At 37.5% G+C, this 70,563-nt stretch overlaps 2 protein-coding genes across 2 annotated transcripts; one reads left to right on the plus strand and one right to left on the minus strand.

The window, feature by feature from the left end:
• Positions 1-12,163: 12,163 nt before the first annotated feature.
• Positions 12,164-35,427, plus strand: ANKRD22 (ankyrin repeat domain 22). Its single transcript, XM_019738919.3, has 6 exons — positions 12,164-12,417; positions 25,755-25,946; positions 28,834-28,941; positions 31,567-31,644; positions 34,017-34,115; positions 34,390-35,427. The coding sequence occupies exons 1-6, from the start codon at positions 12,397-12,399 to the stop codon at positions 34,465-34,467; spliced, it is 576 nt and encodes a 191-aa protein (XP_019594478.1). The 5' UTR covers positions 12,164-12,396; the 3' UTR covers positions 34,468-35,427.
• Positions 35,428-35,837: 410 nt separating this feature from the next.
• Positions 35,838-56,923, minus strand: LOC109450818 (lipase member M). Its single transcript, XM_019738515.3, has 9 exons — positions 56,641-56,923; positions 53,652-53,769; positions 47,881-48,079; positions 46,920-47,029; positions 44,506-44,642; positions 44,220-44,366; positions 42,565-42,636; positions 40,711-40,782; positions 35,838-37,498 (listed from the first exon to the last, which is right to left on the minus strand). The coding sequence occupies exons 1-9, from the start codon at positions 56,785-56,787 to the stop codon at positions 37,229-37,231; spliced, it is 1,272 nt and encodes a 423-aa protein (XP_019594074.3). The 5' UTR covers positions 56,788-56,923; the 3' UTR covers positions 35,838-37,228.
• Between the last annotated feature and the right edge of the window lie 13,640 nt (positions 56,924-70,563).

Genomic DNA, 70,563 nt, shown 5'->3' on the forward strand with positions numbered 1-70,563 from the left:
CCCAAAGCCAGAAATAGAATCTCTGTCCCTTAGATTGAAAAGCCTGTGTTCGTTTCAATTATGCCACCGCAGGTCTCATTTCTGCAATGTTTTGTTAGCCATACTTGCAATATTTGGCCATTTAGTGGTAAACTTAAACTTTCGAGTTCAAAGCCTTTAGAAATAATCTTGTCCAGCTCCTTCAAATCACAGATGAAAAAAGGATAGTAGCCTAAGTAAGTTCCAATTTCCACCGGAAGTCCAGTCTCTGTTCTGATGTGCTAACATTTCATACCACAGTCCAAGCCAAGGTCCAATACTAGCCTTAGGCATTCGAAGGCCCATAGAAATCATTGCCACTTGAGCTCATCCGTGTAATCCAGCTGTGCTTGCAGGGCTGTGCCTGCAGCGCTTTCCCATTCTCTCTTCTGAGTATTAGGACCTGCCTACTGCTGGGCCCTTTGGGCATGCTCAGTCATCTAGGAGACAGAGGTAAACCAACAAGTGTTTTTTGTTTTACCTGCCCTGTGTGATCAGGAGCTAGAGGGAGAAGGGGAGTCCTGAGGTGACAGGCTGAGAATCTATACAGGAAAAGTGACACTAGCGCCTGGCTAATTCAGCCTTCTTTTTTGATCACTTGCAAATAATGCTGTTTGCCTCTGGGCTTGTGTCAGGACAACCGTCTCTGAGAGGGGAACAGTCTAAGAATTATGGACATATCTTCCATACCGTTTATTTGGTCAGCATTAATAATTACCGTGTTGTAATGCAACAGAACAATAGCTGGTAAAGTTAGATCTTAAAACTGCAGAAAATCCGAGCTCACAATTATTATAGCAACATGGAGTTTCAGTGTTCTAGTAATGTCTGGGGAGCCAAAGTGACCCATGGTCCGGAAACCAAGGAACCATCATAGCAGCAGGAAGTCTACTTGCCTCTAAGGACTATAAAGCACATTAAGACCCAAATACACTATAGTCTCTTAGAGGTAGCAGGGGCATTACTTGTACAGCAGTTCAAGGGAAAGGAAGGCTTTTGACTATGTTTCCGCCACTTGCTGACTGCTGATTTTGAGCAGATAATTTTACCTCTCAGAGTCTTAGTTTCCTCATTAGTAAAAATGGGGGTAATAATAGTACCAACCTCATAGAACCATTGTAAAAGAGCACTAAATGAGGTCATGTGGATGAGTTTGTATCCAGTGAATAGTAAGCATGCAATAAATGGTAGCCATTATTATTTTTTTAAATTATCACCTCAAGGGACTACTATGAGGATTGAACTAGACCATACGTGTCAAGCATCTGGCTAGGACTTGGCACATGATAAGAGCTAAATAAATAAGGGCTGTTACTATTAATATCAAGGAACGGATAGGGAGTCACTAAAAATGATATAGAGGACTATTTTATAACATGGAAGTATATCACTACGTAATGTTAAAGGGCAAACATGAGATGCAAAAATATGTGCAGAAAAACTCATCTTCTGCAAATAAATAAATAAAGTGTGTCTATAAATCCATAGGAAGAAGACTAGAAAAATATATACCAAAAGAGAGGCCATGTGCTATAATGGTTAAAATTATAGATTCTGGAGTTAAACGTCTTAGGCCTTAATCCTCATATTACCATTTATTAGCTGCGTTACCCTGGGCAAGTTATTTACTGTCTCTGTGCTTCGCCTCTTCATCTGTTAAATCTATTTAATCATATGGTTGTTGACCATACTGTATAAACATTAATACAAGTAAAGGGTGAGTAGAGAGTGAAGATAGGGAATATATAAAATGGAGTCATTTTAACTAAGCTTCTAAAATTATTGACATTATGAGGGTTGAAGCATGAGGAAAGACTCCATTCTTGTTCTAACTAGCCGGGGAACGTAACTTTTTTGAAATTCCCAGACCTGTATCAATGCCTGGATATACATCTGGACCTCTAGGTAACCCTCTAATTATCCCCTGAAGGACTCACATATCCAGAACACCTAATTACCCCTTAATGGACTTATGTATACATCCATTATCCAGACCATGGGACCTGACCTGATCTCCTGGCATCTATCTTCCAGACAACCTGGCAACCATTATCCTGACTACCTGACATTTGATTGATAATTGTTCTGGGCCAATCCTAGGGCTAAGAACGCAGGACTGATATTTCTGAAGAATGTACTTCTTACTATAAGAACTTTTAACTTTTCTTTCTTCTTTGGAACACTTCTTGGGTTTTTGCCTAGCTGTGTTCCCAGTTTGCAAACTCCAAGTACATTGAATAAATCTCTACCATTTATTTCTAGCAAAGCTTCCAGACTCTTTCTGAGTTCCTTTGACAAGGACAGTGCTTAGCTACAATAAGACTATCTATAGTTTTGATACTGCTACGTGTGTATATTAGTGTGTGTTGGCAAGATTATTGGGAATTTGTTTCTTCTCCATTTTCTGAATTTGAAATTTGTTAATTTTAAAAACTAAAAAATCAAGATTGAACTCAGTGGAAGCAGTGTTTCTCAAGCTTTTTTTCATTGTTTCTCCCTAAAGCAACTTTGTAGACATTTGTTTCCATAATTGCCCCTCTTCCATGAAATTTTAACACCACACATATATTGTATATACATTTATGCACTGCATGTATATCTGTGCTATAGTCATAAAAATTGTAAGTTTTTTTTTCTCCTTCCAAGAAACAATTTTGCCTCTGGGAGTGCAGGGGGTGGAGTGGCAGTGTGGGGAGGTTGGGGGGATTGGGAGGGTGGGGAGTGACATCATCCTCATTGAGAATACATGAGTTAAAATAAGAAAAACAACTAAATATTGATGGTCAAGGAAGAAAGAGCTAGTGTCCAGGAAATTTAGGTCAAAACCCTGGCCCCAGCAATTCACATGCACGAACCTATTCTTATTTTACGAGTTATTCACCATCAAGGCTGTTTTAGGTTTTATACTTAGAATAGAAATGAGCAGGCAGCCCTGCCTCCAAAAAGGCCCATTGAGAAGTGAGTGCAGCTGTTGCGAGAGTAGAGGCATTAAGGTAAGGAGTATTAGTCACTATACAGCTTCATTCATTTTATGTGAAGAGTTTTTAGAACCTCAAACTCAAACACATTTAGATGTCAGTGCGAAACTGCATTTGAAGCCAGATAGAACGCTACATTTGTCACTCTGCTCCATCCTCTTCAGGCTTCTGAATCAAAAAGCTCAAACACCATGATTTCTCAAAGTGACCCCTGACCCCAAGCTTCAGAATCATCTGGAATGCTGATTAAAACTCAGGTTCCCAGGTCCTCATCTAGACATTCTGATTCATTACCTATGATGTGCATATGGGGAATTTATGTTTTAACAAGTTCCCAAGATTTTAGTAGACACATTATATAATAAGAATGCTAATGATGATGATAGCTAAAAATGCACGGCGTGATTACTCTGAGCCGTATTTCAAGACTGCTGCTATATCCCAAGGAAAGGGAAAACCCAGGGAAGTGGATCAACATTGGATTTCTTTAAAACCTTTAAAAGTAAGGCTCAAACCACTTATACTTTGATTTTAAAAAATTAAGATGTGTGATGTTTCTTACACTCTAAAAGTCATGCAGAACTCCTATTGGTCACAGTTTCATTAGTCTTTTTAAACACCGCATCACACAGCTGGCTCATAACATAATTGTGGGAGGGGAGAATATAAAATGGGGAAGGGGCACAGAGGCTAAGAACATGGGGAAAAATCTTCCATAAGTTAGTGGGCTGAGTGCTAAAATGATTGGCCATCAATGTAGTACTGGTTTACGGTTTTGAAGTCTTTTTAGATGCTGCCACTCTTAATACTTTTAAAGCAATTTTAAAACATTATCATGATAGGATGTTTTATTTCAGGTCAGTGAATAGTTCTGTTCACTTATTTTAGTGGATTCATGATTGACAGAATAAAAGAAGGAATGTTTTGATTTGATAGAGTGGTATATGATACTGTGGCCTTGGGTTGGGACCCTGCCTTATTCTATGAGAAATGGTTGGTTGAAAAGGTCTGGACATTACCAAGAACTGGGGAGGTAAATCAACTTCTAAAGAGGAAGGATCGGAATCTGGCCAACCAAAGGCTGACTGCCTTGAACTTAACAACAGCTTAATTTAAGAAAAACAAAAATTAAAAAACACTTTTTTATGAAATAGAACAAAATAAGCAAAACCCTATACAACTTGAGACTATATTTCATAGGCTCAGAGTAGAATGTACTACTATGAATATTTAAGCCCCACAAGGAAGTAGACATAAATCATCACTTTTTTTTTAACTCCTAAAAGGCACCAGGAGTAAGAGAAAATTGTGGTTCAAGGTGTAAAGCAGGCAGCATCCTCCATCCTAGGTCAGACAAGTACACTCATACCCTATACCCTATAGCTTGTCTCACACTGTGAAACTGGTTTTATTGCAAAATCAAAAGACTCATAATGTAAGTCATCTGGCAGATTCCTGAGTCACTGGAGAGATAGTGGACAATTTGCAGAAGTAGGTGGTTATATTCTGAAACAGTCATCCAATGTAACCGGACTTGTCAGTAAATATAGTTACTTCCTAGCTACTTTTCTGTTTTTACTAAGAAATATAAATGAACTCCCTTGTGTCAGATACGTTCAAGTGTCTCAAAAACTAGAAAACCTAAATCACAGCATTCCAACAACTAAGACTGTGAGCATGATACTTAATTTACCCTCTGTGTTTCCATTAACACGGCATAGTAATAACTATTTCTGTGAGTACATGACACAGAAACAGAACGTACCATGGAATTAAGCATTGCGTAAGTGCTAAACAATTAAACGGCCTATTTTAAATTTAAAATTACAATGCCTATATATATATTTAATTTATATATGTATATATATATATATAAAATATATATTTATTTTAATTTTAAGGGCTGCCTGACCCCATTTCCTCCTCCTATAGACTGGAAAATTCAAAATTGATTTTAAATTTGACAAGATTTTCTGTTCTTGAGAATAAAGACCCTATATTAGTACAAAACAATAATGATTACAATGCGGCCTCTGAATCCTGGACTTAATTTTAAGTGAACAAACTATATGAGAAAAGTAAACATGCAAGAGAGTTTCAGAAAAGGATGACAAGGCTCCAATGCATAAAATTCAGAAACTCAAATATTCTGATTAGCAAAAATACTTATTTGATTAGATAGCAATTGTCAACATTAGAGGTGTAAAGTGAAAAGAAAAACTCCTCGTGTTATTTAAAGAAGTAATAACCCAATACAATCAAGGACTTTATACAGGTCATAGAAGGAAATGGAAAACTTTAATAAGGTATCTAAACTCTCTCATTTCTTACATTGAAGAGGACTGGTCCATATGCTAATGACTCTCAAAATCTTTATCTCTAGAACTACTCTTACTCGAAAATTCCAGCACCATGTAACACACGTCCTGTTTGATATCTCCACATAGATGTGCTACAGATGTGTCCCTCAAGCACAACTTATGCAAACCAGAAGAGATCATCTCTCCCCAACCCTTCCCTAATCTTACTTCTCTTCCAGTGTTCTGCCTTTTAGTGAAAGGTGTGGGCCCCTAGAAGAAAGATTCATTTGATGTAAACCCCGAGAAACAATTTATCTGCTGAGGTGGACTCCCCATGGTCAACCAAGCTCCCAAATGTTACGAGTAATAAAGAGTCTAGCAGCCATTTGCTGACAATGGCTCTTCAAATACTCTGTATAATGGGAAGAACTTCAGACTGAACTCTCAGCTTCCCCCACTATTCCTTGCTTGTTTACACTATCTGAGTCAATCACTACCGGGAAGCCCTGGTTTTGTCCTTTGACCAATGCACTAAGATCTGCCCCATCCAATCAGAACTGTGCAAATGATGTCCTCATTTGCATCTATACAGACCAATCCGAACTGCACAATTTAGGTCAATCAGAACTGTACAATTTGGAAACCTCATTAACATAATATAGACCAAAATGGGAACTGTGGGTGGGAAAATTCTCTACAAAAGGTGAAATCTCCTTTGCCTCAGTGGAACACACTTTTGGTTGCTACCTGAATCTGTGTCTCCTGGGCTGCAGCTCTTTTTGCTCAAATAAATGTTTTTATTTTTCATTATGATCTAAAATTAATTTTGGTTGACAAAGTTAATCAAAATTGACCAGATTTCCTAAGCCAGAAGAATGTTATTCCTGATCTGCCATTTCCCATGTGTCTTATATCAGATTGAGAATCCCTGCTATTTCTAGTTTCCAAACATCTCTAGAGTACTATACTGGTTGGGGTCCAGTAACAAAAACCATACACGTTATTTTAACAGAAACAATGTAATATAAGGATTAGGTTAAGAGGGTATTGGAGAACTGAACAGGTAAGAGGGAACACTGAGGTAACAGAGAGAGAATTGCAGGAGCAGCTACCACCCCTTGGACTGGGGGAACAAACAGCAAAGATTGGGGTTATCAGAATTCAGGAGCTTGAGGAAGGACCCTGAAATTCTTGGGACCCAGGCCTTGAGGAGGGGCCGTTGTCTGGTTGCTGCTACTTCAGGAGCTCAGAGGAGGGGTTGTATCAAGTTGGATTGTGGGAAGGAGATAGCTGGTGATGGCACCTCTGAAGGATATGATTAGGCTGGTTCAGAGAGTGCAGAAAAAAACAAAAAAGAACAATTACTGTTTCTAGGATGAAGCGCTATGATAGGCTTCTGCTGATAGGATCAGCAAACATGTAGAAGTGAACAGGTCTCCTTTGCCCTCCCTAGCTTTGGGGTCTCCCTTGAATGTTTCCCATTGGGAGAACCTAACTAAAGACCGTGGGGAGGGAGGTGGAGAAGTGTAGCTTTCAGAGTGCTGCTCTGAGCATCACAGAACAAAATACAGAAAAGTGTGCTTGGAGCCCATAGATTGTAGCTGTCAAATGATAAAACTGAAACAACTTAGTCATTGGTTTGATGTCCTTTGTTCAAGGGAAAGCAATCCACGGATCGAAGGGGAGTATAGAGTCTCACAAAGGGGAGTATAGGGGTCTCCCAAGGGGTATTTGGGCAACAGCTAGTAAGCGAGTGTTTTAGAAGAGGCAAGAAGGAAACAGGGCATGTTTGTTTTTGTTTTTTTTTCTCTTTGTAATGTTAAGTGCCTGACTTAAGCTTCCATTGTGAAGATGATATAGGGACAGAGTATGCGGACTATTTTTACAGAAGAAGAAACTAGGGAGTTGGATTCCAAGCCTGCTGCCCATGATGTAAGACACAAAACTTAGGCAGATGTTAATCAACCATATAGCACAAACTACCCAAAGACCAGAGATTCCATTATGGCCATTCCTGTAGTAACGCCCACTGAAAATAAAACACAGGCTGCTCCTTACAAAAGTGAAAAGACAAACCTGCCCCTATTCTTCTTACATCTTACAGATGTTAAAGATAAACTTACCATCTTCATCTTTCCTCCTTTCCTTCCTACCAATACATTTTCCATGGAAACAGAAAACACACATAAACCCTAGCCCCAGGGATGGAGGGTGGTCTCTTCCACTAACAATTAGAGACCGTCACTCTATCTGAGCAATGGCCGTTCTTTTCTTACTCTCTGCTAAATAAACTTACTTTTACTTTAAACTCTATATTGGCTCAACATTTGAATTCTTTCCTATGTGAGGCCAAGCACCTTATTTTCCTGTAACAGAGGAATCCACTTCAAAGAGGCATTTACTTCAAAGATGGCTCTCTGGAAGAAATACATTGCCTGTCACATAACTAGACAGAGAACCAAGCTGCATCCCCCCACTGAGACGCTGTGTTTCAGGGATCTTTGTTGATTTCAATAACTGTCCATTTGGGCCACTTGTTTTTTTCTCTTCCCACACTTTAAATTCTCTCTCTTATGTTTTAAATTCACCAATAAAGAGTGTGCCCAAGAAACCCTAGGCCCCACCCTCAACCCCAATAAAAATAGAAACTCAGGCCTGTTCACTCCAAACTTCCCCCCAACACACACACACACACACACACACACACACACACACACACACACACCCCTCACTTTGTGGCCTCAGGTGTGCTGTGTAATTTTCAGGTCTTGTAAGTAATAAACCTTAATTTTGTCCAGTTTCCTGATGGTTATTGCTGAAGGGCATCTTGCAATCATAGTAAAAACCACAAGGGTTGATTCAGCCAAAACACATAGATAGATAGGCTGAGACTGGCACAAAGCTGCCTGATTGGCCAATAGGTTGGGGATTTCCTTGTAAGGCAAGCAGGTCAGTCAGGGAATTTGGAAAGAATATTTGTTTAAATGGATTGGCTAGGGTTGCATATGTGAATTTATTTAAAATAAGGAAACCATTACAGCTTCTTGGCAGTTGGGGATAGGCTGGCTGAATAGACTTGTTTCTGGTCAATCAGCATTTACTGGGATACAAAAGTTGTAGAAGTTTCAGTTTGCTGACTGGCCCCCCCCCAGGGCAGGAGAAGCTCTATCTTGGGCCTATAAATTTATTTCAACATAGCCTAACAATGTGTATTCAACAAAGTCCTCCTAAACTCCTCTAGAGTTCCTCCTTTCTCTCTATCCTCACTGCTGCTGTCCTGTCTGAGGGACCATCACCTCTCAGATGACCTAATGCAGGAGCCTCCTAACTGGGCTTGCTGTTTTCTCTCTGGCCTGCCTCACATCCACTCTGCATACAATGGCAAGAGTGATGGTAAAGGGGAGCAATTTCCCACCCCAATGTATGTCACTTTGGCTGGAGGATTGTATTGAGCTACAGGCAATCAAAACCCAGCACACTCAGGAAAAGGTCTTTATCTCCTCCTCAACTGCCTAAACTTACACTGGAAAATGGACCTGTTTGAGAAAGTGAGCTATTACCACAGGTACCTTTTTACCTAAGAAATCAATCTACATAAATGCCGACCTTTGTTTTCTGAACATCTTCTCTAGCCTTCCTGTGAATGGCCTTTCAGACTTTTGTACCCCTAACCTCTATCCTTTCCTTAGCTCAGGATATTATATGTTTCCTTTTGAGTCTTCATATCGTTATGGGGCTCCCATAGGTACATCATTAAATTTGTTTTTCTCCTGTTAATCTGTCTTTTATCAATTTAATTATTAGGCCAGCCAAAGAACCCAGAAGGGAAGAAGGAAAAAAGGACATTTCCATTTGTAGATGACTCAGCAACTCTTATCAATAGCACAGGCACTAACTTAAATCTTCCCTTCTTTACCATACTTTTCCCGGTCACCTTTTAATAACTTGCCTTCTCTCCCTCTCCAGAAGCTCCAGACCCTTTTTTCCTTTAGCTCCTAAGATGATACACTCATGTAACCCTAAATTCTAGACACTTTTTTGAGGTAGACATCCCTGAGTTTCTCTCATATGTATATGAAATATATAGGTTAACAAACTTTTGTTTTTCTCTTGTTGATCTGTCTTTTGTTACAGAGCCCCAAGAACCTAGAAAGATAGAAGGAAACATATTTTTTTTCTCCTCTACAACCATATTCCATTCTAACACTATAATTGATCAAGTTCTCTTCCTTCACCTTTAATTGCCCTATTGGCCTAAACCAGGTTTCCTCTACTTTAGCACTATTTTTGGCAGAATTACTCTTAGCTGTCGGAGGCTGTCCTGTACACTGCAGGATGTTTTGCAGCATCTCTGGTGGCTTCTACTTTCTAGACACTAATAGCATGCCTTCACGTCTGGTTGTGACAACCAGAAATTTCTCCAGACATTGCCAAATATTTTAAATTTTCAGTTAAATACTAATTTCAGTTAAATAACACATAATTTTTCAGTATAAGTGTATCCCATGCACTATTTCAGAAATGTATCTAAAATTCAAATTTAACCAAACATCCTATATTTTTATTTGCTAAATCTGACAGTCCTACCTGAAGGCAAAATTATCCCTGGGTTGAGATTCACTGGCCTAGAGTTAAATATAAGTGTTTTACCAGTTGCAATGAGTTTTTTTAATTGGTTTGTTTTTAGAGTCCACTTTACATTGAAAGAGTTCAACTTTCATAATCATGGTGTCTACCCTTCTAGATTCTTGGCTGGTACTTCCCCACCTCCATCATAAAAGACTGATTAACAGAAAAAAACAAAGAAGAGTTTAATAATATATGTAATTCATTTATACCTGAGAGACACCCAAGAAAACTGAATAAAACTCCCTGAAATGGCCTAAGCCCCCACTTTAAATACCATCTTGAGCTAAAAACAAAAGAAAGATGGTGGGGAGTGGCAGTTGTGGGAGGTTACCAGGAAAAGCATATAGCAAACATGGGTAAGGTTTGTTATGCAGGGTCTATGCTTCCTCCACTGATGAGTTTCCAGAGATTTAGAGTCATCTTTCTCTTCCGAGTACAGACTGGAAGACACGTTTACAAATGGTAATTTCATTTATAAATTTAAATACTCCTTACAAAAGGTTAAATGCTACTCTATTTTCAGAGACTCTCCTGTGTGTCTGCAGTGGCTCAAAAATAATCAAGTCAAAATAATCTTTATGCCAAAGATGCATATTTTAGAGTGGCATATATGTTACCCTTCATGATATATACAGTGAAGAGAGAGAGATGCAGAATCCAAATAGATGAGTTGTTGCCCTGATAGGAAATTAAAGAAATCTTCAAATTCAGTCAGGGAGGAAAGAGCTTGGACAAGGAAGCTAGCAGCAACCTTAGCAGAGAGGTAATGAGAATGAAGAGTTCTGTCCACACACCTTAGTTTTAAAAACGTTACAAAAGAAGCTAGAAGAGGTTACAGAAGATTTGCATAAGAGAGTGATGGACCCAATGGAAATAACAATGGTTAAGTCAATGGGAAAACCACTTAAATGTCTTAAGAAACTGAAGAACTGCAAAATCAAAGCAAGCCAGAGAGGAAGTCAGCTGCAATCTTAGAGGCCATTGAAGACTTCTGTCTCCAACAGAATTAGCAAATTTTGAAACTCCTGCAAGGTTGGCCCCCAGTTCAAGTCCACAGTAAAGTGTGTAATTCTTGTTATAACAATTATAAAAATGACTCATGACGTCCATCACTGGAGTAGAAGGATTTCCTGAATAGGCTCAGGACTTGAATCCTGGTCCCTAATCTTGACCACTAAAGAACCTTAATGGAAACAATCACATCAGTTTGTTTGGAATGATTGAACTGGTGAACTTTCATGGGTGTATAGGTATTTAAATTCTGAGAAAATTTAACATTCTGCTATGATGGCGTTAAGTTCAGAGAAAATGTGAGAATATCTAGCATCATATTTAGTGTATAAAATGCTTACAATGTATAAGAGATTTAGCATATTAGCATGTTTGACCAAATGGCCTGGTGATTCCATTTAAAATGTGTAAGAGTAATTGATTTTAGACTTACAATTTTTAAATTGAATATTATAAAATAATTTGGCTAAATTTGTAACAGTATTAGAATGTTTAATACAACTTAATATTTATTATGTTAGTATACTTTATTAGATTATAAGACCATTTAATTAGCTAGGAAATAATTACTTATTAGGATCAGAATTGAAGTGCTTAAAAAGGAAAATTAAATATAGTAATGCTGTAAATAATTTGAACCTTTTAAGATAATTTAACTAGGATGTTAATGGGACTGATTCTTCAAAGCGTTTAGTTTTTCCAGTTTGAGTTGCTCAAACGTCACTCAAAGATGCCCTTGAAAGTGATTATGAACACATTTATATATATGATATTTATATTTTTATAAAAAAAAATAATTTGTGTATATAAATAAATATGTATAACAGCTTATACATTGACCTTAATTTATTAAATTTGCTATTTTAGTTTATATTAATCAAAAACATCAAAGAATAATGAGCTTATCTGTCCTTAAAGACAGCAAATATCCACAGCAACAGTTCTGAAGATTCTTTTTCATGAAAGTCAAGCCCTATGGCAGACATATATGATTCTAAGGGTTTGTTGGTTTTCCGCCTTTCTCAATAACCAGTGAGTAACAGGTTTCAGTTAGGCAATGTCCTAAACACGGTACCTTACTTTGAACCCTTAGTCCTTCCTGTCAAAGTGAGGACATTTCTTTTCTCCTCTACTGGGTTTCCTTCTTTCCACATGCTCCCACTGGCAGAGCAGATGTGACTCAGAAACCGGTTTCTCAGGGTTGTAATATTAGATGACACAGCGTGGGTCATTACACAGTAAACTAATGCCTCTGTTTCACTGGGTTGGGCCTCCTAGAAGGTGGTGTTGCTGCCTGTGCTACTGGAAAAGCACTCACAGGTGTGGAAAGAAAGGGTTTACCTCCAACCTGGGCTTCTAGAGACTTTTCTCTCTGCTGGGAAGCATTTTGATGTTAATCAGAAATATCTCCAGAAGATTCTAGAAGCTGTGGAGGTGAAGCAAGTCTGTGAGGGACCAGTATGGGAATCCTCTACTCTGAGGTATGTAACCTTTCTGAAAGTACGATTCCAAAAGAGTTAAAAGTTGCTCGTGTTTTTCAAATGTAATTTCCTATCCCTGTTAATGTGCCTCCTTTTCCTCTGTTTAACTTCCTGTGAGAGCATCAACTCAAAACAAAGTCCTGTGCGTTAATCTTTTTGATATTTTTAATATTTTAGGGCAAATTATTTTGCAATTCTAAAATGTTAGCTAGATATAAGTAGAGAAGAATATGACACACATTTCATGATGTGCAGATGTTTGCAGGGGTAATTTGGACTTTGCAAAAATGGAACTATCTGCTGTCAAACATCCAGAGGAAAAGTGAAAATAGTACCTAACTGGATTTTATAAACATACGAAAGATAGACTGTTTTTTTTTTTGTTGTTGTTTTTTTTTTATGGAAATGCAGGTACAGAGTAATACCTCTTAGCTTGGCATTTGAAAGGAAACTCACCTTTAGTAATTATTAATAAAGACTTTCTCTGCATAGAAGAGAAATAAAAACAATATATTTGATTTATTTTTTAGTTTTTTTCTTTTCACATCTGATGGATTAAAAAAAAAAAGCTTTTTCCTGTCTTGAAAGTAACCTATTAGAATCAAATAAATTTTTAATAATGTTTCAAAGGAGTCCAAGTGAGTAATGTTTAAACAAGTACAAGAGGTGTAATGACATTATTACGCAGTTTTTTACCCCTCTCCTATGTAACAACCGGTTAGTCTGCATTGCATTTCAGATGCTCAACAGAACCTCATTAGGTGGTTTTTCTAGTACTAAAAGCAATTTCTCCCCATTTGCAGTTATTTCAAATGCCAGTTGTGTGTGTGTGTGTGTGTGTGTGTGTGTGTGTGTGTGTGTGTGTTTCTATAGTCAGTGTGTCCTTTGATTAGTTTATAATTCTAGGTCTGTCGTGTCCAGTGACTTTGGTGTGGTGAAGAGCTCACATATATATGAAAATGACAAAACATGTGTTCTAAAACGCTTCTCTAGTAATCCTCAAACTTTAGACTGCCTAAGTGTCAGTGGGAGAAAATTATTTAAAATGCAGTTTCAAGTGGCCCCATCCCAGAGAGCCTGTTTATGTTCAAAAACCTACTTTTAAAAGAGCGTCCAGGTGATCAGGTTACCACCCGTGGGAGAGACACACTGCTAGAGACTAGTGCTTTTCAAATTTTAATGTGCACTCAGATCATCCCAGGATCTCCTTCAAATGTAGGTTTTTATTCTGTAGGTCTGGATGGGGCCTAAGATCATGCATATCAGCTCCCCGATGTTTATGCCTTTGGTCCACACACCACACTGGGAGTAGCCAGTAGGTAACTATGCAGGCTGTGGTGAGGCTCTAGGTATAATTACATTACCAAAAAAGTCTCTGCCTGAGCAGTGCAGTTGTTTGTTGGTTGGGTGTTGATTTGGCAAGTGGTTGAGTCAAGGTAAGGCAAGGCAAGACTTGTTGAATTCCTTATAAGTATCCATGAGAATATGCCCAGAAGTGGAGTATATGTTTCACTTTTCAGCTATATTGAGGGCAAAGCAACTTGCAATTTACTATGGTATTTACAAACAACACATACACACATACATTCACACACACACACACACATAGAGAAAACCCTAACTTACTTAGAAGTTCGTAGGTGATTATTCAAAGCTCATAATTAATATTGAATCAAAAGCAGTCCAAGGTAATGTTGAAATAAATGTTGTTGCCACATCTCAGTATCACGAGTGGAGGCAAATTCTAGGCTCTTCCATTTAATTCTGCTCACTTGTCTACTTACTCTTGTATCAACTGTAGGAAACACTAAACACTTGAAAACACAGTCATTTCTGCCAAGAAGATTGTTGTCCAACTTTTTGGCCAATAATTTCTTAGTTTTCAGGATTTCCCCCTTGATATCAACTTTTTCGTCTTCCCCTCCACCCCTGCTCTTCCTCTTTCTTGTAAAATAGCCACAAACGAGGGTTTATAAAGGTACTTGCAAAACTAGTTAAAATAGCAGAAATAAATACTTAATCTTCCAGAGTGACAGCTATGGCAGGGATGCTGTTTGTGGAGTGGATGTGTTTATGTGTGCTTATTCTGCTGTTTTACTCTCCATCAGCCCTGAACCCAGGAGATATTCCACTAGCGTGAGGGGAGAGGTGTTTTCACTGAACTCCCTGCAGAGATTTTTCAGTTTGGCTGCTAGGTTTAGACATTTCTCATTTTCAGTTGACAGATTTGATGGTGTCCCAGAGTGATGGATTTTAGAGCTACACTGATTCTGCCGAAGATTTTGAAAATCCTTAATATCCCCAGATATCAACTTCTTGATACCTGGACTAACACCACGCTGTTAAATGTCTAGAATTAGAATAATCTGACTCTGAGCTATGTATGAAAACTGCTGAAGAGAAATGGGTTCTTTTACATTGGAAGAAAGCTTAGGCTGCTCCTTACGGTTGCATTTGGGAGTTACATGTGAATGGGGGAAAAAAGAAAAAAGAAAAAGAAAAAGCTTAGCTTCACCCTCTGGTATTCTGATACAGAAGGCCTGGGGTGGAACTGTCTGTGACACTCTCCCATCTATAATTTTAAAGAGATTGAGAAGCTCTGGAGTAATTTCTCAAATATTTAAACACATCCCACTCATCTTTCATGTGTCAGTCTCTCATTTGTCCTGTACAGGTCCTTCTGCTTTTCTTAGGTGTAAAGAATGTGAACCACTAAATACGAGCAGAGCAAAAGCCAGCCAGCCAGTCCTGTCCCATTCCCTGGTCCTATACTGCCTTGAAGTATCTATTTTTATTTAAACTTTTAATAAAGTTCTACTTCCCATTTAGAGTGTGGGAAGCTCCTCTAGATTGGGGACACAGGCTTATCATTTTTCCTTAGAGCTGTAGGGAAGGAAAACATTCTCTTTGCTCTACTCATCTTAGGTTCATTGGCTGGTAAATTAGACTGACAACAGAAAGATTAACATGAGAAAAACCAACAGACATTTATTACCGCTTGCTTCATGCATTCACCTGGGAGTAAACAGTGATGAGTAACTCAAAGGGGTGGTTAGAACTCAGGTTCATATAGCATCTTAACAAAAGAACAATATATTTTTAGAGAAGTGGCAAAACAAAGGAAATAGACTTTAAGTTTCTAGGGGTGGCAAATTATGAAAAGGCAAATATGTGGAGGATCTGATGGAAAGTAATGGCTAGTTGGTAAATTTTATTATGTAAATTCCTTTGTTGCTTTCTTTGTGCTGACAAGGGTAACTTTTGTCCTTCCTGTTAAAGAGGAAAGGGAGAACACATTCACAAATTTTTGTCCTGCTTTTAGCTAAATGGGAGTAGGTCAGAGAACTTTCCTTGTATCTGCTGCTTCTCAGTTGCCATCATCTAAGAATAATCTTTATGCTGAGAGTCATGTTTTAGGGTGAATATTCTGCTACCCTTCAGAACTTTACATTGCTAATAGTCATGATATATATGATATATATACAGAGGGTGCCAAAAAATGTATACACATTTTAAGAAAGGAAAAAAACTGTATTAAAATTCTAATACTCGATATGTACTGATAACAAAAGATGAATACAAGTCATGTATATACATTTTTTTTTGGCACCACTGGTATTTTAAAAAAATTGAGGTATAACTGACATAGCATTATATTAGTTTCAGGTGTATAATGTAATGATTAAATATTTGTATATATTGCAAAGTGATTACCACAATAAATCCAGTTAACATCTATCACCATACATAGTTACAATTTTTTTTTCTTATGACAAAAACTTTCAAGATCCATTCTCCTAGCTATTTTCAAATAGGCAATACAGTATTAATAACTATAGTCACCATGCTGTATATTACATCCCTATGACTTACTCTTTTTATAACTGGAAATTTTTACCCCTTCACCCATTTCAAACAGCTGCCCCCACCCCCGACTTCTCCTTGCCTCTGTCAATCACCAATCTTTTCTGTATATTCATGTGCTCAAGTAATTTGTTTGTTTCGTTTTTTGTTTTTATATTCCACATATACCGTGTTTCCCCGAAAATAAGACCTAACCAGAAAATAAGCCCTAACATGATTTTTCAGGATGACATCCCCTGAACATAAGCCTTAATGCGTCTTTTGGAGCAAAAATTAATATAAGACCCGGTCTTATTTTTGGGGAAACATGGTAGGGGGGATCATATGGTATTTATCTTTTTCTGACTGATTTATTTCACTTAGCTTAATACCCTCAAGGTCCAGCCATGCTGTCTGGACCAAATGGCAAGATGTGTGTGTGTGTGTGTGTGTGTGTGTGTGTGTGTGTATCACATTTTCTTTATCCAGTCATCTGTCAATGGGAATTTATACTGTTTCCAATATATTTTTAATAAAGTAGGATAGAATGAGGGAGCATCTCAGAGTTGGTTCTAACACCTGCAATAGAAGATATGCTTAGCGCTCGGTGAGAGAACCTAACTTGGAATAATCAACCCTAGCTATGTAAGCCGGTCTTTTAAACAGGGCTGATTCATTTAAAACTTTATCAAACATATTTGTTCATACTGTTTACAATAACAAACATATAATTAAGGCATTATATATCTGGCCATTTTCCAAACACTTTATGTGTATTAATGCACTTCATCCATCAACCATGTAAGTTAGTCACTATTATTATCCTTATTCTACAAACAATATAACTGAGGCAAAGATAGTTTAAGTAATTTGCTCAGAGTTATGCCGCTAAAAAGTACTTACTGGCTAGAGACGAGGGGTTGGGATATGAGATGTACTTATGTACATTCAGGGAAATTCTACTTATATCGCTGATGAACATACTAAGTTCTTTATCTACTTACTATCTCAACAGGGGTGTCACACTCCAAAACGGGGTTGGTCTTAATCATGCTACTATTCTTCCAGCACTCCTCTCCACTAGGATATACTACTGCTCTTTTCCTTTAGGGGAATGAATGGGGTAAACGAAATCCAGGATCCAATGTGGTACATTCTACTCTTGCTTTGTAGAGGAGAAACATGGTACTGCAAAGGAATGCAAAATCTGGAAAGAAGGAAGATGTATAAGAACTTAACTCAAAGAGGTTAAGGCATTTGTGCTTAGCAGACCTATAGAATCTTCTGTAGATGTGTGACACTGTCATCTGGGGAAACAGGCTTTAAAAGGAATATCTTGAAAATTATGTCATAATGATGTATCCCCTTAAAATTTGGGAAGATATAATGATAAGGTTATCTAAGAGCAGGGATACACAACACATACACAGCATATATGTGCATACATAGAGCATACACATAGCACACATACCCTTAATATTAATCCTTTGGGAATGGATCTATTTTTCAGAGAAGTTGATATTACTATAGCAAAAGGGCACATGGCTCAAAGAGGAGAGGGATCATTTTGAAATATACAGTTTCCAGACAGAGCAATTTAGGCTGAGCAGGGCTTACTGGGGGAGCTGGTACAGTTGAGAAGGAGAACTCAGGGAAGACAGGAATAGAGTCATGACTAATGGGAAGGCCATTGGACTGGAAATCAAGAAAACCTAGAATTTAGTCAATTGTTCCAGGAACTCTGCGGGATTTGGGGAGAAATCATTTAATCTCTCTGAGTCACAGTTTCAATATCTATAAAAGAGAGCTGGGTGAGATCCGGTCCAGCACTTAATATTGTATTATTCAATGATAGGAGAAGGGAAAAGGCAAAGATAATTGGAAAAAAGAATTGGCTCCCTTATAGTCTTACCAGCTCGTGCTCTTTCTCTTTACTTTGGATATCAAACCTCCAGCAAATTTTTGGCATTCTATATTCAAAAAAAGCACCAGGGGGCTTCCATCCCAATTGGTTTCTTAAGTCTTTCCTTGTATATTATACGTGATTTTACAAATTATAATGTGTTACTAAGTGACATTTCAAAAAGGAAATGATAGCTATAATGTATGAACAGAAGCCAGACTGATAATTTGTAAACACTTATTCATTCAGTCACCCAGCCATTTATTTAATCAACAATATTTGTTAATCCTATACTATATTCCAGGTACACCCTGGCTCCTGGTATATAGTGATACATATAAAGAAAAGTGGACCCTGACCTCTTGGAACTACTAATGTAAAAGAAAATGAATGTACAAATGAAAAAAATAATTATAAATAGTGAAAAGAAAAACCTAAGAGAGGTAGGGAGGGGTGTATATATATCATTAAATTTGATCTGAAAGACTCCTCTTAGGTAGTGACATTTGAGCTGAGCTCTGAGAAATGAGAATATAGTCTTGGTAGGCTTGGGGAAAGAGTGTCCCAGACACAGGAAATGTATGTATGGAGAATTGAAGCATGGGCCTATTAACCTAGGAGACGTCTGCTGGAGTAGCTCCTGGGAATGGTTTCTCAGATCTTAAATAGGACATAGGGACCATCTTTCATCTTTCAGGTTGGAAAGAATCCAAAAGGTTGAGCACATACTCTGTGGGGGTGGGAAAATAGGCCCTTTGTACATTGCTGATGGGAGAATAAAACGGTACAAGGAATGAGGAAGGGCAACATCTGTGACGGTCACAAATACATATCCCTTTTGCCCCACCAATTCTAATTTTAGGAAAGCTAACAGATTTGCAGAAGTCATTATAATAGCGAATATGGGGCACACTTAAATGCCTATCAAAAGATGATAAAAGGATGTGTTTTGGTTAAACAAGTTAGGTTACATGCATATAATGCAATATGCTATAGCTATAAAACAATATTTAGGATGCATTTTATGTACCAAAATATTTTATTAGCTGAAAAAAACTATCGAAAAATGTTTAGAGTATGTTGTCATTTGAGAAAAATGAGAATGAAGTAGATAAAACTATATAGTCATATTTGTTTATAATATGCCTTCTTACATAAAGAGATTCTGGAAGAATAAACAAGAAAGTCCTATTAGTAAGAAGATAAGAGTAATAGAGAAGCTTTTTATTACATATCTTTCAAGTGGTTTAAACTTCCAAACCTGTGGAGGCAACACGTAGTCAAACAATTTGCTATGGTCTGAATGTTTGTGTTCCCCCCTAAATTAATATGTTGAAATCCTAACCCCTAAGGTGATGGTATTAGAAGGTGTGGCCTTTGAGCAGTGGTTAGGTCATAGGGTAGAGCCCTCATGAATGGGATTAGTGCTCGTCTGAAAGAAGCTCCAAGCAATCCAAGATGGTGGAGTAGATAAACAATGTGTCTGCATCCTTTGATGAACATATTAAAATTACAACTAAACTATAGAACAATCAACATGGAGAACAGTCTGAAGTCTAGCCGAATAGCCGTCCTATGACTAAAATAAAGAAGCAACATTGAGACTGCTAGGAAGGGCAGAGATACAGAAGGGGCCCCAAACTCTGTGTGGCACTTGAGAATTAGAAGGGATAGATATCTTAGCCGCCGAGATTGTCCCCAGAGGAGCAAGAGACCCCAGCGCCCCCACACCAGGCTTCCAGCCTGGAGTACTGGTGCCAGGAAAAGAAGCACCCATAACGTTTGGCTGTGAAAAACAGTGGGGATTCCGACCATCTGGTGGGATGGAAGGCTGCAGGAAACCCAGAAGTCCTCTTTTTTTTTTTTTTTTTTTTTTTTTTTAAGGGTGGCGCAGCTCACAGTGGCCCATGCGGGGATCGCACCAGCAACCTTGGTGTTCTTGGTGTTATTAGCACCATGCTCTAACCAACTGAGCTAATCAGCCACCCCCCAGACATACTCTGAAAAGACTCATGCACAGACTCACTTGCTCGCAGGCACTCACCGTGAGCTCCGATGGAGGAACAGTGACTCAGGGGGGCGTCAAAAACATATGGGGTTGCAGACTGAGGTGTGTGGTTTCGGGGGAAAGACTGGAGGAGAGTTGGCATTTTCCCTGTGTGAGGTCCTGCTCCCGAGCCGCCTACAGGTGGGCACCATCTTTCTAGTGTTGAGCCCGCCCCCACACAACCAAACCTGAATCTGATTGGCTTGGTGATCTCTGCTGCTCCACCTGCTTCTTTCCCTCTTGGCAGATATTGCTAATTGTAGGTCAGTTTGGAGAAAGAATCTGGATATGTAACCAAGAAGCCTTGGCCACCAGCACACCAGAATAGAAGAAGCCTGATCAATCTCCTGAGACTGTAGGCTGTAGCTTAATTAAGGGTGCAAGTATGACCAAAAGTCTCAAACACAAAGTCTAAAGATATTTTGAAGGCTGTTTTTCAGACTGTCTGAAGTAATTAGAGCCAGAATATATGCATTTGCAGTCATTCCCCTTGATATGCTTCCTGGCACTGCCAGTTATGAGCTGTGTGACTTTGGCAAAGAAGACAACTTCCCTCAGTTTCACCTGTAGAAAGCAGGTATAATACCACTTAGCCCACAGGGTTGTTGTGAGGGTAAAACGAAATAAATGAGGTGCTCAATAAAATGTCATATTATAATTTATACATTTACTTATTTACTCATTAAATATATATTGAACGTCCACTTTGTGTCAGGCATGTGGTAGATGTTGGGCGTACAATGTTGTACAAGTACAGACACAATACCTGCTCTCATGTAGCTTACAGTCTAGTTGGGGAGATAGCTGTTAATAACACTTAACATCTTTATTTACTTAGCTCAAGGGTACGGACAAGGGAGTGGGAGGAGACGAGGTTGGAAAGACAGGATTTGTGATATTTGAAGAATCATGTGTACCAGTTTGGGGACAACATCCTAATCCGATTGGTCACCACTGAAGATTTTCAGCAGGAAAGTGATATGAAGCTGCTGTTTTTGGAGGATGAGTTGGAGGTGAATGGGTGAGACAGGAAGAAGTAAGGCCAATTAACGGCAAGTTTTGCAATAGTCCGGGTGGGAATGATGAAGATCTGAACTACTACTTCGGCACTAAGTTTGGATGAAAGAGTTCTGAGAGTACGGTATTAGGGGACAGAATTATCATGGTTGTTTTCCAAGTTCTCCACTGGTTTCCTCCACACCCAGAGTTCCCCCAAGTTTCAGAAACTTCAGAGGCCAAGAGAATTCAGAATAACTCTTGTCTCAACTCAAATGGACAGCCCCCTCCTCTTTCTCATTCCTAGCTAGTCAACCAACACTTTTCTTTTTTTTTTTAATTTATTTTTTCAATTTATTGCGGTGACAATTGTTGGTAAAATTACATAGATTTCAGGTGTATAATTCTGTATTACATCATCTATAAATCCCATTGTGCGTTCACCACCCAGAGTCAGTTCTCCTTCCATCACCATATATTTGATCCCCCTTACCCTCATCTCCCACCCCCCACCCCCCTTACCCTCTGGTAACCACTAAACTATTGTCTGTGTCTATGAGTTTCTGTTTCTCATTTGTTTGTCTTGTTCCTTTGTTGTTTTTGGTTTATATACCACATATCAGTGAAATCACATGGTTCTCTGCTTTTTCTGTCTGACTTATTTCGCTCAGCATTACACTCTCAAGATCCATCCATGTTGTCACAAATGTTCCTATATCATCTTTTCTTACCACCGAATAGTATTCCATTGTGTATATATACCACAACTTCGTTATCCATTCATCTATCGAAGGACATTTTGGTTGTTTCCATATCTTGGTCACCGTAAACAAAGCTGCAGTGAACATTGGAGCACACGTGTCTTTATGTATAAATGTTTTCAGATTTTTGGGGTAGATACCCAGGAGAGGGATTGCTGGGTCATATGGTAATTCTATTCGTAATTTTCCGAGGAACCTCCACACTGCCTTCCATAACGGCTGCACCAGTCTGCATTCCCACCAACAGTGTATGAGGGTTCCTTTTTCTCCACAGCCTCTCCAACATTTGTTACTATTTGTCTTGTTGATGGTAGCCATTCTGACTGGGGTGAGGTGATAACTCATTGTGGTTTTTATTTGCATTTCTCTGATGATTAGGGATGTTGAACATTTTTTCATATGTCTATTTGCCATTTGTATGTCCTCTTTGGAGAAATGTCTCTTCAAGTCCTCTGCCCATTTTTCAATTGGGTTGTTTGTTTGTTTTGTTGTTGAGTTGCATGAGTTCCTTGTATATTCTGGATATTAGCCCCTTATCGGAGGCACTGTTTGCAAAAATCTTCTCCCATTCAGTTGGTGGCCTCTTTATTTTGTCAATGGTTTCTTTTGCTGTGCAGAAGCTTTTAAGTTTGATGTAGTCCCATTCATTTATTTTAGCTTTTACTTCCATTGCCTTTGGAGTCAAATTCATAAAATGCTCTTTGAACCCAAGGTCCATAAGTTTAGAACCTATGTTTTCTTCTATGCAGTTTATTGTGTCAGGTCTTATGCTTAAGTCTTTGATCCATTCTGAATTAATTTTGGTACATGGTGACAAATAGCAGTCCAGTTTCATTCTTTTGCACGTGGTTATCCAATTCTCCCAGCACCATTTATTGAAGAACCAGCAATTTTCTATTGCTCTTTCCTTCTTTCTCTTGCCAGTGCTTTCATGACGTTGAGCTGCCCCCTAGTGGACACAGGATTTATAACAGCATAGAATCTGCGGTTTTTAAAATTCATGCAACAAATCTATGTCTAACTGAGCCAGGCATAGACTTTACTTTTCAAAAATAGAAACTCTGCGTCTAGGATACAGGAATCCTAGAAAATATTGAAAGATAATATCAGGTTAATATTTTAAGTAATATCGTTCAAGTAGGATTGAGAAAGCACTCGAAGACAAGTGACTTTTTGCAGGAAAACTATCCACCTTTCCTTTTCTTATTCTAGTTAAGTCTCAGCAAAGATTTTGAGAAGCCCAAGCAGAAGGGGCTTTATTTGATGTCTTATGAGAATGTAGACCCAGTGTTGTCAAATCTTTCAATTTTTAAAGAGAAGTTGGAAAGCCAATTACTACATGAAATATTTAAGCTTTTTAAATGTAAAGTAATTTAAAATTTTAAAAAAAGAGAAATGAACTCTATAGACACCTGTTTTTTAAGTTCTGCACAGTAGACCATCAATTTCCAAATAGTGGTCCATGATTACTAGTGATAAGCGGCAAATTTTCCCTGGTTTATACTGAAATTAAAAAAAAAAAAAAAAGGACAACGACATAATTTTTTCCACATGGTTAAATCTATCTAATATAAAGGACTGCTTTCCCCCAGGTGATTATATCCTTATATACTTTGTTAAAATATTCTTGTTTTGAACTTTTATTTATGTTAAAATGTCTTTTAATTTATGAAATGATGCTATTGCTTCTAATGTGTTTGACACAATTAAAAGCTGGTGACTTTACATTATCTTGTTGTATTTAGTTTTGTTTTACTTGTTCTTTAAACCTAAGTGTCTGGGCATCACTGCTAAGACAACGACAATTTTGTGTTTAAATAGCAGTAACGCTAGCCCTAGACCCTGGCAATTCATGTGGAAGATGTGTTGGTTGGGGAAAGGCTTGAGATGCAGAAGAGTGGTGGTCATATGAGTGTGACAACCCAAAGGAAATTCTGCTTCACTCATTTCTTTTGTGGCCAAGGACACTGAGACATGCTGAGGGGAAGACAATTGTCCACAGTCACCCAGGAGTTGGTAGCAGAACTACAACTACAACCCAGTTTTTTGACACCACATACTTGTTCTTTCAACTGCCCTGGTCATTTCTATGTCATCCAGGTGGTACCTTGAGACACTGCTGAGCCCGGCTGGTGATAAGGCCTGGTGAAAGGAAGACTGTAGGGTCACAGAAAGGGTGATTTGTGTAATTGTGCATTTTTACTGTAAGTTGGAACCTCTGTGTCATGCTCACTTCATTTTGAGGTACAGAAGTTTGCCTCTTATCTGCTATTGAGTTGACTTTCCTTTAGGATGTTTTTTTTTCATGAGTAGATCTTTGGGTTTTAAAGTATTTTACTTTTAAAAGCTCACTGGTTATGATATTTGGCTATATTAGAACATGAGTTGATTAGCAAATGTACCACTTGACTTTCTCATTGGTCTGTCCCAGCTGCCGCAAGTGCTTACATACCCAAGTCTATACTCCTTTAAAATTGTTGTTTAGGGTGTGTGTGTGTGCGTGTGTGTGTGTGTGTGTGTGTGTGTATGTGCTCCCTATATCCCCAACCAGTAAATAAACTATACATGGTTAAGAATAATACAGTTTATACATTTCCCCCCTAGCAACTATAGCTGACACACAGTAGAGGTTTGACTTTGTTATCAAATTAAAGAATGACTTAATAAGCAATAATATTAAGTTCCATCCATTGAATGCCATTCATGTGCCAGGTATTATTCTAAGTGCCTTTTATTACACTATCGAATTAAAAATCAGTCTAAAAATGTTTAGTGTTTGCCTACCATGTGCCCAGCACTGTGTTATATGCTGGCGATATGGTGGTGAATTGACCGATGCAGCATGTATGAACATGGAGTTTATAGCCTAAACTTCAATGCCTTCCCTCACTCACTACTGCTTCAATCCCTCCTGACTCATGCTAGCCTGAAACGCATGATTATAAATAATGAAAAAAACATTTACAGTTATGTCATTTGCTGTGAAGGAGTGCTGGAGTCAGGAAAGACTTAGAAACAATGAAAATTAAGTTATGACATGAAGGATGAATTTGCAGTGAGCCAGGTGAGGAGAGAGAAGAAAAAGCATTTTATGCAGAGAGAGCATAAGGGCAGAGGCCCAGATGGAAGTAACTAAACATGAGTTATTGAAAAAAGGAGAGAAGTCCAGAAGAAAAGCAGAGGGAGGGGGAAATTGGGCAAGATGAGATCTGCTTAGGTTTTGCTGTTAAACTCCCATCATGCTTTGCAAAGCTCCTTATAATGCTTTCTAAAATAAAAAGCATCCAATTGCAGTTAATGACATAATTTGTTATTTGTATATTTTTAATCTAAAATAGGTCTTTTCCCACTTTGCTCAGTTCCTTGAGTCTGGGGGCCATGCATCTTTTTTCCTATCACCTAGTGCTGCCCTAAACTCCTCTAATATGCCTATTCAATCTTTAGTAAAATCTACTGCTTTTCTGGCAGGCATCATCTATCCTTGAATGCAACACACAATTTCCTTACTGCGTCAAATCTGCAATATTGCATCCACCTCTTCACTCTTTCGTCCATTCGATAAACACTTCTGTGTGCCCAGCAATTTAGGACATCTTAAGAGGTGCCTCATGAACTTAGGCTTGTTCTAGACTTTAGGCATAATTGAGACCAGAGATCTCATCAAAATGGTAATACAATACCATATAGAAACACTTGAATTTTAAGTTATTGGGTAATGATTTTTTCTTCTCCTTATGGTTTAATTATACCTGCATTTCCAAATCTGCAATTGTTTTTCTCTCCTCAGCCCATCTGCCAGGCAGCCTATCAGAACGACTTCGGTCAAGTGTGGCGGTGGGTGAGGGAAGACAGCAACTGTATCAACGTTCAAGATGGCTTTAACGGAGACACTCCCCTGATCTGTGCTTGCAGGCGAGGGCACCTGAGAATCGTGTCATTCCTTTTAAGAAGAAATGCTGATGTGAACCTCAAAAACCAGGTGAGGCCCTGACACATGAGCGGAGAAAGTAATTGATCATGGGTAATACCTTTCTCCTAGCATCAATGAAAGCAGTGAATGTCATTTTTTCATTGCTTATATCTCCTAATACCAACTTTTTTTTTTTTTTTTTGCCTTATTTTAGACTGACACATACTGAGGACATTTAATTAGGCTAGAAAGCAAAATAAAACACAGTTCAGTCAGCAGGCATATTTTGTGGTTAATTATGTTCTTCCACTTCTGAAAAGGAAGAGAATGGTTCACTCCTTTGACTGGATAGCGCTTCTTCCTTTCTTCTCCTCTCCTCCCTATGCTTTTCCTTGCCTTCTCCCTCTTCTCTCCCAGCTCCTCCTCATCACTATTACAGAAGTAATGGGAAAGATTTCCTGGAAAGAAAATATTAACCTGGTGGTGCTATTTCATTAGGTAGATTTTTACCTAGTATGTCACTGTTCTGACCTCCATAAGATCCTATAGTTTGCTTATAGAATAAAAGAATTCCCGTGAGAAATTTACCAAGGACAAATAAGCTCATGAACCAAAGGGTACTTGAAGCCACACAGAAAGGCATAAAGAATGTACTTAAAGATCAAAGATCAGCTGATGTGGAGTCTTCAGGATCAAAGAAGAGCAGAATACGTGTGATTGCTGTGACCATCCTTTCAGAACCCCTTTGGAACTTCCAGGGTCTACATCATAGTTAAGACAACCTATAAAGTCCACTGAGTAAATATAAAAAGTCACTATTTGTAATAATTATGAATGCCTTGTATCTACTCATTCAATGGGGAACAACAGCCTGTAGGGCCCCACTTGTCCCTTCAGTTTAAATACCAGCTCATTTGGAGTAATGATGTATTATCAGAAAATGGATCACTACTGGACTATCTTATTTGTGCTACTGTTTTTGTTACTGTTGTTGTTGTTTGATTGGGTTTAAAAACAAGTCATGCCTGTACTGAATCTGACAGATATGCAGCTTAGCAGAATATAACATGATCTCCCAGCACACGGCTGAGGATCATGTGTGTGGCGTTGCGGTGAAGACAGATGTTGAAGGATCCATACCCTCTCTCGGGAGACTTTACTATGAGGAAGCTGCAGGTGGGAGATGTTTGCCACCACAGGGACGAGGCTGAGAAGGTGCCCTGATCTTTGTTTTGCAGAGAACCTGAGCCAGACTGCGGGGACCCTCTCATATTAAGAAAATAGTGGGAAGGACTTTAGTGAATACTTGAGATTAATAGGGATATTATTAGAATAAGTGTTTGGTCTGCATTTCCTATTAAAAATAGGAAATTACATTAATACATTAAAAATGTTATTTAAATGTTTAATCTTTTTCATTTCTCCTAAAAGCTCATCTTTGTACATTAATCGTTTGAGCCACTGCTTTCTCTTCTCTTAAATCTATATTTATAAGTTATTTTCAGAAGTACAAACAAACAAAAGGCCTTAAAAACAAACAAAAAGCTCTGCTGGTGATTCAGATGTACATGCCTAATAGAGAGCATTGATTCTATGGAAAGCAAATTAAAACATAAATACAAATCAGATAGATAGATATAGATAGAGATATATAGATATATTTTGGTCTGTCAAATTAACCAGGATTACAAACCAAAACCAAATGTTGATCAGAAAGGAAGTTTAAGTCATTATCGCTTTACTGGAGAATAATTCAGTAGCACAATATGGAAAGCATTAATACCTTTTATGCCAGGAATTATATTTTTAGAAACTTATGCTAAAGATAAATTTAGAAATGTTGACAAAGCTTTATGAATGAGGATGTTCAAGCAGTATTTATAAAAATGAAAAGTTAAAAAGTCAGATGACCAACATGTAGGGTTTAGTTAAATAAGTTAGAATAGTTCCATTCATTAGAAAGCCATACAGCCATTACAGTCACGTGTTTAAAAATTTTTAATGGCATGGAAAGATACACCTATTCTAAATGTTAACTGAAAAAAGCAGATATGATTTTGTATATGCAGTATGAACCTACATTTAAATATGCCACATATATGCATTTTTAAAAATTGAAAGAAAATACCACAAAATGTCAACAATTAACTGTGGGCTATTTGATAACGGGTGAGTTTAAATTCATTTTATCATAATCTTGTCTAGTTTACAAAATTGTTACAGAGAACATATCTACCTTGACATTAGAGAAACAAAGTCTTATTTAAGAACAATGCCTCCCACAAGTGGAAATAAATCTCTCTTTGTCCTCTGGCTTTACCTCTTCTCATTTATTTGGTTGGTATTCCAGTCACGACAGCCTTTTGCATTATACTTATTTGTGCATGTTTCTGCCTCCCTTTCTGAAGCCTTGAAGCATTATATCCCCCACAGTCTCTAGAAACCTGATAAATATTCACATAGTTGAAGAATTAAATTGGGTTATTCCCATTCTTCTAGCACTGCCTGTATGCGTGTAGGAACATGGAAAAATTGCCATGTGGTTGAGATTTTCCTATGAAGGAAGCACAAAATGAATAATTATATACCCTTGGTAATTAAGGGAGAACTATAGATTTGCATACTGAATTTAGTTTTATATTTATGTTTCAATGCATTTTTTTTTCCCGAAAACTAAAATGAGTCTGAAAATCCATCTGTTGATGATTTGTAAAATGTACATTTCACCTGATGTCTTTCTGTGGTCCTCCCCTCAGCTTTTTCTTCAGACTGTATTGTGTTTAATATTCTAATCATTGGAAACCTGGGTTTATTAACCAGACATACTCCACAGAAAAAGGTGGCATGAGTACCATAAAAAGAAAAAGCACAAACTAAATTTTTGATAGGGTAATCTGAAAATACAAAATTTGAAATGAGATATTTTCTTAATAGGATTCCTTTCTTAATATTTTAGAAAGAGAGAACCTGCTTGCATTATGCTGTGAAGAAAAGATTTACCTTCTTTGACTATCTACTTATTATCCTCCTAATGCCTGTCCTGCTTATTGGGTATTTCCTCATGGTGAGTACAACACTTGTGAGAGCAAAGGGTCAATGAGCAGGAGATCAGTAGCATGACCCATCAAACTTTACTGGGCCACAGAGATGTAGAGAAATAGTAAGAAAACAAGCTCTTGGTTTGTATTCTATAAATGACATTTCCAACACATGCAATGCTATGATTGAAGAAGAAAGGTAGCCAAATAAATTAACCAATGGTAAAATAATCTGTGCTATCTTTATTTAGAAAAATACATTAATCTTGTTTAAGAATCATCTTTAGGAAGCACAAAAATCCTGAATATTGGAAAAAAAATTCTCCCTTATACTATTTTTGTCTCCCTTTTTCGTAAGAGGAGATTATGTCTTTGTACATATTTTTCTGAGTTTCTGATTGTTAAGAACCCAACCTGGTTGTGATTTAAAAGACAGATCCCAAGAGATTTGCAGCTAGCAGCTGACAAACACAGATCTTTATAGAGAATTTGAAGCCCATCTGTCACCTTGATGAATTTATTCATACTTGAATGAATCCTTGGCATGCTATAATTTTCTTGAATAAAGAAAAAATATAGTTGGTATAGGAATGCAGTCATATTATGAGTAGAAGATGCAGCTTGAGTTTCCTTTTTTTGTTGTTGTTTTTCAAATAGAATGACAGATTTGCCCTGACTCACTGTTTTCCATATGGTTCTGCTTGTGGCCAGTTTCATTGTTGAGAGATGACTCAACAAATGTATAATTTACTCCAGTTAAATGTCAGATCTCCCTTCTCTTTGTAGCTAATAGACCATGAATTTTAGTTATTCCTGTTAATAGAAGCTCCAGAACAAAGTCTGCCAATTGGAAATTTTATTACCTCCTTGGGTATTAAATGTTACAGAATTTGAGGAACTACAGCTACATATGATCATGTTGATTTTGATGCTAGGATTTATGGGAGCGAGAGAAAACTATAACTCACTGATAAACACATAATCTGCTTATATCCTTAAAAAGTTCTTTAAAAATTATGTAGTTAGTATATAGAATTTGAATATTTGTAGTTTTGGGGCTGGGGGAATCTGTTGATCATTTGCAAACCTTTTTAGAGATTATGAAGAAAACATCACAACTATGATTAGCAAGGCTTATTCAGAATTTGTTGACACAAAACCATGCTTTGTAAGACGGTCCAATGTTTAAAAGCTGAAGGCTTAGGCAAAATTACTAATTGTAATGAAGTAGCCCAACTCTGCACAAGTACCCTATTTATTAATGAGGTCTGAAATGCTTAATTTATGATGTATATGGGATAAGTGACAGGAGAAGAAATTACAGGTAAAGGGACAAGAAAGGACTGTGCTACTTCAGAGAAGGGTAGGAAGAGACAGTCAGTTTAGACGCTGACGCAGGAGGGAAGTACAAAGAAAGAAGACAACTGGATGGAGCTTCCTAGATGATAAAGGGGCTGAATTCCAGGACACACCCACCTGAGCAAGGAGAGCTGTGCCCTCGCAAGCAATGGGATGTTGGGGGGACACTCAACCTGTCAGAATCTCAGGGGACTAGGCAGGAAAAGTGGATTTCTGAGGAACCTAGTTAATTTCATTCTTTTGTTTGGTCATTTAGCACAAACTTACTATGGCCCCCCTATAAGCCAGGCATTGTACTGGGTGTTAGGGATACAATGACGAACCCAACAGGTAGTCCTTGTTCTCATGGGAGTTAGAGGGCAGTGAAGACTGAGTCATTAATCAAAGCATGACAGAAACACATGCAAAATTACCAAGAAGTAGGTGGTCCAGAGAAGTCATCAGTGTTATGACAGCCCAGAAGACAGGGATGTCACCTGGCCAGCTAGGTCAGGGAAAGTTTCCTGGAGGAAGAGGGGTTTGGACTGACATAGTGAAGATTAATTTACCAGGTAAAGAAAAGAGGGAGGAGGCTTTTAGACAGAAGGAATATTCAGTGCAACTACCGTGTTTCCCCGAAAATAAGACCTAGCTGGACAATCAGCTCTATTGCATCTTTTGGAGCAAAAATTAAGGTAAGACCCGGTCTTATTTTACTATAATGTAAGACCAAGTCTTATCTAACATAATATAATATAAGACCGGGTCTTATCTAACATAAGAGCTGATTGTCAGGCTAGGTCTTATTTTTGGGGAAACACGGTATTCTATGATACTAGGGAGTCTGGTGGGAATGAAAAACTAAAGGCCATTGCGGCTAGAGACAGGAGGTGTAGAGTGAGCCTGCTAGGACCTTACGTGGGGGCCGAATTGTGGGGCCTTGCCGGCCAGGCTGAATAGTTTGCTTTGACCTCAGAGCAATGGGACATCATTGAAGGGTTTGGAGCTAGGAAGGGAGACAGGTCACTGGACCTCATCCTCAATAGGATTTGATAGATCTGGGGTCGGGCTCTATAATTTGCATTTATAAATGCCCAGGCACTGATGCTGCTATTCCAGGACCATGCTCTCAGAACCTGGCTTTACTCATTGGCATTGGAGTGGGGTGTGAAGGAGAGGGAAATTTTAAGAAAGATGCACGGACACATAAAGGTATTGAGATTAAAATGAAGCCTATTGGTTACAGTAATCCAGACATATGATGGAGAAAATGTTTGTAAATAAACCTCTCTTGTACTCGCTATTCGTAATAGGTATCAAAGACAAAGCAGAATGAGACTCTTGTCCGAATGCTACTTAATGCTGGCGTTGAAGTTAATGCTACAGACCGTGTAAGTTTTAATTTTTAGTCATTTTATAACAATGTTCAAAATGGTACTTGTAGGTAATATACAGGTCCTTGTCATCTATACAGTTGCTTGCTTTATATTCCTAGCCACTTGCATATTTCTTTTTCTTTTCCATTTTTCTTTTCAGTGCCAGTCAAGTAAACTTGAGGCTGTTTATATACTGCCACTATTTTATTCGTGGGAATAAAATATTTATTGACTATTGAACATTTTAAAAATAACTGTTCCACCATTGGTGAGAAATTAAGGAACATGGAGGCTCTGGTAACAAAATTCATCCTCGGTAGTTAAGAAGCTGGAGTCAGAATGCCTAACTATAAACCAAGGCTTGCCACTTTTTACCTATGTGCATTTCAGCAAGTTATAATTATTTGACTCATCAGTTTCTTCATCTGTAAAATGAAGAAATTGGTAACTTACAGGGCTGATTCAGGTAAAGCACTTAGTGGAGAGCCTGGCACATAGTAAGTGCTCAATGAACATTAGCATCTATTACTGCAGCCAAGATCCCAACCCACTGCTAAGAGAGTCCCCATCTGTAAGCTAAAGGACAAAGTTCAAAGAAAAACCCAAATGATGGTCAGAGTAGTAATAACAGCAGGAGGAGCATCAGATAATTTCTTGCTATTTATAAGCATAAGGTTTGGTTTCCATCTTTTACAACTGCACACTTGAACTCATCCTCCTCCTTTATATGATCACAAATGCGTCAAAAGTTTACTTGTAAGGACTTTTATTTGATTATATTGATTGAACGAAATTTTGGATTCCTAGTTCTTTACTGAAAAAGTAGGCCAGCTGAAGTTTGATTCCAAAAAAACCAATATTCTGTTTGTCATTCCTAACATCTGCATGTGTTTTACCATTCCATGTTCTGTGATAGGGAAAGTGCCCCCATACCTGTTTGTATTAATTATTTACATCATTTTAGTTTGGGTTACATTGATATCATATGTTTAAATGGAGGTAGCTCTGTGTGTGTGTGTGTGTGTGTGTGTGTGTGTGTGTGTGTGTGTGTGTGAGAGAGAGAGAGAGAGAGAGAGAGAGAGAGAGAGAGAGAGAGAGAACTCACACAAGAGAATACGTTTATAAAATGTATGTTTTTCCTTTTATTTCAAATAAGATTTTTGGATTAATTTGGATAACTACTATGAATCATTATTTTCTTAAATAACTTTGAAATGTATTAAGTAAAATGTCATTAAAAATTAAGTAAAAGGTAATTCAAAGGTTTAAAACTTTGCTTGTGAATAAAAAATGTCTCTAGGATATTTTTCTAGTTACCTATGTCTATCTCCATCTCTAGATAGAGAATTATATTCCTGTGCATGCTCAGACATGTGCACATACATGTATACACAAACACATATTTTTCCCACCATTTTTCAAATACTATGTATATATAAACATCCATTTTCCAACTGTAAGTAATGCAGTGGACTGTATTTTTAGGTAATTAAGACTGCCATTATTTCACATGGAAAAATGCAGAGCCAGATCTCCCCTTCATCATACCATCACTTAATAAAAATGAGTGATTGCAGCATTATTTCTTATGATCTTAGAAGAGCTTCTGGGGAAAAAGATCCAGAGTTAATTCTGTTAGTCTTAGTCAAGGGTATTATTTCTTCACTTACCAAAACCATGGTTGTTTGGCTGCTTTTTGAAAGGTAAAATTTTGAGCACCAATGCCCCAGATATAAATTTCTTTGACCTATAGGTAATGTTTTAAATTAGTGCTGACAGAGTCGATCCACTGTTTTATAATACATACTGTAAACTGCAACGGATCAATTATGGGAGATTTCCACATCCAACTGCACTGACCGTGTAGGTGTGCTCTAGCAACATGAGCACTGGCCCCTTCTTTAGACTGTGGGGATTCTAATCAAGAATGATAGAGGCTGAGATCTGCAAAAAGGCCCACGTGGAGACTTTTCAAGGAAAAAAATGGTAACATGATCAAGGTGGTGATTGCCCAGACAGAGAGAATTCTACAGAGAAACTTTGGAATAATTCAGCATCAGCTTTTAAACTGCATTTTTCTTAGTTTGGAACTGAACATGAGAAAGGAAGAGATTAATTGTTTATAGGACATTAATAATATACTCAGAGCCAGATCTTCACTTCATCATGCCATCACTTAATAAAAATGAGTGATTGCAGCCTTATTTCTTATGATCTTAGAAGAGCTTCTGGGGAAAAAGATCCAGTTATAAAAAGACTTTTTAAGTACAAGAAATACAGTTGCACATAGATGGTTTGCAGACTGTTTTGCTTAGCTGTACACAACAGAATGTGGAGGGCTAAAGGAGCTGCACCAATAAACTGCAGTGTTGGTCCTTTTGTTTCAGTATGGCTGCACTGCGTTACACTATGCCTGCGAAATGAAAAACCAGAGTCTTATCCCTCTGCTCCTGGAAGCCCATGCAGACCCCACGATAAGAAATAAGGTAAGAATCTGTGGACCATAGTCTGAGGTATCTATGTCTGCATAATCTTTTAACGTTGGCCTTGTGTTGGAGTACAAGTAAATTAATTGTCTCTGATGTTGTTAACAGCAAAATCATCCTTATGAGAAAATAAACTTATTACTGTTAGAACTAAATGACATGTAGATCCCTTGCCAAGCCTAAGAGTCAGTCAGTCTAAACTATTTACTGGACCGTCGGCATGGACATTTGACTCTATTGGAGATAAGTAACTGTAATTTCTTTTTCTCCTCAGCATGGTGAGAGTTCCCTGGATATTGCAGGGAGATTAAAATTTTCCCAGATAGAACTAATGCTAAGGAAAGCATCATAATCCTTGTGGCCTCAGATGGAGAAGTGGAAAAAGCTGAAGGACTGGATTCTATCTCCATCTTCGACTGTTGGTCTGTGGGCCAATCAACCTGGATGCCACCATCTTATGGGGATAATAATGGTTGCCATGGGTAATATTTTCGAAGAGCTTTATATTTGTTTTTGCTCAATGGACTTCACCATGGCCATAATCCTTCTAGGGGAAACACTAAAGCTGTTGGATTCTCCATTTCCATCAAAAAAAGGTGATGTTTCGCATTCAGTCTCTCCTGAAGATCAGTGTTATCTCAGATTGTGTTCTCCCTTCTCAGTTGTATTGCTCTTATAAAGAGGCTGCCCTGTCTTTATCATGTCCCAGGAGATAGACTGTTCCTCTTAAGCCCCTTTAAGTAGTAAGAGGAAGAATGGAAATATTAGATTGGTGCAAAAATAATTGTGGTTTAAAAGGGTAAAAATAATTGCAAAAACTGCAATTACTTTTGCACCAACCTAATATGTATATTTGTACAGAATATTGTGTGTATGTGTGTGGTTTTAGAGATTCATATGTAAATGTTCCTTTGGCAAAACAACTTCAACAAAATTATTTATCAGTTGTCAGTGGTGGCAGTCTTACTCCTCAGAAATGGCAAATGCTAAAATCAAGGTTTTTGTTTTGTTTCTGGAGAGCCAGTTTACCAGCACACTGCTAGACATTTTGGTATCAGTTTACAAATAAAACCATCTTGATTTTGAACAACACTATGTAATTATCAAGATGTCTGTTCAAACACATCTTTAGTGGCAGCTGGTTTAGCTCAGTTAGTTAGAGTGCAATGCTCGTAACACCAGGGTTGCCGATTCAATCCTTGCATGGGTCAGTGTGAGCTGTGCCCTCCACAACTAGATTGAAACAACTACTTGACTTGAAGCTGATGGGTCCTGGAAAAACACACTTAAAATAAATAAAAGTTAAAATAAATAAATAAATAAATAAATAAATAAATATATATATATATATATATATATATATATATATATATATATATATACCTTTGCTTCTCTTGTGAATGCAAGGCAGATACTAAACTTCTTAGTTCTGTTTATTTTCATCAATAATTTGATTTATTTGGATAAAGTATTTCTTGTACAAGAAATAGAGCTATATGATGAGGTAGTATCTGGATTGTACTTCTAGATGAGAAACAGAATATCAAAATATCTGTCTAACTCCTTTGTCAATGAGACAGAGTGAAATAAACTTTTTTTTAAATAACTGAATTTTACAAAGCAAGACTGAATCATGAATATCTTTAGATAGACTAAGCCACACTATGTGTGATAATAAATGTGTCAAACCATCAAAGATTTACCATCCTTGAACAGAGTTCTAATAAAAATCTAATCCAGAAATATTTACTGAGCTATGTACAGGGCCATATATTGTGTGTGAAGTAGTAGTGTGGTGTGTAGATATAGTTTCTGAAGCCCTTAAATGTCTTTTAATAAATTGTTGAAGATTCATTCACACTGAATTGAATGACCAGGTGACTATGAGAGTTCAAAAAAAAAAAGAATTTCACACATCAGTATACTTTCACACACCAGTATACTTTTAATTCAGAGTTTTGCAAAATTGTATTATTACTCATGTAATTTATATCATCTTTAAAACTGTATGAAAATTGAACAATTTTTAAAAGAAATAAATCCAGATTTGTGAATGAGCTGAGGTGACTAATAGTAACTTTGTTAAGATCAAAGGATAAAATACATAACAATTTGTTTTATTATGCTCATGACATTATAAAATTTTTTTTCCTAGCTTTTAATTTTGGGAGGCAGAAAGCTGGGTCAGACATTAAGTCTTCTAGCAACTCTCAAACAAGTTTGGACTAGGACCTAGGTACTGAAATACATATATATGCCATATGCAATGCATAATGCATTCATTGGAAAACTCAAAAATCCTAAAAAATTATCTTCTCTGAGACTCAACTATAAAACTTGGCCCTTTTTGAAAATATTTAAAATATATTTCATTATACTGTACACTGTTTTTTTTGGTGTGGGGATGTTAAAAGCAACTTGGCTTCCTGAGGTAGTGTTATGTCTTTATGGAAATAAGGTGAAAATGTCTAGCTTATTTTGTGAAAGTCAACAATAATCCAGAGATTCAAGACTTCTGTCCCAATTTGTCATTTTACTTTATTCCTTCAAAAATATGGTTTATAGAAAAAAATAAATGTTTTAGAGAGGTTTACCTGAATGACATAGATAATTTCAAGCTCTCAGGTACAACCAACCCTTCAAGGTACCATGTTTCCCTGAAAATAAGACCTAGCCAGACATTCAGCTCTAATGCATCTTTTGCAGCAAGAACTAATATAGGACCGGATCTTATATTATATAAGTCCTGGTCTTATATTATAGTAAAATAAGACCGGGTCTTATATTAATTTTTGCTTCAAAAGACGCATTAGAGCTGATTGTCAGTCTAGGTCTTATTTTCGGGGAAACACAGTAGTAGAATATATACTAGCACATGAAACCTATGTTCACCCAACGAGTAGTTTAATTAACTGAAAAAAACTTAAATGTTAATTTTAGTGCCAAATGTAGGAATTCTGAAGGAATATATATTAAATGTCTGCCCTGCTTTCTCCATCTCCCTTCTACTTATGATAGGCTTCCCATTCTGGAAATCCTTAAAATCATCAGTTCATGGACCGCAGCCCCATCTTCCATGAGGCTTTTCATAAAACTTGTCAGTATCAGATGCTTCACAATCTGACCTCACATTTTTCCTGGGAACGGCTGGTCTCCTCCTGCTTCATCAGATGTATGATTTCATTGTACATACGGTGAGGGGCATCCAAACCCCAGATGAAATCCACGTGGGCCCATTCAGGAATATTCTTATGGTAGATAAGGTTGTTCATTTCGGCGAGCAGTGTTTTCACGTCCTCTGGATTTGAAAGCCAGTCCTGACCTCCAGTCCACATTGCTGTAGGGACTGTCACATCTCTAACATTGTACCTTACAGGAGTTGGCTAGAAAAAAGGATTAGTTTATAACTGTAGATAATATTTGGACTTCCAAGCTCATAGTTTACAATTCAAGTAAACATACTAAATAATGCCATGTGTTGTGATGCAAAGTGCATGGGCATTGGAGCCAAACAGACCTGCATTATGTATTTTGTTCCAGCCTCTACTTGAAGGTAAAAATTACTTATCCTTACTGAACCTCAGTTTCTTCATCTGTGAAATGGGGATAATATCTCTAATCACTTACTAGATTAGATGAGAAAACATGTAAATTGCCTGGCACTTTAAGCATTAATTTTCAATTATTTTTCTTCCTATTAGTAAATATTTTACACATAAATCACCTTTAAAAGATAAGTTCACAAATGTTTCATGAGGCCAGAGTTAGAGACACTCTACAGACAAAGGCAACAGCATGGAACCTACTAGGAAGGCCTCTGGGTCTTCACAGAGACTTTCTATGACAACAGAAAGCCTTTGAACCTGGCCCAGCCTGCCTGTGTCTTCAAAAACATGGGAAGTCAATGGCACTGGAACTCAGGTAGTTTGAAGCAAGGGGAGGTAGAATTTAGATCCCTGCTCTAGCCCTCCATCACCCAAAGAAGGGTGTCTCGGTTCTTGAAACCTAGTCTTATTCAAGCAGTGCTACTACATCAGAGTGCCTGGCTGAGCCCTGGAAGTTAATCAGCACCCAGAACTTTATATAGAAAGGGTGAGGCCCATTTCTTTGTCAGAAAATCACCCTGGAGCTGAGGTTCCAATCCAGGCAATCCTTGTTCTACTTTGTGACTTTCTAAGAATTTAGAGTTATAGCTTGTGATGTTGTAATTGATAATGATAATAAGAAATATATATTTGGTCCTCATTCCCATTTCTGGCACAGAGTTCCTAAAACCCTTGGAATTTACTATCGTGTTTCCCCGAAAATAAGACCTACCCAGACAATCAGCTCTAATGCATCTTTTAGAGCAAAAATTAATATAAGACCCAGTCTTATTGTACTATAATATAAGACTGGATCTTTATAATAATAATATAATATAATAATATAATATAATATAATATAATACTGGGTCTTATATTAATTTTTGTTCCAAAAGACCCATTAGAGCTGATTGTCTGGCTAGGTCTTATTTTTTGGGGAAACACAGTAAGTGATGAGAACCATAAAAATGTCTTTTGTAATGTTAATGAGGTGACTTGGAACCAGATGGAGACTTGTTGCTAGTGGAGTCAAACATGTGATTAGAAGGTTAGAACTTTCACTCCCACACCCCCAAACCTCCAGGGAGGGGAGAGGGGCTGGAGATTGAGTTCAGTCGCTAAAGGCTAATGTTTTAATTCATCGTATGTGTAATGAAGACTCCATAAAAACCCCACAGCAACAGGGTTTAGAGAGCTTCCAAGTTTGGTGAACAAATAGAAATGTAAGAAGAATTGTGCGCTTGGAGAGGGCATGAAAGCTCTGCGCCGCTTCACATATACCTTGCCCTATGCGTTTCTTCCATTTGTCCTTTTGTCATCAATTGGTAATCTACAGTAAGCAAAATGTTTCGCTGAGTTCTGTAAGCCAATCTAGCAAATTAATCAAACCAGAGCAGTGGGTCATGGGAACCTCTGATTTACAGCTAGTCAGTCAGAAGTACAGGTTACAACCTGGACTTGGGATTGGCATCTGAAGTGGGGCGGAGGTGGGGGGCTATGTCTTATAGGATAGAACCCTTAACCTGTAAGCCAAGGAGGAGGTCATTGGAACGTCTGATTTATAGCCAGTCCATCAGAAACACAGGTGGTAACAACCTGGACTTGTGAGTTGTGTCTGAAGGTGGTGAGGGAGGGCAGTCTTCTGGGACTGAGTCCTTAACCTGTGGGATGTGATGCTGTCTCTGGAGAGTATCAGAATTGAGTTAAGTTGTAGGACTCCTAGCTGGTGTTCAGAGAATTGCTTGTTGATGTGGGAAAACTCCCCCCCCCCCCCCCCGGCCACACACACATCAGGATTTGGTGATGAGAACCACCTTTTATAACCTAACTTAGAGATGAAAAGTTGGACTGCTGTATGGAGCCAGTAATATTTTTCCTTGTGTTACAGGTGAGAAGACTGAACTGAATTCAGGTCTAGTGCTAAGGTTCTATGACACCTTTTTATATGCGTGTTTTCTCTTCCTTTCCATGACCATTTTCTGGCACCTACTCTGCATGAGTCACTTTCTCTAGAACTCAAGACATTACATGTTGATAAATTAAAACTATCTTGGAACTGGAATGCTTTCTTTAAAGACATATTTTAGGAAACAGTGAAGATGGATCTTAAAAAAAAAAAAAAAAGAGTAGCTGATACCTGTGGAGAGTTTGCTATTTAGGGGAACTACACAGTCTGTCCAACTTCCTAGCTTTTCCTATTGAGATTGAAGTACAGAAATGGTTGTTAAGTACGCTATGAGACTCTCAAAAATTTGCCTGTCTATCCAGCTCCCTCCAGCTTTAAATTTGTATGGTCAACGTTTGTTTACATTCACACACAACCTAACTGATCATCTCCAGTGCAGATTTTATGCTCAGAAGAGTTTAACATCCACTTCTGATTTGCCACAGCATTTATTTTTAATATTATGCTGTAGTACTGACAACACATTTTTTAGGTAATGTGATAACACTTTTTCCACAATTTTCACTTGCAAATTACAAGTTCATTATAAGTGTGACCAGGTTGAACTCTTAAAAAGTATCTAATCCAATAATTTTTAAAAATAAATGAAGGCCTGAACAATCGAATCAGCCTATCCATAACCACACAAGTTTATAGTGTAGAGGCAAGACTAACACCGTAATCCTCACTTGCCAATTAATACTCTGGTTACTGTACCATGAAAAAACCCTGCCTTTCTCACTGGTGTTTGTTTATTTGCTGATCCTAAAAGGATCCTTATAGTAGTAGCCACGACAGACTATACACTCTTCTTCACCAAACCTACCCCATCTTTTTCCTAAGAAACCCATCATCAAAAAGAGTTCTCCTAGTTCATTATAAAAGCAAGAGGCCTCTTGGCTAAACTGCGAACACTGCCATTTTCAAATGGAGTCAAATTTGAACTGTTATTTTCCACTTGCATTCTTGTATTTTATTCCCATCTCTACAATAAACTGCCGTTACAACTTCCCTCTTATGCACTTCTGAAGGATGCATGTGCAGTAGATGGCATTGATTTTCTTACCTGATTGCTTTTCTCCAGATTTTTGGTCTCGCTCCCCCAGTCAAACCCCCGGAGTTCCCCAGAATTCACTGCCTAAAAGGAAACAAAAATTCACATGGCATTCAAATATATCACTGGGTAAGGGTGGGAGAAGGAGTGGAAATGTGCTACCAAGTCTGCAACTGTGAGGGAAGCAGAGAGCAAAGGATGCGTCTGCTCTTCTAGTCAAAGTGTCAAAGCAAGAATAAGGCCCTTTTGGGGAGAGAATTGGATGTACTACAGAAATGCTTCACCACCATGTTATACAATCCCAGGAAGTGCATCCCCATACCAGTCTATGCAGAAGGGTATTCTAAACAACTGTGTAGGCTGCAACGGGAAAGCTCCCCCTGGAGTTGTGCAATGTGGTAATTCTGGGAGAAGGGGACCAACGTTCGTGCCAAATAAAATTGTTTGATTTTGATTATAAAATCTCTCTCTCTCTTTTTTTTCCCCTCTTACACACACACACACACACACACACACACACACACACACACAATTATAACACTGACCTTAAAAGAACTATTTCACTAGGCTCTATATTGTTATAAAAACAGATACGACCAACATTTATTCTTTATAGATGTCATTACTATTCTTAAAACTTTCTGCTTGAGTTAAGAGCTTCTATTTATTTTTTTGTCAACATGTTTTTGTTTTGTTTTTTAACATTTTTTAAATTAGTTTCAGGTGCACAAAACAATATAATAGTTAGACATTTATCATTTATATCCCTCACACAGTGAGAAACCCCCTCCCCCATCCACTACCTCTCCGACATCGCATACAGCTGTTACATTTCCACTGTCTCTATTCCTAATGCTGTACTCCCCTTCTTGTAACAATATATATATATACATATATGTATATATACATATATGTATATATGTATATATGTATGTATATATATATATATATATATATATATATATATATATATATATATATATATAAAACTGTAGTTGACATTCATATTGTTCAGCTTCAGCTTCAGGTGTACAGTGCAGTGATCAGGCATCTACATCATCCCTGAGGTGGTCTCCCTAATGAGACAAGTGTCCATTAGATACCCTACAAAATCTTTACAACATTGATAACATTCCCCAAATTGACTTTCGTATCCCAGAAACAGTCTCAGAGACATAGAGGAAAAAATGGGCGTTGCTAGATGGGAGGGAGGTTGGGGATAAGGGACAAAATGGTATTTTTAATAGATGAGAATCTAAGGTTAGTTACGCTCTAGCTCTGTCCTGATCTCCACCCCTACTTCCACAGCCAATCGGGGTCACTATGGTGTCATCTACAATGAGCACTGTTATTAGGTTCAGTGCTTCTTCATATGTGAGAAATAATAATTAGTATTCACATTGTCCTTGCATCAACCTGAATGTCTTACCTCGGATCTGCCCCTATTTCATGTGACTGGTAATCACTTTCCCTCCTGTGTTGCAGGTATAGTCTGTAGCACAAAGGACTCCTGTGAAACCCCTTTGGGCAATTAAGTCCTGACTTAGCATGTTTGTTACTACTAGACCATGCTTTTGGAGGAGCCAAAAATGATTTCCTCCAGCCTCAGTTTGGGGTGGCTAGAGACAGAGAAAGGTCTCACTGGGCCCATCTGAATTCACACTTTTAAGGTCCACTAAAGAGGTCTGTGGGCCAATACTCCCCCCCCACCCCGCCCCCTTGAAAAGTTTCAACGTTCTAGATCACATTTCATCTTGGAATAAATGTGAAATGATGCCAGACTGTCAAAAGGACATCCTGTGACTATCTCAGCAAAATGTGCAAAGACCTTTACTTAGGGAAAACTACAAATTCAACATTTCTTACCTGGCTCCAGTGTAGGATATTTTGCACAGATGTTCCGGCAGGAGTATGAGCGACATATACATTTGCTCGGCTCTGTAACAAAACATGATTGTGGGACATGGAAAAACTCATAAGACATGTACCTTGTCAAGACCAAACCTCCAGGGTGTCAGACTAAGAAATGGGAACATCATTAAATTATCAACAATTATCCATGAAGCAAAAACATACACATGCACATAAATAAAAAATGCTACTGAATGTATTTCTGGAACCTATATTTTTCATCTGAGAATAGCTTCTCATTAGAGATCTGACCTCCAAAAAAAAAACAAAAAAAAAAACAAACTTTACTAGAGTCATTAAGGATGACGGCTCTAGAATTGGCCTGTATTCAAATCCTAGATCTGCCATTTAATTTTTTTGGTGGATATAAGAGCGTTATTTAATCCACTAAATCTCAGGATACTAATCTGTGTAGTAGGGATATTGCTAATACCTATCACATAGGATTCTTACAGGGAATGACTTAGGATGGCACATAATAAATGCTCATCGAATGGCAGCTATTAATTATATTAATAATATAATTAATAATATATATATATAATATATATATATAATTAATAATATATATATATATAATATATATATATATAATATATATAATAATATAATTAATAATATAATTAATAATATATATATATTATTAATAATAATATATATTATTATTAATAATATATATTAATAATAATATAAATAATAATATAATATAATTAATTATAATAATATAATTAATGATATATATTATTAATAATATTACAATATAAGAAAAGAGAAAGAATCTCTTGGAAATAAAGATGTATTCCTCCAGCTTCTGGGAATGCTGCTGGCAGATAGCCCTCTACTGTTGGGTGTTTTGGGGGGATTGTCCCCAGGTGTATAGGACTGCCTTGCCCAGTGTGTCACCCGTTACTGGCATCATCTGCATTAAATGACTGGTTGGTGTGGGGGTATAAAGACCCAGCCCTCTCACTCTAACTTAGGACAGCTCTGAAGGGTCATCCTATCTTCACAGATTTCTGTAGGATTAACTGAGGGTCCTATTGAGACTGCATCACAGCTTGACTTTTCGTCTACCCAATCCTGTTTCTTCCCTTCTCTAGGTGTTATTCCAAGGGCATGACCCCAAATTACTCTGCCTACTAATTTCCATCTCAGAGTATGCTTCCTGGGAACCCACAGTGTGATACCCACCAACTAGTAGCTATGCCTAAGCCAAATTGAAACTCCCAGACATCCTATCAAAGGACTTAAACTACAATCCAGAAGGACCCAAGAAGAAAGAAGAGGTGGATGACGCATGGAAGTTATCTCCTTTGACTACTAGGTTCTAATCACTTTTTTTTCCCATCTGTTGATTCACTGTATAAAGCTGCTTTCAGATCTCTTCCATCTGTAATCTCTGAAGTTAATATCTAGAAGTGCCCTTACATTAACCTAGTCACAGCCCATGTTAAAGCAGTTCCTGTATATTAGTATGACTCAGAGAAAACTGAATTACTAGGATTAGGTTTCACTAAGTTTTCACTGGCGATAGCTCATTCTCAAGGAGTGAGACTAATAACTCCTAGCTTTGCTTTGGAAAACTGAGAATTTTCTAGGCTCCCACTTACCATATTCATATTGTTTGTGTTAAATCCTCCTAGAAGTAAAATGATATTGCTGCAAATCTGATCAATAATTATCTGGCCACAAAGGTAAATATAAAACTGGCGGAGAAATCTGGTCTGGTACAGAAATTCTTTCCTGCCAAACAATCCCTGTAAAAATATGAAACAAAATAGTAGCGATTACATTACAGTAAAAAAGAAGTGACTCTAATTGAAAAGTGTACATTTTAGCATATTGGGCTGGAAGACTCTTGTACATAGACAAGGAATTTTCTGAGGAATCACATACCTTGATCATCATATGTGGCAGCAACAAAAATTTGGTCCCAGGGCTTTTTGCATGTTTAACAGTAGCTATGGGTGCTAAGGCAAAATACATTTTTATTTTCTGAGCCAGCTCTGGCATGGTGGAAAATGCAATAAAGCCTGCAAGAGAAGAAATATGTCAGTGTGGATATTGAATACCCTAGAACTCATAAAATATATATTTTACTTTTGTCAAGATATTTCAGTAATTACATGTGATTGAGTCTTAACTCTCTCACGAAATTTTAAGCTCTTTGAGGTGAGGGAGAAACAATACCAGTAAAAACTCCTTTGTGTTCCCTCTGACCTCTAGCTTATTTGATATCCAGTAGTAGGTTCTCATTGAATTGTTGAATTAAATTATTGAGTCCAATAATATGAAAATATGAACTTTGAGAATACATATATAAATATAGAAGATAGATAGATAATAGAGAGAGAGAGACAGAGAGGTAACTATATGCTAGACGCTTTGTTGGAGACTTTATGGTTTTCACCTCATTTAATTTTCAAATTCTTATGAGGTATTTTTAATAAATCTCTACAGTTAAAAAAATGAGAACAAGAGAAATTGCCTGGTTTATTGATAATAACCATGTTCTGTAACATAATGGGTATTGAGATAGCAGGGTCTTGCTGATTTTCCTCGACCCCTAATTTTTTTGGAACCCAAACTATAACATTATCTAGACAAGTTGTCTAATGAACTGAATTCCAACTCTTACTTTTACCTTAGGCTAGGTATGGGATGCTGGTTAAGTCAGTCCGTGCCTTAGTTTCAATACCTATGAAATAGGGTCAAATTCCCTGAATTAGCACTGTACAGAGACAATCTCTGTGGAACTTTTGGGAGAAAAAGTCTATTGTATAAAGCAAGGACATGGTCATTATCTTTTAAATATTATGTGTCTATTTCAAAAGAGCTTGTACTCTCTCTGTTTAGGCTGATAGTGGCAGGTTGGGAGGAGGGAGGCTGGGAAAACAAAAACAAAAACAGATGGGATCACATGACTTCTGTCTAGTTCCGAGAAGGTAAGTATTAAACAAGACTGATTCCTTCCCTTCTTTTCTCTCCATGTGATTAGATTTGCCAGCTACATGCAAAGGCAAGCACAAGAGTGACCAGGTAGTAGCTCTTTCTCTCTCAACTACACCTTCAGTCAGACTGGGTTGAAAATACATCAAACTACATTACTATATTCCAGCTTAATTCTGACTATATAGAACTCCCCTCAAATATCAAGATGTAAGAACTCTAGATGACTTCTCCCAGCAATACTTCTCTTTATGCAAAGCAAATTCAAGTTCTCCACATTAATAGCTCCATGATTGACTAATAGAATAATCCTGTGCTTTCTTGTCCCCTCTTCTTTCTCAAAATAGCATTTAACTTCATCATTAGCACCTGTGTCTTCATGTCAAGTCGAGCAATTTGAGTATAGAGAAAAAAAAAAAATTAAGGCCTTTGGATAGTAGAGTTGGAGCAAGCATAACACTTAATCTTTCTTTGTATGAAGTGCAGGGTGAGACATAGCATCACTGGAATCAGATAATGTTACTGAAAAACCCAGAAAGGCAAATGTGAAAATCAAACTTTTTATTCACTAGAGCGCATCAATTAAAAGTGAACCAACTGAACTTGTACCCTGAGTTACCTGTCTCCTTAGAATCCCTCACCCTGGACTTCAACTTTGAGTTTGGCTCAGGGTGAAGGTAAAGAGCTCTTCTCAGCTCCCTCTACAGAGCGTTCTCCTCAAGGCACACACTGTGCCTCTCCTGATCTTCCTTCAGCCTAATCTAAACCAAGCACATTTTCCTGTTGACTTTGGTCTGATAGAGGTGCAGAATAGCCAGTCTTTGCTCTCATCTTCCCAAGTAGGTGGTCTGTATCCTGCAGGGGCCATGAGTTAAGGTTTCTCATAAATTCATCAAAAGCAAAAGGGCACCAGCACATAATTGCAGACATTGGCATTAGAAGGGGAAAAAAGGAGATTTGAGTAAACTCCCCATCAGTTCTATTTATAGTATGATGACAGTGCTTACTGTTTATTGCTTGTTTATTATGTGCTAGACACTGAACTCAGGATTTCATTCATTCAATGCGTTTATTGAGTGCATACTATGTGCCAGGAACTGCTCTCACAGCGGTGTCATTTGCTCAATGACATTTACCTAAGAGGTGGTAGAGCCACTATTTAAATCCAGTCTGTCTGACTCCAAAGCCTCTGTTCTACCTACCATACCAGAGGCCTCCCTCAATTCCATTTCCATTTCCTATAACCCTTAGAGTCACTGAAGAGAATGAGTGAAGTGTGAGATGACTGATTCCAGGCATAGCTGTATACCACATGCTCACATTTCTTCTGTGTATACAAACCTGCTTTCCTTTGAACCTACCCATGGTGGTGCCCTGTGAATAGCCGACATAATAGATCTTTTCCTGGCCCGTTTTCTGCAAAATAAAGTTTATGACTGCAGGAAGGTCAAACCTAGCCATCTCATCAAAACTACAAGGGGAAAAGACAAAGTTATATGAAAAGTCATAATCAGAAATAAACAAAAACAGCCCCCGGGTTTTACAAACAAGTCCTTGACTTATCATCCCCAACAGTTTGTTAATGTGCCCCTCCTAACACTCAGAATGGACTTGTTTCAAATGAGTTTCTCTGGAGTCACAGACTGTTAGCAAACTGCTGTTTCATCCGGATGTTATCACAGAGGGATAATCATCTTCAGTGAATATTTACTGAGCACTTGATCAACCTCCTAGGCGAGGTGTCCCGTTACTCTCTCAGCAGAACAGAACAGGGTCATGCAGACTCATTTATATGAAAAATATTAAAGCTACTACAGGGACCCTTCTATGATGAAAGGGATAAGGAGCAGGTTGAATGTCAATCGGTCATTTAAATAAAAATATTTTGTAAGAGTGTGAGAGGTACGTTAGTTCAAATTGATAGTCCCTAAGGCTTACTAGTTTCTTTAAAATCTTTAATGTTGCTGGTCTCATCTCCTCCTGGGGGTAGTAGTCATTGTCATAACTCACAGAAGAGTTGGTCCCAGGATATCCATCTTAGAAGGAAGTTGATGTATGCTTCTCTCATTCCACTCTTGATCACCTGACACCCACCACCGCTCTCACCCCATTCACCAGACCCAACCATCTATTTGGGAAACTCAATTTTCCCCACTACTTCCTCAAAAGAATCACTAGTCAATTAAGATAATCGGGGGACACCATATTAGGATACTGATGAGCCAATCAAAGTAAATCACCCAAATACCAGAAGCCATAATTTTTTACCCAGTGCTTCCAAAGACATCCATGTCCACCTCCACTCGAAATCTTTTCAAATACCTGAAAGCCCAGAACTCATCTTGGTCTACGGAGAGGGTCTTGTGTTTCTGAGACCAGGTGTTTCCCCTGCTGTTCCCCATCCACACGTCGAAACCAGCATCTGCCAGAATGAAGCCCAGGCTATTGTTGGGCAGGTTGGAAATCCAGTTGCTGGCATCTCCAAGCAGCCCGTGCTGCAGTAACACCACAGGCCTGGAACCTACAAAACAGTATTTCAACTGTGGGAAGTAATATCCACCTTTCTTGTTAGCCCCTAATGTGCAAAGGCTTTCAAGCTGGACAAATTTGCGTTCAATTGTTGATTCAGCTGCTTGCTAGTTTGATTATCTTGGTCAGTTACTTAACTTTTCTGTGTCTTGATTTCTGCATCAGAAAAATAGAACTTTTCTTATGACTAAATGAAATAGTGCACAAGGAGCAGCAGGTAGCACAAAATCTGGCAAAGAGAAAGCATCAAAATTCTTATTTCATTGTTGTTTTTGTGTAGTTATTATTATTACGACATTTGTCTGGGCACCCCAGGAGAGTGCATAATGCAATGAGTAAGATAATTTTATATAATAATCAAAACTATTATATATTTTAATAAGAATAAGAAACTATATTATTTATAGTATGTCTATAATATATAATACAATATATTACTATACAATACAATATAAATATATAACTATGTGTATATGTTAATGTTATAATATCCATAATTATACAAATGCTATATATATAATTGTTGAGTTATAATATTAATATACACATAAACTTGGCAGATACCATCTCAAAAAAGTGATCAAAGCAAATATCACCAAATGGAACTGAACCCCTAATTTATACCACCCACAAAAATTAACTCATAATGGATTAAAAGCTTAAATGTAAAACCTAGAAGAAAACATAGTGAAAAAGCTCCTTGACATTGGTCTTGGCAATGATTTTTTGGATATGACACCAAAAGCACATGCAACAAAAGCAAAAATAGACATGTGGGACTACATCAAACTAAAAAGCTTCTGTACAACAAATGAAACAGTCAACAGAGTGAAAAGGCTACCTGTGGAATGGGAGAAAATGTTTGCAAACTATATTTCTGATAACAAGGCACTCATACAACTCAACAGCACATCCAATTTACATCATCCAATTTAAAAAAGGGCAAAGGATCTGAATGGATGGACATTTTGCCAAAGAAAACATATGGCTGGCCAATTGGTACATGAGCTAATCATCAGGGAAAAGCAAATCAAAACCACAATGAGAAATCACCTCACACACTTGTTAGAATGACTTTTATCAAAAGGAAGGGATAGCCTGTGTTGGTGAGGATACAGAGTAAAGGGAACCCTTGTATACTATGAGTGGGAAAGTAAATCGAACATCCAAAGTTGAACTCATAGAAACAGAGATTAGAATAGTGGTTACCAGGAGCTGATGGGTAGGGAAAATAGGGAGATGCTTGCTGGTCCAAGGGTACAAGTCTTCAGTTATAAGATGAGTAAGTTCTGGAGATCTAATGGTGACTGTAGCAAATAATATTGTATTGTATACTTGGAATTTGCTGAGAGCATTCTCCCTTTCTCTCTCGTGCGCACATGCACACACACACACACACACACACACACACACACACACACACACAGTAACTATGTGAGGTGATGGATGTATTAATTAACCTGAATGTGGTAATTACTGCACAAGGTATACATATATCAAATCATCATATTGTACACTTTAAATATATATATAATTTTGTCAATTATACATCAATAAAGTTGGGGAAAAAATTAAGCTGATATTGCCAATTCTAAAACAAGCCATCATCATGTGCCTAATAGCATAATGCACTGGTAAGACACAACTTCATCTCTTTGGTATTCCTGCCAAAATATATAACCTAAATCTCATCATGAAGAAACATCAGACAAACCATATTGAAGGGCATTGTATAAAATAACTTCAAAACTTTTCAAAAATGTCATGGTCAAAAAAGACAAAGAAAACTGAAGAATTTTTTCAATTTAGAAAAGAGACAAAGAGACATGACAACCAAATATGGTATATGACCATGGATTAGATTATTGACCAAGATTTCTAAAAGCTATAAAGCACTTGGGCACAATTGACAAAATTTGACTGTGGACTATGGTTTAAATATTAATATCAATCAGTGTTAGTTTTGTAATTTTGATAAACGTATTGTGATTATAGAATATCCTTCTCAGTAAAGGATATCAGGATATTTTCCCCACCCCCTCCAAATATGTCACTTTGGCATAAGAATTATTTCATGCTGAAGGCATTTGAGTTCCTGAAATCCATTGTCTGCCTAAAAGCAGAACCTCCCAGAAGAACTCAATTGTCCTAAATTCCCTGGAAGCAACTGTAATCTTCTCTTCTTGGATACGAGATGTTGGCACCACAAACAGACAGACATTGTCATAAACTATCATATCTCCCTCTATTTTCCTAAGGGCCATTCGTCTTTTCAAAAAGTCATTTGCTTTTCCATAAGTGCTCTTTTTTGAACTCTCTTTTCCCTACTAAGTTAGGCATATAGACCCCCAAATCTAAACACCATTTTTCAGTTACTCATCTCTGAGTGCTCCTATGTGTATGTGTGCGATACCCCTGCTAATAAACCTCTGCTTGCTTTTCTCTTCTTAATCTGTCTTTTATTAATCTAATTTACAGGGCACCAGTTGGAGAACCTAAAATGAGTAGGGAAAAAAAGTCGTTTTTTCCTCCTTGACATTAGGAAATACAGACTGAAGTATTTAGGGATTAATAGGCATGAAGTCTCAAACTTACTGTGAAAGATTTTTGAAAAAATAATATGAGCGAGAGAGAGAAAGTGGGAGCGAGAAAGAGAGAATAAATGGGGGTAAATGGTAATTCACAACTGGTGAATTAGGGTAAAGGGTTGGTTTTCCTTGTACGATTCTTGGAAACTTTCTGTAAATTTGAAATTATATTAAAATAAAATTTATAAAAAAACATCAGTAAGGGATAAAGAAGGATTAAGGTTTTTAGGAATTCTAACGTTACATAAATTAAGATGAACATCATTTTTTACATTAGCAAGTAACACTGAAAGATTAATAAAATGCTGTACCTTTAGGAGGAGAAACATGAGAATTAGCTCAGATCAAGAATGTGATGTCCACATCACAGTGCCTGGCTTAGAGGAAGCCTGCAGTAAAGAGAAGCTTTATTGCTGCTGTTATTAGTGCTGTAATTTTCAAAGGCAGTGATTCTCTGAGCTTCAATGTCCTCATTAACAACGCAAGGGTATAATCCCTACCTCGCAGGGTTTTGAGGGTTAATTGAGATACCGTGCATTAAGCATTCAGCAAGCTGCCTAACTGCTTAGAAGATGGTCGATCCTGTTATTCAGTGACCTGAGTTCATATGCAATCTCTTTGTAACACTGAGGTCTTTCTACACCAAACTCATCCAGCATCTGGGCAATCTTTATGAGTTCCATTTGCCTCATTCTATCCCTCTGGTGAGAAAACATGAGGGCTGCTAACGAAGGACAGGGAGAATGGAACTGAGTTATTTTATATGTTCCTTTATGTCTGGTCATTGAGTTCATCCTCTTAACCCTCAAGGAGGTGACCTCAATACTATGTGATCAAACCAAGATGGATCAATGCTCCCCTTTTGGAGTCCTACGGCCGTTTCCCACGGCTGGGGCCAGTTGGCCCTGTTAGCAGTAGTTTGTACTTGTGGTTCACCTAGTGAGAGAGCTGGCTTATACATGATTGGTATCATTTCAAGTATCCCTTAGAGTCATGGACTTTCATTTACATTAGAGCCAACAGGTGAATGTGTAAGAGCTACTCTTTAAAAAGCTGTCCTTTTTGAGGATGGCCCAGCCTATTTTCTCTCTTGATGTAATTACTTGAAGCGAACAATGATTATCTGATGAAGATTTTTAAAAGGCTTTTGTCACAAGCTTATAGATATCTTTCAGTCGTTTTCATTGGCCCTCTTTTTGAAGAGATGTTGAGAAATTTTATTTTCCTTCAGAGAGGGGTATTTCCTCCTTAAAGAGGCCAATGGGAGCTGCAGGAACAACATCAGCCACTAGAGGGGAGTATTCTGCACCGACTGACACCCGGAACTGCAAACTCCTGGGCAATGAGTGGACAATGTAAATAAACCGGGGATGAGAAAACAAACGCCCACGAAGAGGAGCTGCAGGAGTCTCCCCTGATACTAGGAAATGCTACAGTCACTTGGTTACTTGGCAGATCCATGCCTTGATTGATTACCCTCTAGAATTTGTGGGGCTTAGTGAAAAGTTCTCTGTCTCCAGCCTATTCATTTATTTACATAAAATTAATTTATTCATTCCACATATATTTATTGGCGTCTACAATATGGTTGGCACTGTTTTAGGCATTGGTGCTAGCCTTGAACAAAATGAAGTCCCTGCTCCCCTGAGTTGATATTGTGGTGAGGCTGAGGATACATAAACAAGCAAGTATCTACATATCAGGTGGTGTTAAGTACTATAAGAAAAATTAAGCAGGATAAGGGGCTAGATCTCAATAGGTGACAAAGGGCTGCTAATTTGAATAGGATGGTCTTGGAAAGAAGGTGAAAGAAGGGCCAGGACAAATTGTGTAGATATCTGATGAAATAGTGGTCCAGAGGGAGAACTCTGAAGTCCAAAGGCACTGAGGAGGGAGTATACTCAACATATATGTACAGCTGTGCAGCTGATGTTAAAAAAAAAAAGCTGGTTTGCAAAAAACTGCACAAGTGTAATGTAATTGGAATAAAACAGACCCTGAAGCTTCTTTACACCAAAGGCCAGTGGCATTTCCCCAGTATTTTCTGGTCCTAGTTAACACTATGGGCTGTGGTGTCAGACATCTTGATTTGAGACCTGCTTTTGCAACATACGATCAAGTAGTCATAGACTTTCTGGGCAAGTTATTTAGCCTCTGTGAGTGGCAGTTATTAGGATTATTGTGAAAGTTAAATGAGACTAACACAAATAAAGCACAAAGCACTTAGTATTGTACCTGGCATATAGACGGAACTTAATAAGAAATTATACTATCTGTACTCATGACAGATAACATGGCTGCTGCTATAAACATAGAGCTAGAGTATTAAAAGGAATAGAACCAAAGAGAGATGATGGATAGGCACAATTTAATGGGTAATGAAAGTGAATTTTTGAAAAGCCAGCAATAGCTGAAAATCCCATATGCAAAAAGAAGGAATTATATAAACTATGGAAATGTAGTAAAAAAATTAAAACACACATGTATTGCCTGATTCTTAAAAAGAATCTGGGCAACATCTTAAATATTTAGTGAAAATCTGGCCAACACTTTAAATATTTAAAGTGCAATTTGGATGGGGAAAATAGAGTGTTCAGGGGTGAGTACCAGGTACCATATTGGAGTTTGCATTCTTCATGAGCAGGGGTTGGTACAGTCTGTTCAAGAGATCATTAGTGGGATATTCTAGATATCTATATAGGAGGGGTTTAGGGAATGGGTAAAGTGCTAGAAAAAGTCAAGAAATGGACTTTTCTTGAAGATCTTTTTTGAAAATAAATACTGTGCTTATTTGAGATCTTTGGGGCTGGGGGGTGGTAATGGGTATTATGGGGATAACTGAAGCCATCTTTCAGCCTGAACAATTGGCCCCCATCTATACTAAGAACCCAGACTCTCTTTGACACATTCAAACCACAAGGAAGTCATTACTGTAGGGAAGACTGCCATGTTGGGGTGACATAGTGTACAGCATACCTGTATTTTTAAATTGCACTAGGCCTTCAGGAATTCTGTTAACAGAAAGGATATATCCATCTTCTGTTGTGACTTCATACTCCTCACAGGGATAGCCTTTATGTTGGATTATTTCACTCTATGGAAAAAGCACAATTTCTGTTGAGTTAAGTTCTGTATGGCTATATCCTCAATGATCCAAAAGTTAAAAAGTAGATGCCTTGATGCTGGAAGACATAGACAAGAAATTCCTTGCTTTTCTCTAGCTAATCATGTTATCTTAGAAAAATCACTCAGTTCTTCGCAGTTCTCATTTTCTTTACCTTTAATATGGAGACTGGACTAAAATGATGGTCCTCTAAGTGTGGACCCTGGACTAAAATCATCAGTATCACTTGGACACTTGTTAGAGATACAAATGATCAGTTTCCACCCAAACCTATTGAGGATGAGGCCTAGCAATCTGTGCTTTAACAGGCTCCGTAGGCAATTCTGATGCACTCTAATGGGTGTGCATCAGAATCATCTGGGGAATTTAAACATACAGGCTCCTGGGCTCTCTTTGAGTTAGGAATCGGGTAATTCTCATGCAACCAATGGGGTGCTTGTCTTATAAGAACCCCTGGACCATGCATTCCCTAAATTTCTTTTCAGCTTTAAAACCACAGACTCATCAAGAGAAGTACTTCTTAATATTTTTAGATCAAGCATCCCTCAGTGAATTTGAGGGGTTTCAGGTTTCTTCTTGCCTATATATAGAGCCCTGGTTAAGGATCCTTATTTTATGCAGTTGTTACATGTAGGAAGTCTGTAAAATATGAAGCTGCAGAGATCTCCTAAGTATTCTTACTGTTTTTGCCCATTGTCATCACTTAAAGAATGAGGGGATTATTTCTATCAGTTGCTTTAAAAGGAACAAAAGAGGAGAAAGCCAGGTGCCAAATGCCCAATCGAGTATATAGGGCAAAAGGGCATAGTAGTCAAGAGAAAGGCCCTAGTGTCTCACTGCTTGAGTTTTAATCCTGCCTCTAACACTAATACACAAACTAGCTATATGATTTGGGGAAATTTACTTAACCTGTCCTTATTGCTCAGTTTATTCATTGTATGTTAGGTACACCAATGGTTCGTACTCCACAAAATTAGTGCAAAGAATGTAAAAAGATAATGCACATATAATACTAACTGGGTTACCTGGCATATAATAGGTACTGAAGGAGCATTGGCTAATACTATAATTAAAAACCACCCCACCCTTTCAAGTTATTCCTCTTCATCTTTCAGACTTCAGGTTAAGTAACCTTTCTTCAGAAAAACTTCCCTAAATTTCCTGGATTAGGTCCTCCTATTTCATGTTTTCTTCTTTGATTTCACTGTTCTTGTAATTAGTAATTGAGAGTCTATCTTTCCTGCTGGATTGTAAGCTCTGTGAAGTCAGACTTTTGATATTCTTAGATCTCTCTGTAACCTTAGTGCATAGCACAGTATCAGGGGCCTAATAGGTGTTCAATTAACACTTACTAGAAAAATACATAAATGAAGCCAACTGTATACCAAAATATAGAGCAGATTATATCCATCTAAATCAGCATATAGAAGCAGGCCCATTCACACTCTGAACCATTTTTATTCTATATCATTTAATTTATACCAGTAATCATATGAATTTTCTATTTTACTTCATCTCTCCATGCATAACAGGTCAATGCTAGAATCCAATTCAAAGGATTTTAATTTTAAGGCTCCTGATGCGTCAAGAGTGTACAGGTGCTGGGCACATCCAGTGGGTGAGGCCCAGGGAGGTTGGCTCTGCCTACAGCTGAAGAGATTCCCTCCACCCAGTAACCCAGAGGAATTTGTGTGGGAACTTCTCAGGGCCAGAGGATGGTTCCTGAGGATCTACGCCAATGTGCTAATAAACTGAATAAACCATCAAAAGACAGTCAGTCTTTGGGATAATCAAATGAAACCCGATAGTTGGCATGAGGAAGATTCAAACTATTTCTATGGCTTGTCAGAGTTTTAGAATCCATTCAAAGGAGGCTACTGTGAAAAGGGTCTTAAATCTGTATAAAGGAGGGCATGTTAAATCTGTGACAAATCTATGGATCATGAACACCACACACAGTCTCACTCACCTGGGAGGATGTACTGCATAGTGGTTACAATTATGTGTTCAGACAGGCCTGCTTATAAATTGTAGCACTACCACCTACCAGTGATGTGGCCTAATTTAAGTTGTTTAACCTCTTTAATCCCAGCTCCTTCATTTGAAAAATGGGGATTATCCTACCTACTGTATAGGACAGTGAAGATGAAATGAAATTAGTTTTCATCACAATTCTGCTGTTGGATAAGTGTTAGTATATGGTGGAGATTAAAACTCAACTAAGATCTTTAAAGTAAGCCAAAAAAAAAAAAAAAAAAAAAAAATCCTCCGGGATACCTAAAGAGATATCATATCATTCATGAATTTCACTCACCGGAAGCTCTCTCTAGCATTTATTAGGGTCCTTTTACTGCCAGTCAACAAAGTGACCAGTCCAAAATAGGATAACAAGAATACATTAGAATGATGTAGGATGCTACTAGAAGTGAGTGCCCTAATAATAAGTGAGGGCTAACACCTTCGTAATATGGGAGAAAGTAGAAAAAGAATCAAAGCACAGATAAAATGGAAATAATTGAGGGTCTGGGCTTGACCCAAGATACTTCAATGATTTCTTTGCTCATAGGATAAATAAAAAAAATTCAAGAAAAAGTTAAATTGTGTTTGAATCCCAAAGGGATTAAGTGATTAGCCTGACTGAATTTGTTGGAGGAAAACCCAGTTTACTCACCCAACTTATCAGTTTAGCACTTTCCATTTACAATATGCTAATTTATTACTATGCTCTACTAGCAAAAACTACCACCATATATAAATGTAATGCAGATAATACACAGATACAAACATTAACATGTAAGGCACTTCATCTCCCCCAAAACATTATGAAAAATCCCAACTTACAATATTCATGAATGCTTCTGGGTCCACGTCTTTAGTTGGCATACGTCCTGAATTCACATTTCTTTGGAACAAATGTGCCACCAGAATCAGAAGCCACATCTCAGTTCTGTGTGAAACAATCCACTCTCTTGACAAGATTTTTGACATGGTCCAACATCTGCATTTATGTTTTCCTGGTGATATAACAACTAATTCTAAAGTCAGACGGATCTGTAGGTTTAAAAATTCAGGTAATTCTTTCCCCAAATTCTGGAGCAAATTCAATAAGCTTGGTTGACAGAGATGAAAGAACACAAAGTACAATGTGAACATTGTCTAGGACGTCCCAACACCATCTGGCTCCTCCCACTCTGTCACACAATTTGCAGTCACCAATCCTTCAGCTTGTAAATGTGTCAATTTGATGCAACCTGGAGTTATGTGCATATGATGAAGCCCATAAAACCCGTTTTCTTCATTAGCAGGTAATAAGGGCCATAGGGAGCAGCTTTTCTTTTTTTCTTAGTTTTTATCCTTCTTTGATAGCTAGAAAATGCTACAAGTTTCTATAGTCACATGCTAAGGCTCCGGTGATCTGTCCTTCGGTTGCAGATCAAGGTAGTAATAAGTATTTTTATTGAAAATGTCAGAAAGTTTTAGGACATTTTCTATTTTTAGTAATGGTTGAGAACATTGGAAGAAAATAAATCTTCCATGTTTAGGCCATTTCTATTTAGCTCAACTAAATTGACTTGTATGAACTGTTTTATTTTGGTTTGTACTCACTAGTTAATTGCTGAGAGATTAGTTTAATGGATACCTGCCAGTTAAATTGTCTTCAATAACTAAAATGAGTTGCAGCTTGGTTATTTTTCGTGAACTAAATGTCCCAGTTCAATCAACTGTGTGGCAATGTGAGCGATTCCTTAGCCAAGAGGATAGAATTATCGTCATTTTAAGTAAAGAATGTGTTAGAATTTAAGAAAAAATATTATTTAAAGTAAAATATTTCTTTACTTTTACATCAACTCTTCAGAACTGAACTAACAGCAGCCACATTAGAATGAATGTTGGAATGTGGTTGGTGAAGGAGCCAAAGCTGGAACAGGAATGGTGAGTCTGTGAGAAAGTATCTGCCCACAGTCTCAGCCTCACCCACTCCAGGCAGGCTGCACCTATGATGAGGTAAGCCTGCAGCTCTTCTCTGGACCAATTTCAACACTCCCACCATTGTTGATCTGATGCATGCTAAGGAGGAGTGATTTGACCTAATTTAGAAGAGCAGAGAGAGCATTTGTCCCACACTGCAGAGCCCATATCCTCAGTATCCACTGAATACATTCTGAAGTTATGCAAAATGAAATTTTAGAAAAGAACTTTGGAGCCTACTGTTGACATTTTAGGATTTTAAAGTGCTGTATAGCTAGATGGAAAGAAAATCGCATTCCGCTCTTTCATTTTTAGAAATGTAAAGACATGTTAAATGACTTGTCCAACAGTACCTAGGTTCATAGTGGCAAGGCCAGAACTAAAATTCAGGTATTTTAATTAATTGTTTAGTAGTATTACCACATGGGGAAAAAACGTAATGCTTCCATATCCTCTTCCCCATTCAAGGACAGAAACTTCACATGCTAGTAAAAACAACTACACCAATCTCTGTGAATTGTCTCTTTTAAAGTTCTCTTCTGGATTTAAAATTCAAAATAATTCTTAATAATTTCATTATAATCTACTCACATTTGCTCCAATAAAATCTACTTGCATTTGTTCCAATGTATTCAGGTAAGATCAACTCCGACATTGGATTAATATACTTATGAATACTGTACAGATTTATTAATGAAAGCATTGATGCCAATAAACTGACTAGTTCAGAAACAATCCTACATTTTTGGTAGTAGGACTACTTCTCACTGTCCACAGCCCCCTCTTTTTTTTCAGCCTTTAGAAACTGTGTCCCCCCTGGGTACAAGCATAATGCAGGGAAAATGAAATACAATTTGGTTCTCAAATTCTTAGGTAACTTTATGAGCTCTCAACTGTCATTTTGGAAGCAGGAAAGTAATATCCTAAGTCCAGCTCAAAGAACTACATTTTGAACAAATGTTAAATAAGTACAGTGTTCCCCATTGCAGAATTTTAGCAATGACCTTATTGCCTTAGCAATAAGGCGATAACCCATGGAAAGCATCAACAGTACTATAAAGAGAGATGGGGTACCCAAATGTGCCAATGTGACCTCAAATTTGGAATTGTTTATCTGAGAGAATTTTAAAAAGAGGTTTCTATCAAGGAAATGTGTCATCTTTTAAAATGGCTTTTTAACCATCTCGATATATAAAAAGAAGGATCTGAAACACCTCAACATCTTGAAACTAAGGAAATGGGTCCTCCTTAATGTGGACTGTCTATAAATCAATTAAATATCAAAACTACTTAAAAGCAACTGGTCAAATGGGAGAGAGATTGAGGAAAAACGTTCTAAGAAAAAGGGAACAGAGAATCAACATGCAAACTTACAAATAAATGCAATGTGTGTAAAAACTATAAAAATTGAAACAGTTACAACAAATGAACAGGACAAAACAAACAAACAAAACCAGTAATATAGAGTTAAAAACAAAACAAAACAAAACAAAACAAAAACCCTGAAACCGGGAGAGAATTTCTCCTCTGTTTGAGTTGCCAGTAAAGGCAACTCAAGTTAGTGTTCCTTTCCCCCAATGTTGAATTGAATTTTATTAAAACAATTTTTTTCAGGTTTTATACACTGAAGCCCTGAGCCAGTCGAGGCTGTGCCATAAAATCTGTCTGAAAGTCCAAGTCAATGGTCTTGTCAGAATCAGTCCATGATCAAATGACCGAAACTTCCGTAGTGATCAAGCTCATGCCCTACTCCTCCCAACACTAGTTATCTTCCAGGAGACTCCAGGCCTTCATGTAAATGGCCTTGTGGTTTATCTGCCCTCCCAGTTTCACAGACATGCCTGAAAATATAGAAATCTCATTTTGACACCAATCAATACCTCTTAGCTATGTTAATCAACATGTGATGGTTCTATTTCTAAAGAAAATGTAAAATTGTTTTATTTTACTCGTAGAATAAAGTTACCAAAACCTAAAATAAGTTGTTAAATTTAAAAACTTAGAAGTTTTGGGAAATATTTTAAGCATTATTGCAAAACAATGTACATTATTGCAAAACAATGTACAAGTTAACAGAATGTACTTATGTTTATGTTTAGGCACGTGGAAACCTACAGAATTTTAAAATGACAATTGTGCAATATTGTGGTTGCTGGGATTATAGAAGGTATACTTTTTTTAGGTGAGTTAATTTCTGAAAAGACAAATATTCATGCCCTACATTCACTTTAGAAAATTCTAGAAAATCCAAGAATATACAGTACTCTTCCATTAACATCAGATTTTTCTAGAAATTTATCCGTTTCTTCTAGGTTATCTAATTTGTTGAAACATAATGGTTCATAGTAATTTCTCATAATCCTCTTTGTATTTCTGTGATATCAGTTGTAATGTCTCCTCTTTCATTTATGATTTATTTTTATTTGAGCCATCTCTCTTTTTTTCTTAGTCTAGCTAAAAGTTTCTCTATTTTGTTTATCTTTTCAAAATATGAGCTCTTACTTTCATCAATCTTTTCTATTGAATTTATCATAAAAAAAGTGTTAAAATGTTGTGAAGTTAAGACACTTAACATTTTCAGTTTTGAAAATGTGTCTTGACATTTTCATTTTTGGTTTCTGGGTTTTCTGAGGTGTTTTTTTTTTTCTGACAGATTTTCTTTAATTCCTGTTTATAAAAATGTATTCTATATTTTCACAAATTTTTTCATTTAGAACTCTGGACGATTTAAATTTTGCTTCTCAGTATTGAATCTGGATTATTGTTTTCTAAGTAATGACTTAATTTTACCAGTATCACTTATATAGCCTTTGCTGATTACACTGCTATGAACGTCACCTTTAAAAAATCTTGACGTGCCAGAGAGCTTACATGATTTTTCTCGAGCATGCTTCTCAACAGGGAGTGATTTTGTATCCCAGAGGACTTTTGGCAATGTCTGGAGACATTTTGGTTGTCACCACTAGGGGAATGCTACTGGCATCTAGTGGCAGAGGCGAGGGATGCTGCTAAACATCTATGTACAATGCATAGTATAGATACCAAAACTGAACTTACTGAACCAAAATGTCAGGAATGCTGAGGTTGAGAAATCTTGGCTTCAGTCATCACAATATATAGATATAGGTCTGAAAAACAAATCCTACCTAGAGAAGGTATATGCACATTTAAAAAAAAAATCAGTATTTAAAATTATTGGCTTTTTCTATCTGTTGATAAAACCTTTGCCTATGAGCTTGTCATCATGATTTAATTAACAGCTGTCTGTTTTTCAGGTGAGAAAAAATGTGACCTTTCCTCATTGTCATTTCTATGAGATGCTCCCTATTCTCCACAAATGAAATATTTTAATTTTACCAACTGTAGAACACACTGTTTGATCCTCTGGACAACAGATACATATACTCATTGCGTAATTTTCTTCAAAGCACTGGTTTTAATAAGACCAGGTAGGGACAAAGTTTTCAAACTTGACTTTACCTCTCATATCCAAGAAAATGTTGACTGGGGATCATCTGATGATGCTGATTTCAGTTCCACCCCAGACCCACTGAAGCAGAGTCTCCAGGTTTGGGGCCCAGGAATTTATATTTTTACCAGGTGAACCAAGTGGCTCTGAGGAAGAGCTGGGTTTGGAGGCCATGGCCTTGCAGCACTTACAGACATCCTGTCTGCAGGGCGAGAAGCTCTAATCCCTGTAAAGCTAATTGTTTCAGCTTGGCCCCTTTCCTGGAGAGGAATTTGGTCACAGACAGTGAAAATAAGCCTGGAGCTTTTAGGGTTAAAGTTTGCCCTGTATCCACCAGCATAAAAAAAAAATGTAGTAAAATGATGATTTATAATAACCACAACCTCTTTGAGGTTTTAAAAATGTATAAGGAGAAACTATAGGGGTTGAAGAAACAAAACATACAGGTTACTAATTTCTGCAACTGTTAATGATGCTGTATGTTGGTTCAGTTTTCTTTGATCTCAATGTGGACGTAAGCATCAATTAAGTATCATAAAAATGGGTTGCATTTAACAAACAAATATAGCAAAGCCTAGAGAATAGGATGACGTGGGTTTGGGCTGCATGATGCCAAGTGGAAAACGCTGTCAATCACTTAATGCCACCCATAGAGGTATTTTGCAAATACTCTGATAAACTGAACTTTCCATGTTTTATCGAGATGTTTAACATCCAGGTCACTTAAATCCAGAATAACAGAGGTATGAAAACAGCAGTAAACGGCCTCAACTTCCAAAATTGCTTCAATATCAGCAAAATAATTTTCTTAAGTACACTTAACAGTTAGGGGAAAAAAAGGTTATTTGGGAGTCTTTAGATCATGGCATTCCCAATTGATTAGCTTTAAATAGATTCATTATCTTTATCATCAAAATGGTTTCACAAAGGATGTGCCAAAAAAGAAAGAAAATTTGAAATCAATTGACGAAAATTGAATATATGCCTACAAATCGTGAAGGAAGATATTTGTGATGAAAGAATTAGTCAAAAAAAAAAAAAAGAAAAATCAGAGGGCCAGCTAGACATAGCTCCTCTCTAGTGGAGTGCATGTTTGGTGAAAGAAAGGGAAGAACAGAAATCAGAGTGTCTCTGAGGTCCCTTCTCACCCTAGGGACTTGTTGATATCTGTATATCAATTTGTCATTTGCGTGATGTGAAACCTGGCTGGAAATGTGACTGTGGGCCAAGGAGGAATATTTCTTCAAGTGCACATTACTCAAAGAGGAAAATTAGGGCACCAAATAGTCCTGAATTGAGTATAAAATCACGACTCCTTCTGAGGCCTAACTCTAGAGTTCACGGTTTCTGGAGCAGGGAATTTGGCTAGTGAGGGCAGGCTTATAGAAATTTGAGAACAGAATTAGGAAGAGGGCCTTAGAATTTTTACACCTATTATAAACCAGCTGGAGAAGTGTAAATGTTGAATTTAAAACAACCTAAGACTTGCGAGTCAATTTATGTCGATAAATAGACCTAATATTAATCTGATACAGAGTTAATTTATCCAAGAAGGTAGATAAGTAATTTAGGAGCTACCTAAGTCAATTCCCTTGTTCCCAAACATATTTCTTCTCCTAATTATGAAATATGTATTTTGTTTTGACATAAGGCCTGAGACTCTACTGATAAAAAAAGAATTGGTTAACAAGGCATTCAAGTGAAGTGGAAGGCACGTTGGCGTAGGAGTGAGGGTCTAGGGTCCCTTGCTAGCAAGATGCGTAACTGTAGGGAGGTCCCTTCTCCCATCCAGGTCTTGGAATCTGTAAAATTCAGTTGGAACCAGATTCGTAATTTTGAAGCAGTATTTTGTAGAAGCCTCGTTTCTGTAGAAGGGTTCCAAGTAGTCTGCCAAAGTATGAATTAAATTTTGTTTTCAAGTATAATTGTACCTATTTAAATGACTTTATTTCACATGTAATCTCAAATGTATATGTTGTATTATCAAGCTAGCAGCTTAGAGCAAAACTTCCTCTGCTGTCCTGTATAATTGAAGAGAAATGAAATACTTCAGCAACAATTATGACTTCAACTACTTTTCTGTGCAGATTTTATCATATCATATAGTCAACACAAGAGAGCATAAATGTGTAAGTCAAGACTGATAGAGCCAGAGCACTGTTGCGTGTAATAATTTCTAATCTGGGGGTCATCAAAGTAGCTTCATCCTTATCACTTTACTTCATAATGGGTCAAAGTTATAAATTTGAGTTTTATATGATAAACATGTATTAACCATCTATTGTTTAATTATTTTATATATTTGGAATCTTGTTGAATATTTTTTTTGGAAAAGATTTGTTACCTATAAAATGTTTTTAAATCACTGGGCAAGATGGTTTTTATAATCTCTCTCTCCTCTGACACTATATCTGGGTCCTCTTAAAAAAATTAGAAAATATCTACTTACGTTGTCACCCTTTCAGATGTTGAAAATTTTGATGTAAGTAGTAGAGAAATGGCTGGAGATTATTTTAGGCCTGGAGCACTTGAGGGGAAGTCAGGCTTGGGTGGATTCAAATTTAGGGTTTAGGGTCAGACAGAGAGCAGCATGAAGCACCACAAAACTTTATGAAAGGAGAGGGGAACTAAATCATGGGAGGGGTCACCAAAGGCACAAAAGTCACAGAGACTATAATTTCCCTGGCCAGGATTTCCCTTCTGGGGTGCAGCAGTGCATGGTTGTTCAACTCTGATTTTGGAAATAATTGAATTTATAGGAGACTAATATACTGAGGTTGACAAAGACCTGACAGATAAGCTAGTTTATTTTACAGATAAAACAGGCCCAGAAGATATTTAACTGAGAAATCCAAAGCACTAATTTGAAAAGGCAGATGCACCCCTACGTTCATTGGCACATTATTTACAATAGCCAAGATATGGAAACAACCAAAGTGTCCATCAATAGGTAATTAGATAATGAAGATGTGGTACATATATAGAGTGGAATGGTACTTGGCCATAAAAAAGAATGAAATCTTGCCATTTGCAACAACATGGATGAACCTAGAGGGTATTATGCTATGTGAAATAAATCAGACAGAAAAATACAAATACTATATGATTTCACTTACATGTGGAACCTAAAAAATGAAATAAACAAACAAAACAGAAACAAACTCATTGATACATTTTGAGGGTTGCCAGATTGGGGGTGGGTGGGTGAAAAAGGGGAAGCGATTAAGAAGTACAAATTGCCAGTTATAAAAACAGTCACAGAGATGTAAAGTACAGCATAGGGAATATAGTCAATAATACTGTAATAACTATGTGTGATCCCAGGTGGGTACTAGGTTTATCAGGTGATTACACCTTAAGTTATTTAAACGCTAATCACTATGTTGTACACCTGAAACTAATAATATTGTATGCCAACTTCATTGAAAAATTAAAAGAAAAAAGAAAAGCAGGCTCAGAAGAAAGAAACAACTTGCCCAAATGTTTAAGATCAGCTTCAGCATGATCGAGGCTAAGGCAATAAGGGGCAGTAAGGAATAAAGAGTAGAAAGAAAGTAGAATCAATAGAGGCCCTTCTATAGCTTTATTAGCATCCAGGGGACATCCTAGCAACAACTGTTTAAAAGAGTTAAATGCTAAGTGTCTCTAATCAAAAATTGCCTCTCCTTTTCATGCATTCTTACTTTTGGGATTCTCTCCATTTCCAGAACATAGCAGCAGGTCACCTACCTCACCTTGTCACTAATGCTGACATATGACATTATTTCCAGAAGATTATCCCCGAGTGTTCCTGCCATGAACTGTTTATTTGATTGTCTGTGATACGCCTGGTAAATCTTTCCAACAGGGAGTATGCAGCCGATTGTTAAACATATTATTACAAACAAACAAAATAGATAAAAATAACCAACAAAATATCCAGAAACTTTATAAACAATTTAAAACAATGCCCTTAAATATGCGGAAGAAAAAAAAAACACTTTTTTTTTTCCTGCTCTTTCCAAGCTGTAATATACCTAATGAAGGATAGAAAAACTGAGGATCATAAAAGACTCCAGCTGTCACTGTGTTTCTTTAAATTTTTTCCCAGGGCCATTAAAGGGGCAAGCATGAGGATGTGTAGGTTTATTTATAGAGCCCGGAAATGCCAGGTGAAGCTTCCAGCCACAGGCGATACCTAGCATAGAATCCTGCCTACAAGACACTATAGAGAATAGTAAAATCTGACAGACCTGGGTTCAAAAGCTCAACTTTGTCATTCACCAGCTATAAGCCCTTGGACAATTTGCTGATTTTTCCTTTTCTTACCTACAAATGGATACTAATAATTATACCTTCCTTGTAGCATTGCTGTGTAGCTTAAGTAAAATATATGTGTGAGGTGCATAGCATCGTGCCTGCCACCTAAGGTAGAAGCTGCTTAATGTGTGGTTGCTATTTAGTGTCCCTATTCCTATTGTTAGAATTACCATCAATATGTAGGCTGGAGGTAGAGAAGACCAAAAACAAAGCTGGAAATTGTATACCTCATATTTCAGTTAAAATGCACAAGAAACCTGCAACAGGCAATCCTGACAACAGACCATGCCCTTTAGTAGTTCTTGTTTGCAGGTGTGGTTAGGCAAAGCTGCCTGGCTGGGTGCTGGGCTGCTCTGACCACGATGGGTTTTGCCACGGCAACACTTAGCAAGAGAGTAATTTGGAAGTTCTCCATCTAACAATCTGTGTAGTCAGCCAAAGAAGAAATTTCCTTTAAGGCTACACGATGTGATTGTCTTTATTGATTAAACTATCGAATCTATTGTCGGCTGAGCATGTACCATGAGACTTTTCTGAAATAGGCAAAGGCTGAAAAGACCTTTCCCATTTTGCCATAATGAGGAATGTCCATCCGCTCCACGTTTTGCAAACACTGATACTAGAAGAGTTTATGCATTCATCTAAACACCCCTAGATAAAATTAGCCTCCCTTTTTTCCCCTTTAAGAAGTTAGTCCATTTCCAGAACACCTCTTTCTGCCTTCTTCTTTCTCCAACCAGTGGTCAAGTCAAGGGGAAGGCAAATATATTTTCTTGCTTAGCAAATATGAAATAAAAAGATTCTTCTCTTTCTTTTCCGAAATAAGTTACTAACACTTATTTCCCCTTTTCTTTTATTCACTCAAATTTGCAATTAAATCCCTTTAAAAATGTTCTTTTTTTTTTCCAGTGTAAACTCTCTGATGGGAAATTTGGCAATATGTATAAAAAATTCAATATTCTTAATTCAGAAATGTATTTCTAGAAGCCATCAGTGCTGAACAAAATTATTTCTAAGGAACAGAGTGGAAAACTAGAAACAGCAAAAATAGCCATTGAAAAAAAATGGCTTGATTTGGTTCATCCTGACACAGTCATTAAAAATATATTATAGACATATATTACATGTAATGAAAAAACATTCATAATATATGGGGAAAATGAAAGCGACTAAACAGTATTTATTGAATATTTTTAAAGTTATAAATGGACATGGATAGAAATGGACCAGAGCGAAATCTATCAAAATATTAACCAAGTAGTTTTCTCTGAGTGGAGAGGACATTGTTTATAATTTTCTTTGAGAGCTTCTATTTTCTAAAATGTCTATAAAAAAACAGATTTTACTTTTGCAATTGAACAAAAACAAAATAAACCTTTTTATTTAACTTATGAGAACATTCTCAAGCCCATTTTAATTGAAAAGAAAGGCAGTGCAATTTAGGAGCAGAAAGAACCATAGCTATGACCTACCTCAGTGCACAGTTCATTTTCTGAAGGTGGGCTGATTCAGGAATGTGTGTCCTCGGCTCAGATGCTATTGTATAAATGGAGGTCAAAGTAGAGGAGGAAGCTGGACACCGACCACACAGAGCTTCCCTATAATCAGTCATCATCTTAGCAACTAGCTTCACTGCCTCGGGTCTAAATTCTTCAGCAGTTGCTTTCTGCTACCATTTCCCCTAATGACCCACTCAAGTTTATTAGGCCGTGTTTCCCAAACGTAGGCTATACACCCACCAGTGGGGCTATGGAAGATTTTAGCTAATACATGGCATGGTAGTAAATAACACTGAATCACATGAGAGTTAGTCTCTGTATTAGTTTCCTATTGCCACTGTAACAAATTACCACAAACTTTGTGGCTTGAAATGCCACAAATGAGAGATGAGTTTATTCTCTCATAGTTCTGAAAATCAGAAATCTAAGATCAAGTTGATGGTAGGGCTGCATTCTTTCTGGAGACTTGAGGGGGAACATCTGTTTTCTTGCCTTTTCTGGATTCTAGAGGCTGCCTACATTCTTTGACGTGTAGAGCATCACTTCACCTTCTGGGTGCTTCATTGTCATATCTCCTTTTTCTGACTTTGACCTTGCCTCCCTTTTATAAAGACCCTTGTCAATACATTGGGCCCACCCAGATAATCCAGAATCAACTCCCCACCTCAAGTTTCTTAATCACCTTAACTTAATTACATCTGGAAAAACTCTCTTTTGTCATATAAGGTCATATAGCCACAGGTTTCTGGGATTAGGACGTGGACATCTTTGGGGTCCATAATTCATCCCACCATAGCCTCCCTATTAAATGTCTTTCAACCTCTGAGTGCATCAAGGAGAAAGTCTAACTTTCATTTATATTTCTGTTTCCAGAATTGCTAATTCTCCCTTTCAAATTAAGAGAACAAATTTAACACACGGTAGGCAGTTCTAAAACTCAAGTGCTGTGACTAGTCTATTTTATTATCACTTATGTGGGTTTTGTTATTATGTTTATGGTTATCTTCAACTTTTGGCAAATAATACTTTTCTTCCCAATTACAGTAGCTACAGAAAGTTTCTTTTAAAAGGGGACTTTTAATCCCTTTTTAATAAGGACTTTTAATAGGCAAATTGAGATTTTTAAATAAGCGGTATTATAAATGGCATGCAGATATGGCAAACGTTGTGAATGAAGAATGTGAATGACTAAAGTTTGGGAAATATTGCCTTAGAACACCACCCTGCTTACAATTGGGGAAGAAGCAGGATGTTCAGGGACGTTTCTGCTCCCGGCTTAGCTCTGCACGAGGCCTCCCTTGAAGAACTGACACGATTTCCTACCTGCCCCTTCGGGCAGTGGGTTCTGTGCATGAGTAGAAGGGTGAACCATCAAGACAGGGAGAAAGGCGTTGCTTCTCATTCATGACGACTGCAAGTCACCAATGGAAAACCTATGGGATGCCATTTACTGGGCATCAGAAATGTGCGAATCTGCTTGCAGACTTGCTGAGAGGCAAAGTGAGTCCATGCCCTGAAGTGGTCTCTCTCTGGGAGACAACTAGACATCAGGGCATTGTAAGGTAGGAAAAGGCTAGGTCCATAGGGAAAAGGATGATACAGTGCCACAGAGTTCAAACAGGGAGCTGTTCCTATCAGCTTGAAGGTAGAGAGGAATGGTTGAGGCTGGAATAGACGGAGCATGGGGAGGATCAAGGAACTATTTACAGTGAAGGTAAATTTTAATTCAGGGACTTTACTAGGAATTTCCCCAAGCATTTAGGGTGGGAGCTTCATCACTGCCTACAATTTAGGTTTTCCCTTGATGGCATCCTCACTCCACATTAGGAAGGTTTCCTGAGTACCAACTACTTGCCAGACTTGTGCAATAATGTGCTGATACAAAACTAGATTTTAGGGCCGGCCCAGTGGCTCAGGCGGTTAGAGCTCCATGTTCCTAACTCCGAAGGCTGCAGGTTCGATTCCCACATGGGCCAGTGGGCTCTCAACCACAAGGTTGCCAGTTCAACTCCTCGAGTCCCGCAAGGGATGGTGGGCTCCACCCCCTGCAACTAAGATTGAACATGGCACCTTGAGCTGAGCTGCCACTGAACTCCCAGATGGCTCAGTTTGTTGGAGCACGTCCTCTCAACCACAAGGTTGCCAGTTCAATTCCTCGACTCCCGCAAGGGATGGTGGGCTGCGCCCCCTGCAACTAGAAACGGCAATTGGACCTGGAGCTGAGCTACGCCCTCCGCAGCTAAGACTGAAAGGACAACTTGAAGCTGAACAGCACCCTCCACAACTAAGATGGAAAGGATAACAACTTGACTTGGAAAAAAGTCCTGGAAGCACACACTGTTCCCCAATAAAGTCCTGTTCTCCTTCCCCAATAAAATCTTTAAAAAATAGTGTTTCAATTCATTAAAAAAAAACCCCCAAAAAACTAGATTTTAATTTTCTCACTGTTAGATGATATTTTAGATGATTGGTCTTCTCTTAACAAAAGATTTAAAAAGATTTTTCTTTACCTTTGATGTAATCTGCCGAGGATGCAAAAACTCTATGTCTTATCAAATATTTCCTGTACTTCACATTGTCTTTCTCGGGTCTTTCATTAGTTAGAAACACTAAGTCTTTTCAATATTAAAAGAGCTAAGGTATTTGTTTGTTTTTCTGTTTGTCTAAACAGACGATTGTAAGAGATACTTTGGGCCTCCGTGTGGTTTTCAGGCTGTTGACATAGATTTTGATTTAGTCTATTTACTTTAAGTCTGTACTAATTTCCGGTCTTATCCACTGTATAGAGACCTAAGAATTCTCTAACAAGCAGGAGTTTTCCTGACTAGACAATCTATCCTGGGCTTCCTACTGGGAGACAAAACAAAGAAATGTTACAAGCACAGGATTTGGATTGAAAAACTCTGGAATCAAGACTCAAATTTGCTTCTAATTCTTAAATATTTGACCTGAGCTAGTATTTAAGTTTCCTGAGCCTCAGTGTTCTTCTACAAAATAGATAAGCATAGTACCTGTAGCACAGATACAGACAAGGATAAATGACTTACACTATGTCTTTAACAAAAGCTACATAAGTTAATAAGTGCAAAATAAGTGCTAAATAATGTTAGTTATTTAAATTACTAGCCTCACAGAGTTGAAATTCACCATCATACCGCGTTTCCCAAAAAATCTGACCTAGCCGGACCATCAGCTCTAATGCATCTTTTGGAGCAAAAATTAATATAAGACCCAGTCTCATTTTACTATAATATAAGACTGGGTATAATATAATATAATATAATATAATATAATATAATATAATATAATATAATATAATATAATATAATATAATATAATATAATATAATATAATAAACATATACTGGGTCTTATATTAATTTTTGCTCCAAAAGACGCATTAGAGCTGATGGTCCCACTAGGTCTTATTTTGGGGGAAACACGGTAGTTTAAACTCAATATGTAAATCATAAGGGTAGGAATCATGTTTTACTTCTTTCATACCATAGCTCCAGCCTCTAACATATAA

Source organism: Rhinolophus sinicus, chromosome 15 (genome assembly GCF_057876585.1).
Source record: "Rhinolophus sinicus isolate RSI-liver-muscle chromosome 15, RSI-T2T, whole genome shotgun sequence".
Lineage (NCBI taxonomy): Eukaryota > Metazoa > Chordata > Mammalia > Chiroptera > Rhinolophidae > Rhinolophus > Rhinolophus sinicus.

What these genes read in the sequence shown, in the direction of transcription:
- ANKRD22 (XM_019738919.3), top strand. Translation starts at nt 12,397, where the DNA reads ATGGGAATCCTCTACTCTGAG. An exon ending in TTATTGGGTATTTCCTCATG is followed by an intron (nt 28,942 to 31,566) that starts GTGAGTACAACA and finishes TATTCGTAATAG; the next exon opens with GTATCAAAGACAAAGCAGAA. An exon ending in AAGTTAATGCTACAGACCGT is followed by an intron (nt 31,645 to 34,016) that starts GTAAGTTTTAAT and finishes CTTTTGTTTCAG; the next exon opens with TATGGCTGCACTGCGTTACA.
- LOC109450818 (XM_019738515.3), bottom strand. Translation starts at nt 56,787, where the DNA reads ATGTCAAAAATCTTGTCAAGAGAGTGGATTGTTTCACACAGAACTGAG. An exon ending in AGTGCAATTTAAAAATACAG is followed by an intron (nt 48,080 to 53,651) that starts GTATGCTGTACA and finishes ACTGTTTTGTAG; the next exon opens with GTTCCAGGCCTGTGGTGTTA. An exon ending in ATCTGGAGAAAAGCAATCAG is followed by an intron (nt 37,499 to 40,710) that starts GTAAGAAAATCA and finishes CCTTTTTTCTAG; the next exon opens with CCAACTCCTGTAAGGTACAA.